The 71,127-nt window shown below is 41.9% G+C and overlaps 3 protein-coding genes and 1 long non-coding RNA gene across 4 annotated transcripts; all 4 read right to left on the bottom strand.

Moving 5' to 3' along the window:
- Positions 1-17,785: 17,785 nt before the first annotated feature.
- Positions 17,786-33,533, bottom strand: LOC146758253 (kinesin-like protein KIF20B). Its single transcript, XM_085517291.1, has 4 exons — positions 33,082-33,533; positions 32,563-32,643; positions 31,685-31,811; positions 17,786-17,868 (listed from the first exon to the last, which is right to left on the bottom strand). Exons 1-4 carry the CDS (start codon positions 33,325-33,327, stop codon positions 17,786-17,788), a joined length of 537 nt encoding a protein of 178 aa, XP_085373417.1. The 5' UTR covers positions 33,328-33,533.
- A 4,195-nt stretch (positions 33,534-37,728) lies between these two features.
- Positions 37,729-47,322, bottom strand: LOC146758252 (kinesin-like protein KIF20B). Its single transcript, XM_085517416.1, has 10 exons — positions 47,132-47,322; positions 43,491-44,694; positions 42,912-43,050; positions 42,027-42,182; positions 41,574-41,634; positions 41,211-41,336; positions 40,809-40,948; positions 39,457-39,612; positions 38,344-38,528; positions 37,729-37,903 (listed from the first exon to the last, which is right to left on the bottom strand). Exons 2-10 carry the CDS (start codon positions 44,636-44,638, stop codon positions 37,744-37,746), a joined length of 2,271 nt encoding a protein of 756 aa, XP_085373542.1. The 5' UTR covers positions 44,639-44,694; positions 47,132-47,322; the 3' UTR covers positions 37,729-37,743.
- Positions 47,323-50,604: 3,282 nt separating this feature from the next.
- On the bottom strand, positions 50,605-53,466 carry LOC146758251 (uncharacterized). The gene is made up of 3 exons (XR_014934950.1): positions 53,396-53,466; positions 52,787-52,933; positions 50,605-50,988 (listed from the first exon to the last, which is right to left on the bottom strand). It is a non-coding gene; the product is annotated as an uncharacterized LOC146758251 (long non-coding RNA).
- A 2,018-nt stretch (positions 53,467-55,484) lies between these two features.
- On the bottom strand, positions 55,485-60,791 carry LOC146758250 (kinesin-like protein KIF20B). Its single transcript, XM_085517290.1, has 6 exons — positions 60,669-60,791; positions 58,994-59,080; positions 58,755-58,871; positions 58,424-58,562; positions 56,938-57,119; positions 55,485-55,556 (listed from the first exon to the last, which is right to left on the bottom strand). Exons 2-6 carry the CDS (start codon positions 59,051-59,053, stop codon positions 55,485-55,487), a joined length of 570 nt encoding a protein of 189 aa, XP_085373416.1. The 5' UTR covers positions 59,054-59,080; positions 60,669-60,791.
- Positions 60,792-71,127: the final 10,336 nt, after the last annotated feature.

Genomic DNA, 71,127 nt, shown 5'->3' with positions numbered 1-71,127 from the left:
GGCACACTTATTTACTAAATACTATATGAAATACAGGATAACACAATATAAAATAATATAATTGAAATTAAGCTAACGAATCAAGCAAAATAGGAGAGAGAATGAGTCCCAAAACCAAGAGGCCAACTGTTAACTCTAGTCGAAACGGTGAAGGCTCCCACACACTTCTCTGAACGCCAGAACTTGAAAGACGTCAGTCCAGCCTGGGAGTGAGATAATATAGTGTCCAGGTCCCGTGACAAATCTCTGACCATGTTGTTCACTGGGAGATGCAGTCTTCTTCTGTAAGTTGAAGATTCAGTAAAATTATTCATGCTTTATATGATGTTATAATGTGGAATACTGATAGTAAAATTACAAAATTATTAAACCATGACAAGGGTCTTGAATATCTCCAAAGAAGGAGACAACACAACCCCCTTGGGCAGCCTGTTCCAGTGCTCCATCACCCACACCATAAAGAAGTTCTTGCACAAATTCTTGTGGAACTTCCTATGCTCCAGTTTCTGTTCATTTCCCCTACTCATGTTTCCACATTCTGACATCAGGACACCCAGGTCCCCCTCTGCAGAGCTCCTCTCCAGCAGCTCATTCCCCAAACTGTCCTGGTGTGTACAATCCTGGTGTGTGGTCTCGCTGAATGGCAGCACAGCCTTCAGGCGTGTCAGCCAATCCTACCAACTTTGTATAATCAGCAAACTTGCTGAGGGTGGCCACTATCCCCTTGTCAAGGTCACTGATGAAGAAGCTGAACAAGACCAGACTCAGCACCAACCCCTGGGGAACACAGCTACTTACAGGTCTCCAACTGGACTCTGCTTTGACATCGACAACCCTCTATGCTCTGTCAGTCAGACAGTCCTCAACCCACCTCACTGTTCACTCATCTTTCCCACATTTCCTTATCTTTGTTGTAAGGATACTGTGGGAGACAGTATCAAATGCCTTCCTGAAATCAAGGTAGACAAAATCTACCGCTCTCCCCCCATCCACCCAGCCAGCGACAGTGTTATAGAAGTGACCTCCACTTGGTAAACCCATGCTGACAACTCCTGATAACTTCCTTTTCTTCCAACTGTCTGAAGATAGCATTCAGCACAAGCTGTTCCATCTCCTTTCCAGGGACAAAGCTGAGGCTCCCTGGCCTGTAATTACCCAGATCTTCCTTCATGCACTTTTTTGAAGGCAGAATTGACACTGGCTATCCCCCAGTCTTCAGGCACCTCTCCCATTCTCCAAGACCTCTCAAAGATGATAGAGAGTGGTTCTGCAGTCAACTCTGACAGCTCCCTCAGCACGCATGGATGCACCCCATCAGGTCCCATGGATTTCTGAAAATTGTTGTGGCCTAGGCGCTCATGGACCAACTCTACCTTGACTAAAGGCAAGTCCTCCATTCCCCATACCCTCTCACTAAGCTCCAGGGTCTGGGATTCCTGAGGGAGAGCTTTTACACTGAAGACAGAAGCAAAGTAGGCCTTCAATATCTCCACCGTTTCAACATCCCCCATTACCAGAACACCCCCCTCACTTAGTAGGGACCCACAGTCTCACTAGTCTTCATTTTATTCTTAACATAATTTCAAAAGCCTTTTTTATTATCCTATTTAATGAGTGTCAACCTATTTATGTAATACTATGTTCTACCTGTGAGGAAGTGTGAGAGTGAGGGGGGGCAATCAGTGCTGGTTCTGTGGCAAGGTGTTTATCACTGAAGAATACAAACTGTTAATGGAAAGATATATGGTATTAAGGGTGTTTGTGGGAACTGAAGCACTGTATTGTTTGACAAACTGTTTTGATGGTATAAGAAAGTGTAACTGTTAATGGCATATGGAAGTGTAGTTGAGGGAACGTGGAAGTGTGTCTTTGAGTACAAATAGTGGAATCTTTTACAGAGGAAAAAGGATTAAAGAGAAAGTGAGTTTATCTGCACTGACATAAGAGCAACTCCCCACTCCAATCCCCTGCAAGCAGAGCAGAGCAGAGTAGAGCAGAGCAGAGCAGAGACACTGTCCCGATGTAGCATGTAGTGTTATTCTGCTTACAAAATGGATGAGATCACCACAGAAGAGGCAAATCTTCTGCTCTGCTCCATCTCTGGCATACTCTGGAGTTCAAGGCATTTCAAAGCTATGGCACACCTACGTTCTTTCAATGATGACATATTAGTATGCTCTTGGCTCTCATTTCAATTGCATCTAAGTAAGTTAAGGGTCATGACAGTTGACAGGAAGGCCGATGCTCCCCTGGAGTGCATCAAGAAAGTTATTGCCAGCTGGGTGAGGGAAAGGGTCGTCCCTGTCTGCTCTGAATTGCTATAGCCTCACCAGGAGCACTGGGTGCACTTCTGGGCAATGCAGAACATAACAGACATCAAATGATGGTAGAGTGTGCACAGGAGGACACTGGAACTCAGAGATCTGAAGTTCAGAGTTTCACTGTGATTGACTGCTTGTTCAGACTGGGCCCTTCTCACACCCCACATCCTGTGATGAGACACAGGGCACACATGGGACATGAACTTGACAGCATCCTTGCACCACATGCGGAGCCTGGGATCTTCTGTCCCCATGTCTTTCATTTAACATCATACAGACCTCAATGCTACTGCCCCAGGAAGAATCCTTAGTTAGCATGAGGGCCTCCCTGCCAAGGGTCTGGAGTTCAGGGCTTGGCCTTTCTGCTTCATAAGACAAAAGATAAGTTTTTCAGCATAAGAGACACCATGCCAGTGCCTTTCCCTGCCTGTAAACATGGCTTCCAATTATCTTCTCTAATAAGTCTCTTGGGAAGCTTGCTTGATAATGGACCTCAGTAGACCCATTAATACTCCAAGAAACTTCACTGTTACTTCTGACTTTGTCTTGTTGAGCACTTTGTGCAAACTTCTCTCTGCACTGGAGGTTGATGGACTCAGCATCAAATGCGCCCTGGAGCCCATTATAGCTTAAAGAGCCTCCTGTGCCTTGTGCCTTCCTGTCATCTTCTTCAGGTTTTCAGAACATGTTCAGGAAAATGATAAGACATCTGGAGAGTGCTCAAAGAGGAAGAATCCAAAATGCATTTATTGTCAATTTATTTATAGTTGGTTTTATAAAAGATGTTAAATAAGCACTTTGTCAATCCGGGATGTCCCCAATGAGTTATATGCTGTTTCTGTGTGGACAAAGTTCCTCCTCAACCTCCCCACCCCACATCTAGTCACATTGGCCTCATGGGACTTGCATCACTTTTCCTCACATCACTCTTCTCCTCTGCAGTCACTCGCTCAGTGTTAAACCTACTTTGTACCAACTCCCACTGGCTTTCCACAGAGAACCAGCTGCACGCAGAAAAAGAAAGAATTCTCTTTAGTTATGTCCAACAAACAGAAAGAAAGGTGATGCAATTGAATGAACAGTAAAACACAGTGATCAATTGCATGCCATGTGCAAGCTGCTTCTATTGAGTTTTGTCTTTCATAGGGAATATTTGCACAAGAAATGAGTTAGACACAGATAGGATGGAATAGACAGAATCACGGTGAAGGAGTTGACAACAGACTTTTGAGGAATGGAGCAAATTCCAGTAATCTGTCTGGGATAGATAAGCCAGGGAGTTGGGAGGTATCAACTTAAAACTGAACAGGACTTACGAGTATTACAAAAATTGAGATGGGTTAATACATTCTTCTTGATTTCTATCTTTGTCTTCAACTTTTTTGTTACTTTTACTGACATTAATGAACATCTTACAGAATTCATGCTTTTTTAAAAAGCATGAAAAATAAAAAAGAGAGAAAAAGAAAGAGAAAAAGGGAAAAAAAAGAAAGAGAAAAAGGAAAAAGAAAAGGAGAGGAAAAGAAAAGAAAAAGGAGAAGAAAACAACATAGAAAAAAAAAAGAAAGAGAAAAAGAAAATATAGGAAGGGCTAGATAGAATCACGGTAAAGGATTTGACTGCACAATCCATCAGTCTTTGGCAAGATAGAGCAAATTTGAGTCATCCCCCTAAAAGTCAGAAATCAGACAGATAATTGGGAGGTATCTGACTGAACAAAGAGCAAGGGATGGGGAAATCTGGCAGGCTGTGGCATGAGCGTGTGTCTAAATGGCCTGCTGAAAATATGCCCTTAACCAAGTCCGTTTATTAGGAGAGCTGGAGACACCTGGAGGTTGAGAGACATCAAATAGGCAGCAAGGAAGAGAAGCAGCGGGTGCTGGGATTTAGTCTCAGGGCATTGGCACTGGCACCGCTGTCTGTGTCCCTGAACCTGAAGGCATTTGTGTTCAGCAAACACAGTTCTGGAAAACATCATAGTTTCAGAAAAATAATTAAAAATAAATAAATGAATAAATAAATAACAGTCATAATATCACCGCAAACATTCATATTTACAACTTAAAATGGAACAAGACTCATGAGATTTTCTCATGTTGAGAAGGGTTAACACATTTTCATTGATTTTGATCTCTGTTTTATATTTTTTGTCTCAATTTGATTGACGTTAATGAGCATCTTTTAAGCTTACGGCCTCAAAATACATAAATACATAAATACATAAATAAATAAATACATAAATACATAAATACGTAAATACATAAATACATAAATACATTTAAAAAAAAAAGATCCATTTGCATCTTGCACTTGGCCTGATGCCCCTTTGACCTTCACAGTTCCTACCAGACCTTCATTGACAGAGAGTATGATGCCCAGCAGAGAACAGGGACTTCCCACACGGTTTACAAGCACTGGCACACATCAGGAGCAGCCCAGGCACTTGGGCATCACCCAGTGTCTGTGTGTGAGCAACTGCCTCCCTGCTGAAGAACCGAGGACTCAGAGCAGGAGCTCACATGCAGGCAACTCCTTGTGCTCTTCTGAACTGAACCAGAGGAATCCCAGCTCCTGTGGTTCTGTGGGGAGCTGAATCCCATTTCAGCTCCAGGATTTCTTTCAAGGGATGAGATTCCTGCACTGCCTCAGCTGGATCACTGTCCTGCACAGGGAAAGTTCAAACCTCCCCGTCCTTGTCTGGGTGCCCTTTTTGCTTCATCAAATGAACTCTGGTAGTACTTGCTATATGTTTCCAGTCACTCACTGACCACTGGACATGTGGTGGTTAATTGAGCGGATTTCAAAGCACAGTCATGATGCTGTTGTCTTTCAGGAGCTGTTGGCCATGAGGACCCAGGGACATGTCTGGTGAGATGAGTGGGAAGGATAAAAATGACATCATCTGCTGCTTGCTTGTCCAGGCTCCAAGGACACAGGGAGCTCATAAAATTGAGCCGAGCTGCAGAGAGACAGCTGTGCCCAGGAGCAGCTCTTGTGCACAGCACAGCCTGCAGGTGACAGAAGGAGAGGAGAGAAACTGGAGAGAGCTTACAGGATGTGTGTGGTGTGAGAGGGCTTCGGGCTCACTGCAGGAGGTTTGCTCACAGACCATGACAGGGTAAGTCTCACTACAGACCATGCAGATGCTTTTCATAGAGGGTTAACTTAATCTGTGACATCCCGTAGCAGATCTGGCTGCAGGCACTGCATATTCCTTTACTGTGTTAATAGCCTTCTGCTACAGCTGAGGGCTTCGGTGCTGCAGCACCAGAGCACAGCCCTGAGGGCTGCATGTCCCAGCACGGCTGCAGGCTGTGCAGCCGGGGCTGCAGTTGGGTAACCAGGGCTGTCCTGCAGAGCAGGGTCCCTGCTGTGCCCCAGGGGTTGTGTGCCGGGTATGGGACTCTGCCGCCTGCCAGGCTCAGCACTCAGCCTGCCCGGGGAGCTGCCCAGGGCGCTGCGGGGAGACGGGTGGGGGGAAGGAGCCCCCCGGCAGGGCTTGTGCTGCCACAGCTGCTGCCTGGGGCAGGGGGATCACAGCTCCACTGCACAATAGCATGTTTGTGAAGGCCCTTGGCAAGAGGAGAACAAAGGCAGGAGGTTTCCATTTCCTATTCTGGGGCAAAAAGGATTGGAGTCAGAAACCTAAAAGGGGCTGTCAGAGATCTGAGAATTTTTTTCAGTCATTTGCTTGTTTTGTGAACAGTCACACATGATGTGCTCTCAGTCTATGCCTTCTCTAAGAATGGAACCAATTGTAATTATCTTCAGTTTCTGCAGGCATGAATAATTTGCTTATCATAAAAACAGGCAGCATTATCTAACTGAAACTGTATGTCACTGAAGCTGGGGTAGGGGGCTCTAAGAGCACTTGGGGTAAAGATAAGACAAGAAACAGAAGGCAATATCCAGGGAGAAGGGATAAGAAAAGAAGAGGAAGGTCAGAGCTCCATATGCTGCTTCTGCTTTAGGAATGCTAAAATACATGAAATTAAATGCAAGTAATGGTGCTAAATGTACACTGTTGTAGGAGAATTAAAACATTTCATATTATAGCAGGAGGAGTGTCTCTGAGAATGGTCTGGACTTGTCATTACCTTCTGCACTCTGAACAGGACTCCAAGCACAACAACAGCAGATGCCCAACAGCAGCTCCATCAGCGAGTTCCTCCTGCTGCCGTTGGCAGACACGCGGCAGCTGCAGCTCCTGCACTTCTGGCTCTTCCTGGGCATCTACCTGGCTGCCCTCCTGGGCAACGGCCTCATCAGCACAGCCGTAGCCTGCGACCGCCGCCTGCACACCCCCATGTACTTCTTCCTCCTCAACCTGGCCCTACTCGACCTGGGCTGCATCTCCACCACTCTCCCCAAAGCCATGGCCAACACCCTCTGGGACACCAGGGCCATCTCCTACACAGGATGTGCTGCACAGCTCTTTTTCTTTACCTTCTTCATCTCAGCAGAGTTTTCCCTTCTCACCATCATGTGCTATGACCGCTACGTTGCCATCTGCAAGCCCCTGCACTACGGGACCTTGATGGACAGCAGAGCTTGTGCCACCATGGCAGCAGCTGCCTGGGGTGCTGGTGTTCTCTATTCCCTGCTGCACACTGCCAGTACGTTTTCACTGCCTCTCTGCCAAGGCAATGTTGTCAACCAGTTTTTCTGTGAAATCCCACAGATCCTCAAGCTCTCTTGCTCAGAATCAAATCTCAGGGAAATTGTGTTTATAATTTTTAGCGCAAGTTTATTCTTTGGATGCTTTGTTTTCATAGTGGTGTCTTATGTGCAGATCTTTGTGGCTGTGCTGAGGATGCCCTCTGAGCAGGGACGGCACAAAGCCTTCTCCACGTGCCTCCCTCACCTGGCCGTGGTCTCCCTGTTTCTCAGCACTGGCTTTTTTGCCTACCTGAAGCCCCGCTCCATTTCCTCCCCACTCCTGGATCTGACAGTGGCACTTGTGTACGCAGTGGTTCCTCCAACCCTGAACCCTGTTATCTACAGCATGAGGAACAGGGAGATCAAGCACGCTCTCAGGAAGGTGTTGCAATACACACTATTCCAGCTTCCATAAAATGCACAACTTCCTCATAGGATTCCCAGTGGTGGTTCTTCATGTTTTATGTATCTTTGGTTGTTTGATTATGTGAGATATAGGAATGTGCAAAAGAAAATAATGTTATTGAACTTATAAATAAAAATGAATTTAAATTCTTTCCTACCTAATTTCATTTTGTCACTTTAGGAGCTGGTGTAAACATGTAACCAGATTCCCTGAATACGTTATAAAATACCTAAAAAGGTTTCAAAAAAGATATTTGCTTAGCTTTTCTTTCTTCCTACTTTGTCTGGATTTGGGGAGGTGCAGCCACAGACAGCAGCTCAACGTACAGCATAGGAAGTTCCGCACGAATGTGCAGAAGAACTTCTTTACAGTGATGGTGACAGAGCACTGGAACAGGCTGCCCAGGGAGGTGGTGGAGTCTCCTTCTCTGGAGATATTCAAGACCCGCCTGGACGCCGAGCTGTGTGACATGGTGTAGGGAGCCTGCTTTGGCAGGGGGGTTGGACTCGATGATCTCTGGAGGTCCCTTCCAACCCCTACAATTCTGTGATTCTGTGATTCTGTGATTTTCATTTCTGATCTCTTTACACTGCCACAGTGCTCTCAAGTCCTCTCATTTGTGCAGGCTGAATGTCTTTTGTGTCTCGTGACAGTCCTGTTGTCTCTACAGCAGCACTCCGGGACAGCAGTCAGTAGCCAGCAATAAGAACGACTGCATCATTGCTGGTCTCCTTGCTGTCACTGCCATAACAAGAGGGCCCCTTCAGAGCAGGTCCAGAGAACTGGAGGCCTCTTCCAAATCTGGTTTAAGGAATGTACCTCAGGAGCTGCTCCCTGAGAAGACTTCAAGATATTCTGGTGCATTTCACTGACTGCCAGGGATAGTTTCAGAAGTCCCAAGGAGATCTGTAAGGGACTCAAGGCAGTGCTGAGGATTAGAATCTGTGGTTTAAGGTCAAGATAAAAAGAAAACGATTATAAATATGATAAATGCATATATACGTATCTTATATATATAGTATATTTTCACATATATACAATATAGGCAGTGGCTAACATATGTGCATGTACTAATACATATACATATCATACATAGATGATAGAAGTTTATATGCATATCTGTTTGCAAGTCTAGGACCTGTTGCAGGGGTTTTAACAGCCTCAAGGTTCACTGTAGGAACTGGAGAGGCTCTTTTCCTACTGCAGGAGTTGGAGCAACTGCAGAGCTCATTGCCAGAGCTGGAATCACCGTAGGACCTGTGACTGAAGTTGGAGCAGCCACGGTGCTCATTGGAGGGGTTAGAGGGTTACAGGACCGTACCTCCTGGCACAGTGCACCTCCCTTGGGAAGCATTTGTTTCATTTTCTTATGGCAATACTTGGAACAGCTACAGGACCTGTAGCAGGAGTGACTGCAGAGCTCATTATGAGGGGTGGAGTGGCAGAGGGATCTGTCAGCAGATCCAGCTCTCTTCCCATTGATGATGCTGAAGAATGTTAAACACAGCTCAGTAGGTGTGGGCCAGGCCCTGGCAAACTCCAGTTATTTGTGCCTGTTTGAGATCTCCAGGGTTTCATCAGACCTTCCCCCAATATTCTACCAGTTTCTCAGGATCCTGCAGTTGCCCAGAGATGAAGTTCCAAAGCCCTGGGGGTTCCCACCGCTCCAGGCAGCTGCCCAGACCATCCCACACCCCCTGCCATGCAGAGCCTTCTCACCTTGAAACAGATCTCTCACTGATATTCCTGAATAATGTTTAACCTCAGTCCTAGAATTCTAGAATCACAAAGGTTGGAAAAGGCCTAAAAGATCATCCAGTCCAACCGTTCACCTATTACCTATAGCTCCCACTAAACCATGTCCCTCAATACAATAACCAGTCACTCCTTGAATACACCTGGGCTCCCAGAGAAGACGGTGTAAAATTCCTAATCATACCAACAATATTACTTCCAAAACCCAAAGATGACCACAGAGATGAATGTGCACAAAACTTCACTTTGTCAGCTGCCAATTTTATCATCATACAAATCAAGGTCAAAGAGCATAGCAAAATAAATACCCTAATCCAGAATCCAGAGTTGACAAATAATGCAGCAGGGAAAACAAGCAGCAAGCAAGGAGCTGTGCAATGCAGCTTCATGAGAAGACTCAGCAAGCTCCACACATAGGGAAACTATCGGCATCATGGCCAGCAGTTCTCCAACTCCCACAAAGCCCTGTGTTAACTCGATCTGGACAAATGTGCTGTTATCTCAACCCTTGGAGCCTCACATCTGGCACCAAAATGACGGTGGTTGTTGAACCCAACATGTGGCTCAGCAGCACACAGTGCTTGGTGCACTGCCTCATTCCTAATGGGATGGGGAAGAGAACTGGGAAAAAAAGTAAAACCTGTGGGTTGTAACAAAGCAATTTACTAAGAGAGATAAAAGGAGAGGAGTAATAGTTATCACTATATATCCGTTGATATGGAATAGTATGTAACAGCGGATAAACAAGCACTTGCTCAGCACCACCAGACAGATGCCCAGTTGGGCCCTGGGAAGAGAAAAGACTGAGATGAACTCCACACAGAATTTCACAGAATTTCACAGAATTACCTGGGTTGGAAGGGACCTCAAGGATCATGTAGTTCCAACCCCCCTGCCTAGCAGGGCCACCAAACATACACATTTACTAGATCAGGTTGCCCAGGGCCCCGTCCAACCTGGTCTTGAACACCTCCAAGGACGGGGCATCCACAACTTCACTGGGCAGCCTGTTCCAGGACCTAACCACCCTTCTAGTAAAGAACTTTCCCCTAACATCCAACCTAAATCTTCCCTCCTTCAACTTAAAACCATTTCCCCTAGTCCTGCTATTATCAGCCCTTTCGAAGAGTTTACTCCCCTCCTGGGAGTAAGTTCCCTTCAGGTACTGAAAGGCTGCAATGAGGTCACCCCGCAACCTTCTCTTCTCCAGGCTGAACAAACCCAACTCCCTCAGCCTGTCCTCATAGGGGAGGTGCTCCAGCCCCCTGATCATCTTTGTGGCCCTCCTCTGGACCCTTTCCAAAATCTCCATATCTTTTTTGTACTGAGGGCTCCACACCTGGACACAGTACTCCAGATGGGGCCTCACAAGAGCAGAGTAGAGAGGGACGATCACCTCCCTATCCCTGCTGACCACCCCTCTCCTGATGGAGCCCAGGATCCCATTTGCTTTCCGGGCTGCCAGAGCGCACTGCTGGCTCATGTTAAGTTTCTCATCTATCAGGACCCCTAGGTCTTTTTCAGCTGAGCTGCTCTCAAGGACAACTCCTCCCAGCCTGTACAGGTGCCTGGGGTTCTTCCGGCCCAAGTGCAAAACCTTGCACTTTGCCGTGTTGAACCTCATTAGGTTCACCCGAGCCCAGCTTTCCAGCCTGTCAAGGTCCCTCTGAATGGCATCCGTTCCCTCCACCGTATCGACCGCACCACTCAGCTTGGTGTCATCAGCAAACTTGCTGAGGGTGCACTCCATTCCCTCTATGTCATTAATAAAGATGTTAAAGAGCACCGGTCCCAAGACAGACCCTTGAGGGACGCCGCTCGTTACCGGCCTCCACCTGGACATAGAGCCATTGACCACCACCCTTTGTCTGAGGCCTTTCAAGCAATTGCTTATCCATCTAGTTGTCCACCCATCAAATCCACTTCCCTCCAATTTGGAGATGAGGATGTGATGGGGGACCATGTCAAAGGCCTTGCTCAGGTCCAGGTAAATGACATCGGTTGCGTTCCCTTCATCCACCAACGCCGTCACTCCATCATAGAAGGCCACAAGATTAGTTAAGCATGACCTTCCCCTGGTGAAGCCATGCTGGCTGTCTAGGATCACATGCTCGTTCTTTATGTGATCAAGCATGTTGTCCAGGAGGATCTGCTCCATCATCTTCCCAGGCACGGAGGTGAGACTCACTGTCCTGTAGTTCCCCGGGTCCTCCCTGCTCCCCTTCTTGTAAATGGGAGTGACGTGGCCCTTCCTCCAATCATCCGGGACCTCACCTGACAGCCACAACTTCTCAAATATGATGGAGAGCGGCTCAGCAACCACCTCAGCCAGCTCCTTCAGGACCCTGGGATGCATGCCATCTGGCCCCATAGACTTATACTCATTCAGTCTAAGGAGGCACTCTCGGACTTGCTCTACCCTTACAGTGGGGAGGGATTTACCTCCTTGGTCCCCACATTGAGGTATGGGGGTGCAAGACTTAGGGACGTGAAAAAGACTAGAATCCTGGCCACCAGTGAACACTGAGGTGAAGAACTCATTCAGCACTTCAGCTTTCTCTTCATCTGTTGAAGCCATTTCTCCTTTTAAATTTACCAGAGTAGGTACGCCCATTTTGGCCTGTCTCTTCTGGCCAATGTACCTGTAGAAGGTTTTCTTATTGTTTTTCACGTCCCTCACCAAGTTCAGTTCTGCCTGCGCCTTGGCTTTCCTGATCCCACGTCTGCAAGTCCGGACGGCATCCCTGTATTCTTCCCAGGTGACACGGCCTTGTTTCCAGAGCTTGTACACCCCTTTCTTCACCCTCAGTTCTCTTAGCAGGTCCTTGCTGAGCCATGCCGGTTTTCTACCTCTCCTGCCCACTTTCTTAATCAGGGGAATGGAGACCTCTTGTGCTGCCAGGAGGGCATCCTTGAAGAGCAGCCAGCTCTCCTCAACGTCCTTGTCTTTGAGGGCAGCACGCCAGGGGATATTGGCCAGCAATCTATTGAGTAGCTTGAAGTCTGCTCTTCTAAAGTTCAGCGTCCCTGCTCTTTGCCAGGCCCACATGGCTTGAGATCACAAACTCAAACAGGGCATGATCGCTGGAGCTCAGGCAGCCTCCAACCTTGATGCCTTTGATGATCTCCTCAGCGTTGGTGAGCAGCAGGTCCAGCAACGCTTGTCCTCTGGTCGGTCTGTCCAATACCTGAACCAGGTATAGTATGTATTCAGTTATAGTATGTAAAGATTCACTCACCAAATCTCTTGGCTGCACTGTAACCCTTGTGGCATACACTGCACAGCTTCAGCTAATGGGCTGGCAGCAGGTTATGTGCTGCATAGCAGGGTGAGCAGTGTAAGGCAAAACCACATGGTTAGTAAAAGGTTTGTGCTGTGATAATCACAAGGTAGCAGCTGCCTTGCCCTCTCTTCATTTTCTTTTGACATCCACTCCACTTCTTTTATAATTACTTGGGCTCATCATGAGGGTAAAAATAGCTTCTCTATTGAAGGAGGATGGATGGTTTTTAATGGTTGTTTTTTTTTGTTTGTTTGTTTGTTTTTTGCTTTTTTTTTTTTTTTCTTCTTTAGCATTGAATGAATTGTGGTTGAGCTGGAAACTGACAGAACAGAAATGTATGTTTTCATTAGAGAAACGCTTGATTAGGTTAATTGAATGAGATTCAATGTGGTGTGTGTGTGGCCAACTTAAAAGCTTTCTAACTTTGTCTTGGGTGGAGGTAACTGTATGTCAGGAGTATGAAACACTGAGGGGGCTCTACTGAATTAGCAGGGGGAATCTAATTTCTTTCTGTAACAAAACTCCAACAGCACCAGGGTGCATGTGAAGACAGGTAAACCAGAAGAGCACGTCGCTTTCAGGAGGACTGGGAAGCATTGAAAGTACTGGGATGTCCACTCTCATCCATTCATCATCACTGAACAGTGAATTCTTTCCCGTTTCTGTCTGAGTTCATATCTAAATCCAGAGTGATAACAGCGGTCACAGGGACCCAGCTTGGAGGAGAGTTTGTGTTTGTGATATCCGTGATGGTGTACCTTGTAGCAGCCCAGTTACCTTTTCTATCATCTTTTATACCAAAGTCTGAGGATCCCCCAGGGAGTCCTAGTTGTCAAGCGAGGTGCTTTCATTAAGCCATGATGTGAGATTGATAAGCCATATTTTCCATGCAAATTAGTGCCTCATAGGATAGGATATAGCAGAGTCTGGTGTTTGGAAAGACATTGCAGGAAATAACCTTGAAATACCAAGTTCTTGCCTCTTTTATTATGTATGCTGGAGAGTAAGGGTTCATAATGTCTGCTGGGGAGCTCTGTCCTCCTCCTGATTTTGGTTTATGGTCATGCTCTGACGGTTGCCCTGTGCCCCTATCCGCTGTGTCTGGAAATAGAACACACAAAATGCAGCCCACTGTGCTCCCATTAATAGGAGCAGTATCCATCTCTCTGTAGCCCAGCACTGAGGTTAAATGCAGCAGATCTGAGTGCAGCAATTGCCTGTGTTAGAAGGGGCCAGTTAGATCCTCCATCCTGCGATACAGTTCACAGGACTAGTTGTGGCTTTTGGGAAGGGACTAAGGGATTAAAAAGAACAATATTTACTTTCATCTTTGTTAGCATCTTTATTTTTGCAGGACAGAAAGACAGTGATATTGAAAGTCCTTCTTTAAGTGCTAAGCCTTATCTTATAGATGCAGCTGTCTGCAGAGAGGCCAGGAAAGCACGTGTTGTCCAAGCACTGCAGAGAACCACTCAAAGGGTTGAACTCTCATTTTAATTACTAGCTCTGCTTTATATGATGTCTTTAGAGCTAACTTTATAAGAACCTCTGCATCTGGATTCTGGGATGATGAAGTGATGGAGACTCTAGAGGGCAGTGCAGTATCCTTGTAATATGAGGAGCTCTAGTATGTTTGTTTCTCTTCTTTAATACCAATCTTACTCATTATGATGATTGTTTAAAATATTTGGCAGTAGTTTAGGCTTTATTTTAGAGAAGGTTTTGGCTGCTGAATAGTTTTGTGCAAAGAAGACCTGCTCTATGTCAGAGAACTCCAGACGTTACACTGGCTGTGCTGATTTTTAAAAGCTTTTAATCACTTGTGGGATACTCATGCAGGATTTAAGCAAGCAACCAGCCTAACCTCAGCATTCCTGTGCATCCACATCTGAGTTAATTGTTCCCACACTGCTTTCCTCCACCTCCAGCAGCATATCTTTATGACTGGAGGTGCTATGTGCTTTCCTTGTGTAGAGAAAAATCAATAAATCATCATGTCAGCGAAACACAGCTTGAAAAGAAACTTCCCTGTTCTGGATGGTTTCGAATTAAATTTGGATTGGAATTCAAATGTGCCATCCACACGTCTGCAGATAACCTTATGAGGCTGCTTTCAAAATGATAAGGTGGTGATTCAGGTTGGCAAGCTGCTGCTCTTAAGGATATTGAGCTACAAGCTCAAGGCTGCTTTAGCTGTCAGAAGGGGTTGGTAGCTCCTTTCTGCTCAGTTCAGCTGGCTGAATTACCTAATGAGCATTTAACACGGGCTTTTGCTTTATGACTTTTTGTGTTTCTGCAGAGTGAACCAAAGCCCAGGTCTGGCAGTGCAGGAAGGCTGCGGAGCTGGTTGTCCTCTGGGCATTTGCTTGTTGTGAGCTAGTGCAGGAGCCATACTTGGGTGCCTGCAGTTCTTTTTGGAAGTGTGTGTGTGAGCGTGCAGATAATTATCTAGAAGGATGGAGGGCATGCTTGGCATACGTGACCCTCTTTCCCTGATAGCAGAGAAGAGGTGCACGCGGTACCACCTACTGTTGTACAGCATCAGCAAGGCTCGCTGCTGTGCTCGCATCCTCCCAGAGGTGCCATGGGGCTGCCCCTACCTTGGGCAGCACCTGCACACTGCTCACACAGGTGCACAGAAGAAGAGGATCATCCCAAACAGTTGCTCTGGGTGCATGCAAGAATCTCTGAGTGAACTCAGCATTACAGAACAGATGACTCTCCTTTGATGTGCATCATTTCTGTTTAGGGGCATTCCATTAATGACATTACCAACAGCTACTGCCTTGTGTGTTATGTCAATTACAAAATGAGCATCCCTGGGCAAAGTGTTTTCACTTCTCTTTGATACTTTTGAAATAATCTGTTTGTTTTCTAACTAGGATGCACCTTGTCAGGTTGAGCAAATTAGAATTGATAGGTAAGCATAAACAGGAGATAAGACACAGGGCTTTAAATTACAGAGCTGAAAAATAAGACAGAACATTCTCTGGTTTCAACCATCCCTGACTGTGCTCAGGGCTGTGTTGGATGGAGCTCTGGGCAGCCTGTTCTGGTGCAGGTTGTCCCTGCCCATGGCAGGTCTTGGAAATGAATGATATTTAAGGTCCCTTCCAACCTAGACTGTGCAGTGGTTCTGTGAGCTGTCACAGGTGTTACTTGGAGCAGCCCAGCTGCAGGATCATGGAGCTCTGTAGGGGCACAGCAGGTAAATCAGCCAGGTCCATTGCACCCTGGGATCTGTAGGGCATTTTTTCAGGGCTAGCAGTGGTGTTGGTGTGTTCAGCTGGCCAAGTGAATGGATACTGTCTGTTGGACAGCCCTGCTTTTCAAACACTTGTTCTTAAGTATGTTACTTATCAGTAAGTCTTTCTGAATCCTGTTGACTGCTGAGCGATGTGTTGCATAGGTGTTATGTAGAAATGACAATTTATGTTTGTGCCAATTAATTTCACTGTTTTCTAATTAGTTAAGGTGTGACTTTAAAGTGGATTAACAGAATGATGATAAAACTCCGTGTACGCACTTTCCTTGTGAATGGAGGTTGTTATTTCTCTGCCACTTAAAACTGATCTGCATGTGCTATCTTAATAGATTTAAATTAAAGAAACAATCAGCTTAATTGTGTACTGTTGTGATTCAGGGCTGCTTTGGCTTTTGAAGAGGAGATATTGCAGAAGGCCTTACTGCTGTTGAGCTGATACGCTGTGAGTTCTTGCCTTTAGCATTTCTTCTCTGTGCATCTCTGCCAGCCCTTGTAAAGTGAGAGGCCCCTTCCCTGCTCCCGCTGCTGCCCTCATTGTCTGCTTGGCATTCTCACTCTGTTCCTTGGACTGCTGGTGCTCCAGCTGTTCAGCAGCCGAGGTAGAACAGAAGAAAAAAATCAATATATTTTTTTTTCCTGCAATTTGAGAGTCCAAGCAAGGCTGTGAGGTTTTTAAGCTCTTTTCTTGCTGTTTTCCTCCAGATGATTTGGTCCTTCATTAATGGGGGCAGATCTGCCACTAGGCACTGAACTTGGCCTGTTTTGATAACAAAAGATTAAAAAAAGAAACCCCGACACACACAAAAAACCTCCCTGTGATAGTTCAAAAACAGCAGAGGATTCAGTATAAGCAGGCTGTGAATGTGTAGATTTCTTACGCTGTGCCTAGAACTTCCATTTACCAGCTATAGAGAGAAGTTAACTGTCCTCCTAATGACAGATACCTCTGTCAGTTGGGTCAGTAGGGAATTAAACAGGATGACTCTGGGCCCTAAAGCTTATATACTGGTATTACTGCATTCATAATTCTTGCTCTTGAATGATGACCATTGGGCTTTTAATTCTCCCTTTATAGGTGTGTTCCTGGCTTATTGAGGTAGAGCTGATGCAATCATCTCAGCTCCCCAGCTTTGCTGGAATTACTCTGCTACCCTGGAAGATCTGGCTGAGGTTTTAAAATGAAATGTGGTTGTGTTTAGCTGTTAGTGAAGGCTGTCCTCACTGCTGGGCTGCAGGTATGTGGTAACCTCACAGGAAATGTGGACCATCTCCTATGTGAAATGGCAAAGTGGGTGAGCAGTGCTGGAGAAGGTGCACCACTCTGCTGTGTGCTGCTGTTCACGTGCTTGTTCCTCTGGTGCTGCCACATGGTGTGGTGCTGAGTGAGTCCTTTATGGGGCTGGGGAGACCGCATCTCCCAGGGCCCTTTGGCAGTGGGTCCTTTCCAGGGAGCGCAGACGGTGAGTGCTTTGCTAGAAAGGTGTGAATTTCTGCTGCTGGAAGAGGAAAGTGCAAGACAGGGACTGGTGGGTGAGTCATGAACATAAGCTGCTCAGACTTGACAAGTCTGTTGCAGCTTTGCCAAGATACAAGGGCTGGTGTCTGCCACCTCTCGTGACCCTCTCAGCAGTGACATGAGATGTTGGAACCATTCAGGTGTGCTGTGCTTTTGTGCCCAGTGCCCTGCCTGCATCCGGGAAGGGTGCAGCGTTAATCAAGAGAGGGATGGCCAAGCCACATGGGATCCTGGTGTGCTCTATATTGTTAGTACAGCAGGAGCTTGCAGGTGCTTCAGCATCTTTGCCCTGTGGTTTAAATATAATCTTTGTGCACCTCCTGGGTAGGGGTGGTAAGAGGCAGAAAGGCCAAGCTGGCAAAGTCCTTGGAGTGCTGGCAGACAACGAGAGGAAATGAAGTTTTCTGGTCTGCCCCAGGGCTGTGAAGGGCAGCATAACTGTCGTGGTCGGAAGAAAGATGTGTCTAGCCAGCATCCTGTCTGTGACAGCAAGGAACGTCTGCGAGGAACACAGGAGCAAGGCAGACAAGAGCTGCTTCTGCTCGCATGGCTTCTCCCAGCTTCCATGATTTGCAGTCCTCAAGCAGAGATGGTTATCAACTGCTTTCCTTCCCCGAGCTGCACAGATGTGAACTGCAGGCTGGCAAGGTCACTCTGCTTTCCTGTAAATGGCAGGCATGTGCAAAGTGTAATGGATAATTCCATGATGTCAACGACCAAAAGCAAACGTCTTGCAGGGTATAATTGTTTTTTCTATAGTGTCAAGAGCTTTTATGTGTTCAGCATAAATATCTTCGTATTGATTGGGAGAAGGAGATAAAAATTGATGATTTACAATGCTGAAGTGCTTAGAACATGACATTAAAATGACTCTGGAAGACTTAGCTCATAGGAGACATAGTAAATACTCAGGAGGTACAGGAAATGAAGAGGCTTTTCCCAAGTCCTGAAATCAAGCAATAAATTTAATAGAGTCTGTCTTTTTCCACCTAATGGGTTTTAATACTGACTTTCCTTTAGCAGATTTACTCTCACTTTTGATGTTTGGCTGTGGTTGGTTTGCAACTGTTTTGTTGTTGTTGTAGTTCTTGTTATTTGGCTGTTTAGAACCTGAGGCTGATGGGAGGCTGTTTTATGAGGAAACTTTAGCTTGAATGAAATGGGCACCAAACCCTATTCTGACTGGCTTTGTGTACTGATCAGCAAGAGGGTGTCTTGAACAATGGCATCTTAGGAGCACAGATAATCGTAGAGAGTAATGGTGGAAGGACCACAGGTCCATTCCCTTGCTCTGTGTATAGATGAGCTTATCTAAATCACTCCTAACAGATCTTCCTGCTGCATCGTATCTAGTAAACTTTGAGATCATATCCTTCTGTTTCTATATGTAGTAATATTTGTACATTTCCCTCCCTTTTCAGCCTAAATTGATCCTTTCTTTGCCCTCTCCTTGTGCACTGAGATATTTCTTCACCTTTCGTTATATTATTCTTTCAGTGGGTGTTTACATTGCTCCTTTCTTTATCCCCATTGTGCTCCCATACACTAGGAGGGGTATGGAGAAGTCCTGAGAAGTACAAGAGGAGGGGTTGCTTCTCATGCTTCGTGCAAGGATGATCACAGCTCCATTCTACCAAACACAAACATCTCCTGTCACGTGGGATTTGCAGTGTAAAGGTAAGAGGAGGGTTGTGCAACTCAGCAGTGCCAGGTGCAGATGGAGCTGACATCTCTTGGCTGTAGGTGCTCTGTAGTTATAGAAGACTCTTCACAGGTGAGAGGGTTTCATTGCAGAGAAGCTTACAGGCTTTTCTGTGTCTATCCTGAAAATGATTTGTTGGCAAGATTAATTCATATGAGAATTTGATTCCTTCAGGGCTGCAGAATGAGAGGCTGGAGAATGGGAATGCAGTAGTGGCTTGTGCTGCAACTATTTGTATTTTGTTTTTGTGTCAAGCAGGAAAATGCTGCCTTTCCTTGCTAACAGCAGCTGCCATTAGTAGCTGTTCCTTGAAGAGGACAAAGGAGGAGCTCTGGGCTTATTGCAGCTTCTTCTCTGAGGATCTCAACTTGAGTTTAGGTTTTAAACCAGAAGGAGAATGTCACTGTAGGGATGAAGAATCCTAGATTGCATTGTTAGAGGAGCAAGAGTCCGTGTAGCAGCACCTGCCAGTGGATTGCTGGTCTGTTTTGCTGGAAGTCAGATGCTGCATTCTATGTGAGGGGCGTACAATGTGGGATGTTCCTAAAGCTCATCCACACGAGCAAATGGCCCAGAAGGCTTTACTCTGTTCATCAGACATCTGTAAGTAGCAAGGCCGGGCAATTACCTGAAGTAGTTTTTCCATGGTTCTGTCAAGAATTTGTGTGCTGCTGCCTGCAGATACAAGTAATACATATGGCAAAACGAAAAAGCACATGCATTCCTCAGATGACATGAGAACAGCTGGGGGTGTGATTTGCTGAGGTCTTTCCACCTTTCTTCCCCCAGAAGCTCAGGGGAAGCTCCGTCTGTCCCTTCCACTGCTTTAGCCCAGCTGTGCAGAGCTGTGTGTGCTGACTGTGCATTGCCCAGCACTACCAGGGAGCTCTGCTCAGGATGAGGCCGCAGGGACTCTTATTGTTGGGATTTTGCAAAACCAAAAGGCTACTGCTAAACAGAGGAGAGTGCTGTGAACTGAAATAATTAACAGTGCTTTCATTATTGAAACACGGATTGCTTTGTGTGTGCACTATGAGTACTACAGAGTTTAAAGGAAAGAGTGAAAGGTGTTAATGATACCTCCTCATTAACCTAATCCTTCAGATGGGTGTTTCGAGGATTAGGTCCTGTTTTCTCTCCTTGCCAGCAAAGTGATGCATGATCTGTATTCCACCCCTTCCCTGCTGTGCCTGCTCTTTCTTAGTGTGGCTGTGTAGCACCTCGCGCTGTGGTGTCCCAGTCATGGTTGACATCTGTGAAAGTGATAATGCAAAGCAAGTCTCAGTGTGCCAAAATGGGCTTTATTAATGCATACAGATGCGGTTGTTGCAGAGCTCCAGATGAATGAAGCAGGTCTGTCAGTGAGCAGGAAGGCTGCCTGCTCAGTGCTGCATGTTTCTCACCAAGGGCTGCGTGCACTGGATTCTTGATGGGAAACCAACCTGGTTTCTGGATGACTGGTTAGCTGTGCTGATTTGCTTATACCTGCAAAGCCATGAGGGATGCAAAACTGCCCTTTGTTAGGTTTTTAGGGGTAAAGATCTGAACGAAGAGTCAATCATGCTTTTTGTTATGTGATTAAATAGGTCTTTCTTCTTAGCACATCTCCTCTTCCTGTGCCTCTGCCATTGCTCCAGTTTGTGGTTTGTTGCGGGGAGATGCTGGGTAGAATGAATGTGTGGTGGTTTAAAGCAGTCTAGGTGGCCCAGCCATGTGGTTGCTGCTGGCTCACCCACCACAAGGTCAGCATTGCTGGTGTCACTTCACATGGATGAGTGGAGTTGTCCCAGCCTGCCCTCCAGGCAAGGTGCTCAGCAGGAGCACAGGCCTGACTGCAGAGCTGCAGCAAGATGCTCTGGGAAGAAGGCCATGCTTTTTTTTTTGCTGCCTGGTTATCACCACCTGCTGTTCTCTCCTTCTGCCACGCTAGGACAACCACAAACCCTGTGGTGCATCCCCTTCTCCCCCTCCTGCGTGCCCTTGTAAGAGCCTGAGAGAATGAGGATCGTAGTGTGAATGCACAGCAGTGATTGGGAACATCTGCTCAAACCAAAGAATAAGCAGAAACAGCAATTTTGCAAAGCTGCTGGGAGTTTGGGGAAGTGGAAGTGATGAGTAAGAACTTTGCTGTCCAGTCCCATCCACCAGCAATGAGGTGTGTGGGGTGTCCTGGTCCAGGCACAGTCTATGCAGGGCTGGCAGTATTCCCTATTGGGGCAGCTCTCCTTGCAGACCCTGCCTGCCTGGAATGCTTGGCTGGAAGAAAAAAGATTAGTAGAAGCAGAAATTCCTACAGCATGCCTACCTGCCAAGTGGTGGTTTCGGTTGGCCCATGATGCTGGAAAGCAGCTCTTAGCTTGGGCATGTGTCCATCTCCATCTGATCTGTGCAGCATCCAACCCCACAGAAGAGCAGTGAAGAGACTCCTAGGGCCTGTTGTGTAGAAGGTAAATCACCGTATGGGAGTTGATGGCACAGTGTGGCTGCGTGGGGCATCTGGGGGCGGGAGAGAGGAAACCCAGGGCCTGCACCTCTTAAAGTAAACTTTTGGAAAACACTTTTTCCCTCCCTAACAATCTTTCTATGATCTGTGAGGTTGAAATAATTCAGCCTTGGAAGATAGTAGTGAAGATGGAGAATTAATTTTCCTTCTCATCAGTGGTCACCTCCTGCACTGCAGCGATTCAGAATGACAGCCCACCTCATTAAAACTCAGCGCGTGTGTACTTGATATTAAACAAATCAGATAGCTCTGAGATTGCTTATTTATTCCAGAGAGATAAGGCTGAATTGAACCAAAGCAGCTTGCAGCCCGATGTGTTTCAGCTGAAGGCTGCTAATGATGCATCCTAGAAATACAGAGCATCAGCAAGTCCTTTGTACCTTGCTAATATTTCCCCTGCAGTAACATGAGTGCAATTATAGCTTGGAAGGATGGGAGCTGGAAGGCTGGAGGAGAAATCTGAAAAGAGGATTTCATGATGCGAAGTCAGGGGGTGTATGTGGGTGAGTGGGGAGCGGTACCTATAAATAGTTGGTGCTGAAAGCTGCTTTAGGATTGTATGGGAATTTGGAAAGATACAGGTGAAACACTTGTAAATGTGCTTGTTTTACAGAAAGAGGAGAGCAGTGTGCATGCAGGTTGAGGAAAGGAGCAGAGAAGCTGGACAGGAATCCGTGGGAGGGGTGAGAGAAAGCGGAGCCTTAATGGGGAGAAGCTGGGGAAGAAAGAGATGAGTGTGAAGCTGTTTGCGGGAAGGGATGTAAAACTACCATGTGGCTGATGGAAAATTTACTGTCTTGCTCGTGACCACCAGGGAGGAGAGATTGCTGCTGCCTGCCCTCCCTCCCCCCGGTTCATCTTTTGATTTATAGTAATAAGAAACTGTCCTTCCTAAGAGCAGATCATGGGGCTCAGCCGAGGGATTAGAGCCGCACCGCTGACCTCTGAGCTTGCTGTGATGCCGGTGAGTCACCGACTCATCCTCTGTATTGGCAGCCTGATGGATCCCCTGGCAGCTTGTTGGTGGCATCTCTGTGTTGCTGCCTGAGCTGTGCCTGTTGTGCTTAAACTCTGACCTGAGAAACAAGTTCATTCCCGGCTCTTTGTATTTTCTCAGCTTTTACTTCTTAAAATGTAGACTTCTTTTGACAGATCATCTCCATGGTAACTAACAGGACCGGGCTGCCTACAGAAATTGTAGTAATAAAGTGGTTGGTTTTTACACATGATGAAAAGATGATGAAGCACAATGATAGGTGATAAAGACACAGGTAATTGCTCTAGAATAATATTGCTGCCAAGAAGATGACTGAACTTCCCACACAGAAGATGAACAGATGGCGTATTTATTGAAATTCGTAGGCTGCGAGCAGGAAAAATGTAATTGATGGCTGTGTAGGTTTTGTTTCAGTTTACTATATGTTAAATGGAGCTGGGGAGCAGCATGCCAGCAGATGGAGCCCGTATGCAGAGCCACCACTCCTCTCTTGGGGAGCTTGTTTTTTGCCTTAGCTCAGAATTCCAATCAGAGCCATAAAAGCAGCAGAACTGCTAATTGCTCTGATGCATTTGCTGGTTTAGATCTGTCACGTAGCCCTGTTTTATTTTAGAAAGGGTGTAACGCTTTTGTAAGAACAGTTGTGGTAAATTATCTCAGCCTGCTGGGAGGGCTGGAGGAGAAAGCAGAGAAGTGAGTACTTGTGAAACTTGTGCTCAGTGCTGGCTCAGGTGCACGGTTGTGTTAGTAAACAGCAGCTGGAGCTTATTTGCTACCTCAGCTGCTGAAGACTCTCCTCTGGTAGGACGTTCTGTTTTGCAGAAGCCATGGGAAGACAAAGGCAGGATTTCTGCTCCAGTTGGAAAAGACCAGTGAGATCATCTGTCTAACCCAACCAAAGATCACCTAGTCCAGCTTGGTCTCAATGGCTCCCTCGCCTCTTTGTGGTGCTGTGCGAGGGCTCTGAGCGTGCAGGGCTGTGGCACCCCTAACTAAGGGCTAGGAGCCCTTAGTTCGCAAAAGATTACAGCAGCTCGAGCTGAAGTGCCACTGCTTCCTCAGCTGCTCCAGCACCTTGGTGTGCCCTGCTGGCTCCCCATGTGCATCAGTAAGAATGTTGTGTGCTGCTTAGTGCATCGTAGGGCTCTCTCCCTCTATGGTGTGGTGCTACTTTATTGATTGGGTAACTCATTTTCTCATCAGGTTTGCTAAGGAAGCCACTTCCCACCTGGGTTTACATCCTACTGCTCCTGCTCATATCGACTACATTTGTAGGACTTGCATGCAAGGGGTTTGGAGGGGGAGTGTAAATAAAAGAAAAAAACAGGGTCTTTGTCTTACAGTGTCAATGAGACTGAAAATAAATGCAGTGTAGAACAGACTCTCTCCAAGACGCTCTGCCCCAGGGAAGAGCTGTAAATTGCAAGTTCATCACTTGGCAGTGTTTGTGTCAAACTCACCCTGCCTTCCTCCAGGTTGTCAGAGCACCCACATCTTCCGTGGCACCTGAAAAATCTGATTTGTATGCAAATTGCTCCTGTTTAGGTTAAAAAAACCAGCTCGCTGTCATTCCTTTTTTCAAACTTCTTTCCTTTTCTTACAGAAAAGGAGGGGGAGAAGGAGTATGGAGAAGGTGTATCACTTAAGTAACAAGATGAAACAAAATTGCGCTGGCAGGAGAAAGACGTGCTTTTTTGAGACCTGTCAGCCAGCCAACAAATGGAGCATTAAGTTAAAGAGATGCCAGAGATGTGCTATGTTAATAAAAGAGAGGATAGGAAAGGAAAAGGAAAAGGAAAAGGAAAAGGAAAAGGAAAAGGAAAGGAAGAACATGAATCTAAGCCCTGAAAGGAGACTGGCTTACCAGCCATATTTGAGCAGTTACTCGAGTGCGTGGAGTATGACTGGAGTTCGTTCTGGGCTGTTTTCTGCCTCAGATGTACTGAGGTTTCTCTCATTTCCATCCTTGTCAGGGCAAAAAGAGCCTGTGGGGCAGAGTGGGGCTGTGGTTCCCAGAGCCCTTAGTGAAGCTGCAGAGCCCCCCGAGAAGCTCTCAGCCTCCGTGGTGATGTGCACAGTCATTGATGACGTGTGCAACCGAAACTGGAATAGGATGCTGTTGGATCACTGCTGGAATAACGTGACCCAACCAAGCAAACTGCAGATCACTGTGCTTTGTGCTGGGGCTGGAGGAGACTGCAGCCTGGTAGAGGGCTCATTAGAGAGCAGCAACCTTTCCCTGCACTGCTTGGCATGAATTAAAAGCCCCTTAGTAAAATGAGCGTGAATAAAGATAAGGCTCCAGTGAATGCCTTACCTTAGTCTAGGTGAGTGTTTGGGTTATGCAGTGTTCCCAATGCTTCTGTGCAGTTGAGCTGCAGGACCCAGCAACTCGTAGTTACAGGTGTGTACACAGCATGGGGCCGACATGCTGTGCTGTTAGTTGCCAGGTGATCAGCAGCACGAACCAGCTTTCAGGTTCCAGTTCTGCAGGGTCTACTGCCCGCCAGCTTAAAGCAAGTGATCAGGAAGGTGCATTTGACAGGTGAAGCTACTGGAGCAGTTTGTTTGTTCAATTGAGTGAAAGCTGCAAACCAAGTGTTTATTTCCCAACTTCAGCTGTAGCTGCCAATCGCGTGTGCTCAGATTAACTTCAAAATTAAAAGTGTTTTTGAAAGTTAAACCAGTTAAGGCAGTACCAGAAGCTTGGCTGTGAGGTTTTTTTTATTACCCTGATTCCACTGGCACCTCTTTCTCCATCTGACAAAGTCTTGAGCAGAAGCTATTGCATACCTCTGCTTCTCACTGCTTTAGCATAGCTGGGTTAAAACCTTTTTGGATTTTGTACTTTGCATTGACAAGCAAGACGTGCAGCATGGGTTTGTAGCAGCAGCACTGCTTTTGTACACTCACTCACTGCTTTTCACATTGCTTTATTTGCCTTGTTACTGAGGCACCGATCTATTTTCAAAGAATTATTCGGAGAGTCGTTGAGATCCCTTTTCTGAGTGAAAATAGCTGAATTGGGTCCTTCAGGTTCTCTGCAGGTAACACTGATGCAACATTCAGCTTCCTTGCTCTAGGCCTGTCATCATGAGTGTTCCTGGTGCACCTTCATCATCTTTGACCCCAGCAGCTCTCTGGAAGGCGTCCTATTTCTGCAGCACTTGAAAAGGAATTGTAATTAAATTTTTATGCCGTCAGGAAGTTGCTTACCACAGTTGTTTCTTGCTCTGCCCTCTTATGATTCTACATTTAACTTGCTACAAGTTCCTGGTCTTTTATTTTTACTTTCCTCCTTTGAACGTGATATTCAAGTTCTGAAGGACAGTTTTTTTCCTTTATTCTTTGCTGTCCTCAGTCATCTTAATCCGCCGTGTAACCCCATCAACAAAGTGAAATTCAGCTTTTGTTGTTGCTGTTCATTTGGAGTGTTTTCACTTGGTGATACAGGTGGCCTGCTGCTTTCCTGTAATACCTGTACGTGCTTTCTTGGAAGTGCTTCCAGCTTTTCAGCTATTTCCTTTTACTGCTACACTGTTTTTTATGCAGTTCTTTTTCAAAGATTATGGCTTTCATTTCTGTGGGCTTTTTCTCTTCTGCAGGGCTGCTGAAGAATTGCCTTCCTTTGTGCATCTGAAGACTGGCTGCTTCTCTGACACAAGTTTTTAACTCATTATTTCCAATATCTAAATGGTGTTTACATCACCCTGTCATGATATTTTCCCCATCTGCCTGTTTTAATTGTGGTTTCAGATTGCTGTTGCTTGCTGTTTGCATACCTGTCTCCCTTAGCCCTGCAGCCAGTATCCCAAACTGGTTGCTTTTGCTTATCTGTTCCTTTTTTATCCCATCACACTGCTTCCCTACTGGCCTTGCTTGCTGTGCTGCCCCTCTGCTCTCCATGTTTGGGGATTTTCAGTGTCCTCTGGGTTTTTTCTGCCTCTGAACCTTCCCTGCTGCCTCTGTGGTTCACAGATCAGGAGCAATTCTTAATGAAAAGCTGGGGACTGACAGTGGAAGCTGCCCATTCTTTCCAAGCATCTTATTTACAAAGTACTTATATTTACGTGTTGTTTTCAGATAAATGCTTTTCCAAGTGATAGGAATTGGAATATTGCAGCTGAAATCCACTTATAAACAAACCTGTGTTGCTACACTGTTGTATAAGCCCAGAGTTTAGCTTAAGTACTGCACATGCTTTTATCCCCTCCCCTCCAGCAGAACTGGAAGGGTTCCTGGCACAGGGCTGGACTGATTTGCAAAGGCTCATAAATGGTTTAGGTTGGAAGAGACCTTAAAGATCATCTACTTCCAACCCCCTTCCTTAGGCTGGCTGCTCCCCACCAGCTCAGGCTGCCCAGGGCCCCATCCGTGGCCTTGGGCACCTGCAGGGATGGAGCACCCACAGCTCAGGGCAGCAGTGCCAGCACATCACCACCCTCTGAAATAAAGGAAAGGCAGTTTGCTCTTTGGGGTCTGACAGAAATCTGCAGGGTAGCAGCAGAGGGATTTTAGGGAGTCCCCTTCATGGCCTCGTGAGGTCTGGGAGTGTCACAAGAAAGCAAGCTCAGAAGGAGCAGAAAGAGGGGGACATTCATGCATAAGGTGGTCAGCCTGGAGGGGTCCTGGTGAGGAGGGACTGTGTCCTCATCTTGTGCTGAAGCTCTTGGAGTAGGTTTTGATTTACATCTCTGATCTCCACCAGACCTTCACCTAATTGAGTAGATTGACCCTGGCTCATACACAGCAGGCAATTAATCATAGACTGACTAATCAGCTTTCTCAATGGCTGGCACCTTGCAGAAAGGCTGAGAATCGCACACTACCTTCACTCACCAGTTTCAAGATTTGTAGCCAGCTAATACTATTGAATTCTGTGGATTTACTGTAAACTTTAATTATTATAAGCTCTGAAACGCAATGAAAGTTACTTTGCTTAGCTAACCAAAGTGGTTATTTAAATACTAAGTTCTGTAGATGCTTTAAGTAATTGCACTCAATAGTTTTCCACGCTGTTAACATTTAGCTCAAACCTGTCATATCTATCTAAATGTAAATCCCTTGAAAACCGAGTACCAGAGTGTAGAAGTGTTATAGAAGTGTTATTTAAGGTTTAAAGGTAGTTTTATTCAGACGTCTTCATTTTTCTCTTTCCTCTGGTTCACCTTCTCACTGCCCTGAACTGTGGAGGACCTTCATGAGCTTATTCATTGCTTCCAATGACTGCTGGACAAGTGGAGCCCGGTCACGTTCTCCTCTGCTGTGTGCTTTATAGTCCTTGGTGCCTGTGTTGTAGAAGCTTCTATACTACAGCCATTGCTCATTCTCCCACTGGACAAGCTATCACTGAGCACATTTATCAAACATTGAAATCCATTCTTATTATTAAACAAAAAAGGGGGAATATGGGAGACACACTACAAGAAGTATTGTGCAAGGTTTTGCTTGTTTTGCTTGTGCTGAATTTTTTGAATCGTGTTCATAGAGATACAGCTTATGTGGATCGTCATTTTGAGGCTTCCCCAGTGCTAAAGGAACAGCCTATGGTTAATGTTTGGAATATGGCCACAGGACTTTGGAACTGTCCCCTACCACTGACAACTTGGGGTCGTGAATATGCTCGTATTTCCACAGGGACTGGCCCTATGTGGGTTCCAGCATGATATCTTCGGTCTCATCTGAAGGCAGAAAATAGCATCCAGCCTTTATAGTAATTGTAATTGTGTGTTTCTTACTTAGTGGTATTGCTTTGTAACTTGCTGTGTTATAGATAATATTAGTAATAGTTTGACATAGTGTGTGATTTTCTGTTTTACCAATGCAGTCTCAAGATTTAGAATTTAAGGCATTAGCTAGGATGTTGTGTGCTTCTTCTATTTTAGTAATAGATCAGATGTGTATTAAACAGGATTTGATGTAATCAATGCTAGAATCTACAGGAATAGCTCTTTTAATGTTTTAGTACTGTTTGGTTACGATATTATTAGCCTATTAATTAGCTTTTCTTAATTTGCAAAGACAAAACCTGGAAAGGAATTCTAGTCAAAGAGATGACCCTGTATCATAGAATAGATACCTCTCTTACATCCAACTAATTGGGATCTGAAAACATAACCATGCATCATTTTAGAGGAAAGTGCACGCTAATAGAACTAAATTTGATAGTTTATTCTGTTTTCCAAGCAGGTGTTCCACTTGGGCTCTATATCACGCACTGGCCATGCGGATGTGGTGTACAACTGGAAGAAATCCTTCAGACCCTGAATGCAGGAGAGAATCTGTGATGGGTGAGAGAGGAAATGTGCACCTTGAAGCAGGGGACGCGCTGCTGGCACTACCTGTCACATCCACCACCAACATGGCTTGCTGTTTCTCAAGGGTCAATAAGTAATAATTCCCCTAGTGATACTCTAGTACGTTTGTCCTCTAAAATTGGTTCTATTTGACATGCTACTTCATAAAATTGCACGATCATTAATCAATTATTAGCCCGGATAACTCAGTCGGTAGAGCATGGTTATGAGCATCTTAAAAGCATTTATTGTACAAATTTTAGTGGTCATTAAAATCAATATATCAGAGTATATGAAAATTGAAGACTTTTCCTGATCAGTTACAGATTAACACAATGGGACCCTCATGGATTTATTTTCAGGTTACAGAAACTTAGGTTGCAGTACAAACATGTTTGTTCTTTTTAGTGGGTTTAACAGTAATGTTGTTATGTTGTATTTGACTTGTCTCTTTTTTCACTTTTAGAGTATTGTCAATCGAGGCCTTGATTGAGTTATAATAGTTATGTTATTAATTTAAGTAGTGTTGCTATTCTATTGGCAGTATTGTAAGAAGAATTCTACGGAGCGTCCGTCATGGATCCAGATGAGAAGTTCACAGAACAGCAGCTACGAAGCAGGATAAAACTACATGAGAACTGATTGAACAAATGAACTGAACTGCTTGTTAAATATGATTGATCGTTAAATCAAACCCTTTTTCAGACTAAAAGAAAACGGGGGAAATGTAGAGAGTGTTTTTTACAGCTAGTTAGCTGAGAAGGGTCGTAAACACGGTGCAGCTAAGCAAGCAGCCATAACACCTACAAGGACAGCAAGAACAACAGGATGCCCTGGGATGGTGAGAAACTAGCCATGGTTCTGGGAACTCAGCAAGGGAGTAGCTTTCAGTTGATAACAACAAGCTGTTAAGATACTCGGGGATAGTATGTAATTGGGAACCAATGATGAGCTCCACTTTTGCAATATGTATGAGCTAATTATCCGTATTATAAATGTACACGCAGCCAAGGAATAAATGAGATTCGCTGATCATATGTCAATGACAGGTGTGGTCGTCTGCTTTTCTCCCGCCGTTCTGCAACAAACATCTATATACAAATTTAAGAACACAACGCAGTAACTGTTACTGTTTATTAACAACCAGTTTTAATAATACGATAAAAGTATGTCCTGAGAAAGGGGAACAAACATGCTTCTTCAAGGTTTTTTAGCTGTTCTGGATCTCAGCCGTCGCTTGATGATCAGATGATCACTTTCCTTCTTTTGTTCCTCAGATTCCTGAAGAAAACATTTCAAAAGTTACTCATCTTTTCACACAAGACTGACAAGCTCTTCTTGACCCACGCAATCATATTTCTTCCCCTAAATGGATTTCAGAATGGAATTTGCTTATTATATTTTATTCAGAAAACTATGGGATACCGAGATCATTTTAATGCAGCTTAATCACAAGGAACAAATATGGAGAATGTACAAAATCCTGTTTATCTTAAAAAAGCACACACATCTGAGGAAAGCCTGAAGGCAGCTTTCATTTTGAAATACTTGTTTTCAAAAGAGTATTATAATACTTGTTTTGTGAAACATGAAGCGTTCAGAAAACATTTTTAGCCTCAATCCCTGTAGGTATGACTTGCCCAGAATTTCAGTTCTCGGTTCAGTTCCATGTTCTCAGAACTACAGTGAGAAAAGAAATTCTCATCTTCTTCATCCTCTAACAAAAAAAAAATAACATTTTGGTTTCTGCCCCTATCATTCGTCAAATCATCAAAAAATTCAGAGGGATATTACAGTATGGGCAAATGATCACTATGCTGAACAGAAAAAGGACTCTAATATAATTAAAAGATGCAGTTCCAACAGAGCAAGAATGTTCTTAGCACAATAGCTGCCGACAGAGTCATGAAACTGGCACATCAGATCCTTTGCAAGTTGGCTTAGACAGGAGATCATAGTTTAAGCATACCTAAAAAGCTGTCTAAGTTGTGCTCTAGAAAAGCGTGTAGTAGAATAATCCCACTCCGACACACTGAAATTATCTATGATTCCAAATTAGAAGACATCTCCGTGATTGCTACATCACCTACTTAGTAAACTGTAAGTCAGCCAAACACAGAGATTTTTGAGGACAAACTAAAACAGAACAGCAGGAAGACCAACAAGAATGACTTGCTAGAATAAAGAAATACCTCAGTACTTTCAACCTCCCCCTGCAAATAGATGAAACCTCCAGTCTGTTTGGACTCCTTAGTAGTTTATTTTAAGCCAAGACTACAGTATAATCGCTTACCGAAGAAGCAGGTATATCTAGAGGGCCAGAAACGACAGTGGAATACAGCTTCCTTTTGCATCGTTTTGGCTTGGTCTCTCCTTCTTCAAGACTTTCAGGTTCGTTTGATTTAGGAGAACTTACTGCTGACATCAGCTCTTGGCTAGAAGAAATTTGTTTTGATACATAAACCAATCAACTTACTGGATTTGTGAGTCTTTAAATCACTGAATGCAAAAAAAGCTTCGTAACAAACTTGGTTAATAAACGACACATAAAATTTAAGTGAAAATACTCAGAAATTGTATTTGTTCATCGAGGCTCTTTATTGCTTCTATAGCTGAAACAGTTTATAGGTTCAGGTACGGCAGATTAAAGCATGCATTAAAATGGAGTATGAAAGACAATCATGGCTCAGAAGTCACTGGAAGTCAGAAACTTCAGCAGGAGTTAAACAACAGGCCTAACTTTCGTGCTGACAGAAGCACAAGACAGAACCAACTTTCTCTGTATACTTGTAGGTTTTCACAAATGTAATAATGAATCTCTGAAGAGACGAATAAATGCATTTACTTCATAAATCAAAGGACAAGACAACTTAACATGGCAGACAAGTTCTCTAAGAACACATACATTAATAGCCTACAGCAGAAACAAGCCATTCTACAATGTCTAGAAAACATGGAATAAAACTTATTCTACACCAACCTTTAGAGTGTATAATAGAAGGAGAGCTTTGAATAAAATCTCCAACTTTTTGCAGTGTTTCATCCTTCTTTGTAGTCAGTCTTGAAGCATGTACTCGCTTTCTCAGGAAGTAGTCTTTTCCGGATTTCTGTTCAACAGAGATGTGAACATGTGAAACAAGAGCATTGTTTAAACTTCATTTTAGTTCAACGTTATTTTAAGTTGACATTTTGAGCTTTACTACTGACACCTCTGTTCATTATGCTGATGATACCACAACGGCAAGTAATGTAGACAATTTTATACCCTTTAGGGAGTTGTCAAAATCTCAGCTATTTCAAGGCATACGTTTCTTAAAGTTTCTTAATAAGGCAGTAGTTTCTTTAAAAGTAGCTCCCAAGCTGTGGAGTTGTTTCTTACATAAGCTGTTCTAATTACATAAAATAAACAAACATACAAAACAGAAGACAACAGATGGGAAAAATCTACTACTCATACTCTGACCATGCCAAGGATACTGCTATCACATGTGAACATCTGTTTTTAATAACTGCCATGCATATTAATGATATGAACCTTAGTTTAATACAAGGGCTTCACTTACAAAAGCACACGATAATACACTAAAGCTTCTCTTCCCAACTATTCAGTGTGCAATATCCTTCCCTCCAAATCATTACACAGTACAGCCATTACACGCTCTGGGGACAGACTGACTTGCCCTTTGGTTAGCTTATGGAATTTAATAGGAAGAGCTCATAAGCATGTAAGATTCCCATTCAGGTATACACATAAGGATAAGACACTGCTTCTTTCGTGTTACAGGATCAATTAATTAATAATTAATTAACAATTACAAGAAGTCCCAAGCTAGCTTCAAAACTAGAACAAAAACCAACCATTTTCTCGTCACTTGCAGAGGGTGAATTAAAAGCCATGACAGATTTTGTATTTTTCGTGTTCTCACTTTTCACCAAATCCTGGGAAAATAAGACAAGTTTCAGCCATGATTCTTTTGGAAAGAACAATTGATGTCACAAAAGTGAACACTTTAAACACTTTTGCTAATAGTAGGGAAGTATTTGCTAGTGGTAACTATTCCACTGTAAATCAAATAATACATAAGCATTCAATTATAAAAACAGGACATTAAGATATCAGTATTAGACATCTCATGATGTCTAAAAAGCTGATTTATGTCTACAGGTTTCAAAGAAAATACACAATGGAGTTAAGAGAATTTCCCTTCTCTTAAACCATTATCACTGAGCTTGGCTATTAGTTTTGTTCATTAAAGCAGTTCATTGATTAAATTCTTCAACTACTTTACTGAGGTAGAAATAGCATTTTTTTAATGCTTGAATGAGAATGGTAAAAAGGCACCAGATATTTTGTTTTCTGTTGGGTCTAGGTCATACCTCATCCATGTCATCACTTCTTTTCTTTTTTGCCTTAGGCATTTTCACTCCTAAAGGTATCATGCTGCCGTGCTGCTTTATCTCCATCTTATCAGGTTGCAGAGGTGTCAGTGGGATTTCCAGCTCCGGTTTTGGGAACCGACTAGTTTTGCCATTTTCTGTGGACACTCCAGAAGAGTCGAGGACAGTTCCCAAATGCTCCTGATAGCACAGAAGAATTTTAAGTGCAAGTGTTAAGGTAGCCATGAGATTAAAAAGCTATAAAGCATCTGGAAAAGGATATGTAAGCATTCAATTTTCCTGCTGTAAGAACACTTGTAACAGAAGGAGTCTATTTCAGTTACAGCAGAGTTTTACCCCTCTTTCCTAGAACTTGTTACATTTAAAATTATTTCCAATCTATGATCACAAAAAAAGTTCTCCATGTTAAACTGAGCCTGATACTTTACAAGTCATTTTTTCTCAAGGGCACAGACAACTACACTTTTTTTTAATAGAGAATGGTGGTAGAACTGACACGAGTTTCTTCATCTCAACTCTGCTGTGTCAGAACTGGGCAGGAACAGGAGCATTTGATTCAAGTGTTCGATTAACTTCCAGCTTAATCTTAGGGAATTTGCCCTTCCTCTTCTACACTAGAGATGTTATTTACATAAGTAAGGTCCAGCTGGCAAGGTGCAAGCCCAGTACAAGTCATTAAAGAACTCCATTGCTATCTTTTCCCTGGAGAGAATTCAGACATTCAAGCAATGACACCGTACTTAAGCTGAAGGCTATCATGTACCTGCTCATGGTCAAATGGCAGCAAATGCACAGCTAAGTGACAGGGAAATGTCAGTATGCATTTCCCCAGCAGCACTTACTGTCCACAATCCACCCAATCCTGTTTTTCTCAACAGGAACAACAAAGTCAGAACTGAGATCACCTGGACTCCTCCTTCTCTATGGCAGGAATTCAGCTAGCATATCAAAAATGAGTTCAGATGCTGGTTGAACACATGGAAGACAGGCTGCTGGGGACATCAGAAAATGGTAGATGGCTGCTTCTACTGCTGCTAGTAACTAGCAAACTCCAGTGTCCCAAACACAGACTAGCAGCTTTTACTACTTACACTGTTCCGACCCTCTGAGGGGAGTCTTCTTCCTCTCAAAAAGTTACCAAAGATTGTAGAAAGACAAAAAGTAGTCAGAGCCACTTTATCAGGCTCTGCTAAGAATCTGAATGGAGTATCACCACCCACTGTATTTCCAAGAATTAAGTTGGTTAATAAATACTTTGTTTTTAAAATATATGTAACTGCTATTTTATGAAAGTTAGCAATTAAAAACTTATATAGGAATGATTAACATCATCTGCTAACAAAACAATATCCAGAAATCCTGCAGAGGAAGAAAATAAGTTCAATTTGCTGTGCCCGTTTCAGTGGCTCCATGAATTTTTTCCAAGTAACTTATCTAATCATGAGCCACTTCATAAGCATTAACATGAGGAGAGTTTTCAACAGCACCTGACAAAAATTCATCACACAATTGTTTCAACAGCTTTTATTCCTATCAAAGGCTATAAAAACAAGTGATCTGATCACCTTGAAAGGGATAAATAAATTAAAACTTGGGAATTGTTTAGAGAACATGAGATCTTTTCCTACTCATTCCTTATCAAAAGCAATACAATCACAACATTTTCAGATCTGAAGTTTCATACTAACCTCAGATTCATTTAATGAAGTGAGGCTCCTAGTACATCAATGTGACAAATAATTGTCTTCAGCTTTGCATCTTAATGGAATACTTTCTCCAGTTTTAGTTTTGCTTTGTTGTTTCCTAGGCTGTAAATATTTAAAAGGAGTAAAGATTAGGCTATGCATTAGACCTCCAAAATATCTCGAGTTTTCTAAAGTTACAGTGTAAAACCTCAAGCTCAGACGCCACATGAACACGTAAGCTGATACACAGCACAAGTGTGGGAAGGTAGTAACATCTATTCATTGTGTGATCTTCAGATACACCCTACTGGGTCTCACTAACAGTCTCAGGCAGTATTCTGCCTCCAAAAGAGAGAAAGCGAGACATTATTCAGGGACAAAATCTGTAACGCTGGTCGTTTTGTTATCCATTCCCCCCATATTCTGCACGCTCACAGCTGCTATGTTAGAACACCAAAGGCTAAACCTCTGCCTAATCTTCACCATCCACATACGAATACATGGAAAACTGCATGGAAAAGTTCCATAATGTACACAGAGAGATGGTGTCCTAGTAAATAAAATAGTTTTGAGAAGATGAGAGCTCATGTTTGAGTGGAAGACAAAAAGAACCAACAAGTACTCATCACTGAATATGTAGTTAAAGGACTATATGCTAAGAAAAATGATTCTAGCTCCAGTATCTCCTAGGAAAACAGAAGAACAAAAAGGGGTTAACAAGATGTTAAGTACTTACTTTCTATAAATATAATCGTACCTTTTCATTTACAGAGTCATTCCTTCTACTTTGTCTTTCTTCAAGTAAAGGTATTTCTGGCAAACACTGAGGGCTACTGTGGTTAATGCGTTGTTTTAATTCCTTTATAAAGTCATCTTTGTCAGCCAGTTCTTTTCTTAACTCTTCTATCACAGTTGCATTATCCTAATAAACAGTAAAAACTGCTGAGTTGTGGGATTGGCAAAAGGAATTAACACACACAAGCAGTATTGCAATTACTTAGTAGCATCAGTTTTAGAATTGCAGGCTAGAACACTTAACTATTCAAGAACAGTAACATTTCACGGATTTGTACGGTCACTGTTACAAGTGCAGTAGTCACAGAATTGCCTGGGAAGTTGTAATACAATATATTTTGATTCTTCTATTTTACTTATGTGCTTCAGCCTTCATCTCTCTTAAGATATAATAACCTGAGCTTTTATTTGTTCCCAAATCCTCGGTACTGTGAGAAAGTCGGCAGTTGTAGGGGAAGTTTTGCTATGAGAACATCTTTCTTCTCAGAGAAAGTGAATCCAAACATTCTCAAAAGAGCACAACTCATTTAGTCTTCTGTTTAGCTTCTGAAATTCTATGCTACGGCTTAGATTGGCTATCCTGATTAAAAGCTGGATGTTGAAATAAGAAATGCAACTTCCAGAGATCATCCCCCCTCTGCTTTTTGATGCTTCCCTTAATCTCTCTCCACGTCCCCTTCTGTCTTTTCATGCCATTGTAGATACTACCTCAGAGAAAGCAAAGAAAGTAAGAAACCTGAGACAGAACTACCATCCTAGTATTGAGCCTAGCTTGGGATCCGGAAATGCTGTGAATTATCAGAAAAAGCTACAGATGTCCAGTCTGATTGTAGGATCATAAGCATCAAACTGACATCTGTTTATCTGAACTACTGAAAAAATTGAAATTTTAGTAATTAACAGAAATTCTGTTTCTGAAGAACAAAAATAAAATCTGGTGCTTTTTTTTGGTTAGTTGCACATGATGTCAATACGACAGTGTTCAAGAACAGAACCACACCCAGAATACAAAGAGCAGGTACAGGAGTCTTACAGAATTTATGGGTAGCTAATCAGGTAGGAGGAAAGGAGAGCTGACCTTGCTTGAATCCTTTAAGGCAGATTGTCTCAGTTCTGCTATTTCTGTCTCTTTTTGTATGGCATTAGAAGCCAAAGTTTTGAGCTGTTTTTCCAAAGCTTCTACTAACTGATCTCTCTCCTCACGCCACTTTTGAAGATTATGGTCCTTTTCCTCCAGCTCCTATATTTCATGTTGAAAGAAAAGCATACACAGTAGAAACAAGCAGAATCTTTAAGACAGCCTAGAATTAATAAGTTTTTCATATAGCATAAATAAGTACTCAAGCTGATAAAAAGAATTTATGGTAAGACATTTCAATTAACATATCGTGATGTCACTCAACAAGATCAGGTTATATGCATGTATTATATATGTATTTACTATGCAGATTATTGTATTTAAAGCAATCTGCCAGTGCTCTGTAGTGACTAATTATTTGAATACCTTTTATGGTCTACCACTAATTTCAGTTGGCCACTTTCATTTTGCTCCAATTTTTTTTTTTTTTTTGACCTTTTTCCTGTTGCTTGGAAAACCTGCATCATTCATTTAATAAAAATTAAGAGCAAGAAAAATACCTGTTTAAGTTGTTGGATATAGAAGTCTTTATAATCCAGCTCATCCTTAAACTGGTTATTAATCCTTTCAAGTTCTTCCATCTTGTTCCTGAGGGATTACTCCACAGAACGCATCGTGGACACCTGTAATGTAAGCACAGCTCACGGTTCATTAAAAGACTTCTGTAATCCAACCTGGCCAAATACTTCTTTGTTAAATAAAGAGGAATTCACAAACAAGTGCTGAGTAGGAAAACGACAGCAAGTGCAAGGTTACCAAGGAAGACATGAATTCATTTTTAAGCTTCAATTTTCCACCCCAAGCACACCCAATAAACTTTCAGACTAAGTACCTGCAAAATGGGTTTTAAGATATCTTCTTGTTTAATAATTAAATTTTAACTATTAACATCACTGAAGCTGAAATTGAAGAAAAAAAATATACATGCTTATATTAAAGAGCCTCTGGAAATTAGTCTATTTCTCTTCAAGTAAATAGCATTCTTCTTCCCAGTTATCAGCGTTTTTTCACAAGACTTAGGTTTTAGGCTTTGGAGTTACAAACCTCGCTTTGTACTTGCTGAATTTGTTTCTCGGCATCAGAATGTTTGTCTTTTAGATCTGCATACTCTTCTTCTTTCCTCTGCAAATCTTTTTTCAAATTCAGTACAAGGGCAGAACTCTCAGAAAGAATATTTTCTAGCCTTATGTTAAAAATAAAGACACAAAGAACATTACTGTTACACATCTCATGGAAACAGCAATTACAGCTTAATCCATGCCCTGCCTGTTGGTTTCTATTTGTAAATAGACTCTTAAATCTATCTAGACCAGTGACAAGATTTAAACAATTACTTTTGAATTTCAGCTTGCTTCTCATAATCAGATGCTGAAGCAATAAATTAATCAGATGCTATTCTGAGGGATGTACAACAAAACCACCAGAAATCCCCATATTATTCTTTATTTCCTTGCACACTCGTGTTTTCCCTTGGAACTCAAGTAGCATACCAAAGCATCCTAAAGTAGTAGTTTGGCCATTGATAAGCATGCAGATGCATTAAGTCGAAGGGATGTTCCCATTAACTATTTTTAACTCTAGTTCATTCTCAAAGGGCTCTAAGTTAACTCAGTGGTTACTTACGATTCTATACGTTGCACTTTCTCCATTTCACTCTTTTCCCGAAGAGAATGTTTCATCTGCTCCAAGCTTTCAGTTAAAGCCAAACTTTTGAGCTGTTCTTCCAAAGCTTCTACTAACTGATCTCTCTCCTCACACCACTTTTGAAGATTACGGTCCTTTTCCTCCAGCTGGGCAACAAGTCTTTCCTAAATGAAGAACAGATGAACAGTGAACATCACCTACTACACACTGAACTGTTCTAACACTTCGGTAGTTAGCACCGTTTTACAGTCTTAGTAAATGTATGATCTCTTCAAGATCCACAGGAGCTCTAGAACTAGTTGCACTACAAACCTACAGAAGCAAAACCATGCTTCTATTAGACAACCTACATTACTCTCCTTGTGAAAAAATATTAGTATTATTTAAGAACTTCAATTTGCTCATTTAATGATTACCAATGAGCTTTAGGAAAATAAAGTCACAAAGTGATAATAATACTAAGCTCCTCATGTCCTTCTATGCTGCTTGCAGGTCCAGAAAGTCGGGACTAACTACTTCCAGATGTAAAAAAAGCTTTGCAGAATGTACAGATTCACATGTTTAAGAAGTTACATGACAAGAGCCCAGCAAACAGCTCAAGTAACTCAAGTGACTTTGTTATCAGTCACTATTTGGAAAGTGATAAAGGAGCAAAACTGTGGCCGTTTGACCAAGTATTTTTATTCAGTATCTGGAGAGAAGTTTGTGGGGTTTCTTTAGAAACTCATTTGCCTTTTCTTCTTTATAAAGGCTTAAAGGGCTTCTGCTTTGCAGAAAAGAGAACAAACAAAAGCTATTGTACAAAATACTTTCTTAGCCTCATTAAATAGTGATCTATTTTTCAACTGTAATTTTCTTATTGCTGTCCCACATACGTGACATTTCATTATGCACTTATGAAAGATCTTTCTTTTTGTGGCCCCCCCATTCCTTCCTTTTCCAAATCAAGCAGTTCTCATATGGGCTTTGCTGCATAAGAAAGCAAGGGGACTTGGACAAGCTGCTCTTATGCACCCTTACTGTTAATACTTGGTATGTAGTTGTCTCCAAACTACAGGCACCAGACAACTCTGCCAGGACCTCATCACTTACAGTTTCTGCTTGTTGCTTTCCATAATGTTGTCGGTCCTCAGCAAATTGTTTCATTTCTTTGTTGCCAAGATTCTCTGCTTCTTTTATCTGATTTAGGAGCTCTTCTTTCTCCTCCAGCCACTTTTTTCTATCAGTTTGATACTTAGTCTCACTTTCCTATTTCAAAGAAACCAAAAATGAAATAGTGAGTCATTAAGGAATAAAAGTCTTAAAAGCCAGGTCATCATTAAATAGACTTGTTTCTGCAAGATAACAGAAACATTAGCAATTTTTACTACAGAATATTCCCAAAGGCAGGTATTGGATAATCATTAGTTCTTTTCCATTAAAAAATAATCATTTCCAGTATTTCTTATTCAGACTGGAGAGCCTCCATAAAACATCTCTTTTTCTTTATAAATGTTCACACAAGCTTTACAGAACTTACACCAAAAGTCAGTATAAGAAAAACTCTTTTAACTTAAAAACTTCTAACACTTTACGCTGCCTTGCAGCAGTTGTAGAAAAACTTGCAGCTCCTTTAGGGTTGAAAGACAAAGAAAAGCAACACAGTTTACACTGTAGGAGTAGTCTCCTTTCCTATCAAACCTACTGGCAGACATTCTCATATATAGGACAGAGCACCTGAGAAACTGCTTGGAAAAAATAAAAGTCTTTTAACCAAGGAAAAGTAGTAGACCCGCAGCCCAACAAAAAAGGCTTCCTGGTGATAAAGTTAGATGATGATTTCGATAGCTTATATTAGTTGCCCAAGCAACTAACAGAAAACAGTTTTGACAAATACACCGTAAGTTACAATTTGCTTTGAGTTAGTATTCCTTTCTTGCAAACAACAATTGTATAAGTATACTCTGCTTATAGCACATTGACGTGGTATAGAATGAAGCAATGAATGTTCAACTTTCCCCTCTTCTTGAACAAGTGAATTGGCTCTGCGCATTAAAAAAAATATCATGAATAAGCTTACTCAAGGTGAAGGAGGAAAGAAGTTCAGAACCATTCCACTAACAGAGTGGATGTAACCTATTGTATACTCACTTAGAAAACTCCCACTGCCAGCCCATTACTTTTATTTAAAAAAACAAACAAACAACAACAACAAAAAATAACATCAGATGGGATAAGACAACTAACTGTTCAGAGGCCAGCAAAAGAAGCGCTGCTCATGGCAGCATAATGTAGGGAAGGCTACACTTCCTATACTATGGGGGCATCAGTGATGCCATTCTTAACGTACCACAAAAAAGCTGCACCTGGTCCCTATTGCATGTTGCACTGCAGCTTTTACAGGAAGTTTCTGTAATCAATATAACAGTTTACTTTATCAAGTTACAACTTTGAAGTTAAGTTACCTCCAGCTCTTTTTGCAGCTTTATTAATTCTGTACTGTTTTCATTCAAATTTGCCTCATCACTTTCGTTGTTCTTTTGCTGCCAGTCACTATTGCTCTGGTATTCCAGTTCACTGTATTTCTGTTTCCATGCAATCAGTTCTACTCAATACACAAAATGAGGTTAGATAGCATATCATTTCAAATATATATTTGAAATACCACACCAATGACTTTTTACTAAAGCCGCTTCGGTTTTATCTGCTATAGACATAAAGAAATAACAGAAGCCTTTAACTACAAGAGATTTGTTGTTTACTATGGAACGTTAATGCCTAAGTAACAGTCACATGAAAATGGAAGTGGCTATCACAGTACGTCTAAACCCCTTTGCATCCCTGCTTCCTTTCCCTGGAAAGATTACCTGAAGCTAATTTTTCGTTCTCTTCTAACAGACCTTCAAGCATTTCATCTTGTTCAAGATGCATTTCCTCATCTTCCTCTAATGTCATCCGCATAACTTCAATTGTTCTATCCCTTGCACACAGATCTGAAGGTTTGAAAATTTACAGATGAACTCCCTACTAGCTCCCATTATTCTCAAATCAAGATTCTCCCATGACCAAAACCACTTTTAAAAGAAATAGAGCATCTCCATTGAAATATTTACATACAAATACATGCAGATATGTTTTAAAATCGAAACACAGAAGACTCAAAGTCATTAGCAATGTGACAACAATTACACGGATATTCCACACACACACACACACAAATAATGGCTGACCGTCACATAGTTGGTCATAGTCTTTGGAGATATCTTCCATCCTCTCAGTTTCCACCAGCTCCTATATTTCATGTTGAAAGAAAAGCATACACAGTAGAAACAAGCAGAATCTTTAAGACAGCCTAGAATTAATAAGTTTTTCATATAGCATAAATAAGGACTCAAGCTGATAAAAAGAGTTTATGGTAAGAAAATTCAATTAACATATCGTGATGTCACTCAACAAGATCAGGTTATATGCATGTATTACATATGTATTTACTATGCAGATTATTGTATTTAAAGCAATCTGCCAGTGCTCTGTAGTGACTAATTATTTGAATATCTTTCATGGTCTACCGCTAATTTCAGTTGGCCACTTTTATTTTGCTCCAATTTTTTTTTTCACCTTTTCCCTGTTGCTTGGAAAACCTCCATCACTCATTTAATAAAAATTAAGAGCAAGTAAAATACCTGTTTAAGTTGTTGGATATAGAAGTCTTTATAATCCAGCTCATCCTTAAAATGGTTAACAAGACTTTCAAGTTCATCCTTAAACTGGTTATCAATCCTTTCAATTTCATCCATCTTATTCCTGAGGTATTCCTCCACAGAACGCATCGTGGACACCTGTAATGTAAGCACAGCTCACGGTTCATTAAAAGACTTCTGTAATCCAACCTGGCCAAATACTTCTTTGCTAAATAAAGAGGAATTCACAAACAAGTGCTGAGTAGGAAAACGACAGCAAGTGCAAGGTTACCAAGGAAGACATGAATTCATTTTTAAGCTTCAATTTTCCACCCCAAGCACACCCAATAAACTTTCAGACTAAGATCCTGCAAAATGGGTTTTAAGATATCTTCTTGTTTAATAATTAAATTTTAACTATTAGCATCACTGAAGCTGAAATTGAAGAAAAAAAATATACATGCTTATATTAAAGAGCCTCTGGAAATTAGTCTATTTCTCTTCAAGTAAATAGCATTCTTCTTCCCAGTTATCAGCGCTTTTTCACAAGACTTAGGTTTTAGGCTTTGGAGTTACCACGGATACCAATGGCAAGTCACCAGTAACGTAGAGATAATAACAAGTCCCCTCCAGAGGAAGATTAGCTATTCTCTTCACAAACCTTATTCCAGACTACCAACCAACTTTACTTTCCTCTGTTCATTATCTACATGAAACCATGTTTTAACTTCTGGTCCCCTCTAGAGCTTCAATGGCAACTTTACCTAAGATTTGCTGCTAGCCACACTAGTGTGAAATTTCCAGCTTCATAGTTAAAGTTTGAGAAGTTATAACAGCAGAAAGCCAAGCATAATCTTACAGAAAAAAATATCTCAGTTGACTACAAACCTCGCTTTGTACTTGCTGAATTTGTTTCTCGGCATCAGAATGTTTGTCTTTTAGATCTGCATACTCTTCTTCTTTCCTCTGCAAATCTTTTTTCAAATTCAGTACAAGGGCAGAACTCTCAGAAAGAATATTTTCTAGCCTTATGTTAAAAATAAAGACACAAAGAACATTACTGTTACACATCTCATGGAAACAGCAATTACAGCTTAATCCATGCCCTGCCTGTTGGTTTCTATTTGTAAATAGACTCTTAAATCTATCTAGACCAGTGACAAGATTTAAACAATTACTTTTGAATTTCAGCTTGCTTCTCATAATCAGATGCTGAAGCAATAAATTATTCAGATGCTATTCTGAGGGATATACAACAAAACCACCAGAAATCCCCATATTATTCTTTATTTCCTTGCACACTCGTGTTTTCCCTTGGAACTCAAGTAGCATACCAAAGCATCCTAAAGTAGTAGTTTGGCCATTGATAAGCATGCAAATGCATTAAGTCGAAGGGATGTTCCCATTAACTATTTTTAACTCTAGTTCATTCTCAAAGGGCTCTAAGTTAACTCAGTGGTTACTTACGATTCTATACGTTGCACTTTCTCCATTTCACTCTTTTCCTTTTCCCGAAGAGAGTGTTTCATCTGCTCCAAGCTGTTTTTCAGCTGCAGAACTTCTTGAATCAGATTTGCTTCATTGCTACTTAACTCTTCAACCTTTTTGTCTGCATTTGCAGACTTCTCCTGCAGAGTTGCTGTAACTGTCTCTAGATTAACAATAATAGATTCTTTTTCTTTAAGTAATTCATTGAGTTTTGACACATTGTCTTCCATTGTCTTGGAAGCCTCCAGGCGATATTCAAGCTCTCTTATTTTTACCTCACAGTTGGCAACTTCCTCCTGAAATTGTGCAATCACTCTCTGATCTTCTGCAGTCTTTTCTTCAAAGTCCCGAGTTTTCTTTTCTATTTGCTCATGTAACTGATTCACAAGATCATCTTCCTGACTAGTGTGAGTTGTAATCTCACATAGCTTCATTACAAGTTGACGATTATGATTTTCAGCATTATTCAGTCCCGCCTTTAGTTTTTCATTGTCTTGAAGCAGTGCTTTGATGTGCTGACTTTTTTGTGAGGAAACATCAACAATACTTCTGCATACTTCCCAAATCCTTTCAAGACTATAGTTAAAGGAGAGGTCCTGCACAAGATCTGAGATGGAAGAAGTCTGTGACTGAATGCATGCAGAACTAATTTGAGATGTCCCTGGCTCATCTTTTTCACAGTCTGAGGAATCCTTTACACTGACAAAGTCAGTACCGATGGCGTGAAACTCTAAGTGACATTTGTACAATTCATCTAATTTGGTCCGCATTTCTTTTACTTGTGACACTTTATCAATTATATATTCTTTGGCAACTTCTATGTTGTTAGTTAGTTTGGCATTTTTGTTTTCTAGTGTCATATTTATAGATTTCTGTTCATCCAGTTCAGAAGCAATTTCCCGATAGTCAGCTTGACCCTGCAGAATTTGTTCACGGAGGGCATCAGCTGTTTCTTCAGAAAAAGAAAGCTCAATACGCAGGCTTGTTACCTGCTTACTGAAATCTTCTTTTTTATTTTTTTCTCTTCTGCATTGTTCTTCAAGCACAGTTAAATGATGTTCCAAGATTTCAGTTCTTTCCCTCAGTGCTAGTACTTCCTTTCGGTACGTGGAGCACTTTTGTTTCATGTGTTCAATTGTCCTTTGCTCTACAGTGTTCTTTTTCTTTCTCTCATTTACAACTACTGTAAAACAAACAAACAAACAAACAAACAAAAAAGGGAAAAGGAATGTAGCTCAGATTGATTAAAATAATTATTACATAGCAGTTCACAAGACCAAGAAGCAACTTCTATGTGAAACACTGTCGTAATATGCAAGCCATGCCCTCACATCACATAGTATTTGATACTAGTGAAGGAATTAAAGTCCTCTGAACACGTAATCAGGTGCCTCAGATTTCTATACAGAATTAACAGCAAAAGGTTTTCAGTCTGGAAGAACACTTTTACCATGGCACTACTCAAACCTTCCACTCCACACCAGTAGAAAATCTAATTAGATTTAAGAAACATGGGAACGAGATAGATAATTCACAGCTATATTCTTTCTATCTTCCGTGCTTCAGCAATCCCTATAAGGCAGCCAGGAATCACTCCATCTACATCTAAATGGTAGATAAACAGTTCTCTAAGAAATTTCATTCCAACTCACAGTCCTCTTACTTTCAAAAGAAAGATAAAACCCTGGACAAGTTGATCACTTAAGTGTTGATATCTGTCTCTCTTATTCAGTTGATCTCTAAACAAAATATGAGGATTCCTACTTCTGTCCACACTTACTCTTTTGCATATAAAGTTCACTCATAAAGTTGTACAAATTTGCAGATTCAAGTTTCCATAAATATTCCATTAGCTTGGGGCTGTTTTTTTCTTTAACTGGTGAGCAATTAGCTAAAATCACATGCATTTTCTTTCTATCAAAAGCGACTTCTGCTGTATTTCATCATTGCTTTAGAATCCAGTTATGTCCATTCCATAATATGCATACTTTAAGTATTAAAAAAAATAAATATAAGTCAAGACTTACTAGGGATTGGGTCACCACAACAATATATTCCATGGTGATTCTTGTACAGTCCTTTTATTACTACAATGCAGAATTTTATAGTGCCCACGTGCAGCCTGCATTACATACAGATTCACATGTACTGCATGGAAACAGCCTCTTAACTCATCTAAGGAGTTTTATATACAGCCCTCAACTGATTTAAAAGTCATACTGAAGAAACAGCAGTGGCATATTCCACCCCAAACCAGGTTTTGGGTTTTGACTGCTCGCCCAGCAACACTAGTGAGGGGAATATGATTTATAAGTAATCTAAACACTTTATGCTGAAAACAACAAGCAAGTACTAAAGCAAGATAAATAAGACTAGGGAGAAGATGTGTAATGTTCAGTCTAGAAGCTCCTTACACAGGAAGTAGGGAAAAAGCATTATTACAGAGCATAGGAAACAAGACCTAAAAGCTCAGAGAATGGTGTAAATACCCTGAACTTGAAGCTGAGATAACCTAGCATCTCCTAAAACACTTTTGCTCGTGCTACTTATATAACTAATTCTACAAAAGAACCAGCACAACATACCTGTGCTCATTGTTCTACTGTGTATATTTAACACAGCTAAAGAATATATATTAAGAGTTTTTTGAAATTGGACGCTGTTAATACTCACAAATAGAAGAAAATTTTAACATGATTGAATACTCAGTACTTCTTAACCGAAAACTTCATGCTGACATTGTGACTATCAGCTACCCATTTTAATTCCTATGTGGAGCATTGCTGTCATTAATTTTTAAATGAGAGCTTTGGTCATATGATTAGAACAAACCCACTACTATTTGGAGTATGGAGGAGTCCACATCCCTCCCTCAGTCTCTGGTAAGATGCTTATATGTGATGCCATTCAGTGGTCACATTAGGATTCAATATTTATGCCAAATAAAGGCAGCAGGGACAAATCATCCAAGAACAGCATCTCATCCAAAGAAGGCCTTGACTTTCTCCCTTGCACATATTTTGCAAGAGGAATACAAGAAAGGAAGGGAATACAGCTAAGTTTTACATTTTCCCTTCTACATTGTATATGCCTTCCGTAATTCTAGGAACACTGATGCTCAGCTGTGCCCAGAAGTGAAGTTAAATGCATCAGAGCTTATCCAAACCATTTTGCTCAAATATTGCCCATGAGCGAGCAATTAGCAGGTCGTCAACAATTTTGATAGTTGCTTCAGGAAAAACAAAACAAACAAACAAAAAAAAGCACTTGAGCAGCTGATGCTACTCAGAAGATCAGCAACAGCAGTTGAAACAATCCTAAAGAAACTGCTTTAAAACTATTACCAAATCTGCAAGTGCATCAACAGATGAGGAAAAAGCAGCAAAAAGGAAAAAAATAGTGCAAAAAACTTTTAATCCTAAGCATTCAAAAATGAACAGCATAGGACCTTCTGAAAAAGGGATATTTACATAACAGTTACTTCTATTTACAGATTAACACAGTGGCTTTTCTCCTTATACCATAAGGTACGCGCTTCACAGCCTTTTGCTTCCTATCCGGAATAGGAAGCAATTTATTGTTTTGGAAGACACCCTGTTCAACGATGGAAGAAACTGTACCTTTCTTTGGAGGTGGCTCTTCCACAGTAGGCTTATCTTCATCACTACTGCGCTTTCTTCCCACTTCCAACTCAGTTTTCTCTTGTTTCAGTGCTTTAACTGAAAGCACTGAAAATTGGCTGCTTTCAGTTCCTTTATTAGTGTTCTCTTCTGCCGGTTCTGCTTTAATGGTAGTTAAATGGTAGGTAGTCTTTTCCTGTATTGATATAAGATCAGTTACATTGAAGCTTAACAAAAGGAGCACTTAAGTCTCAGTAATCTTCTGTAGGCAAATATTTACACAAAACCATACAGCTAAAATATTTACCCAGTGACTCTATAGACATCAGTTACAAATCTCAATAGCAGACAGAACAAGTACACCTTCAGAGAATGACAAGTGCAATACTCGATAGAGTATACAAGGGAAAGCAAGAGCCTAGCAGGTTACAAAGTAAAAGACTTGCACACAATCAAGAGTTTACCAGTTTATCAAAGAATTTCCTGTTTCCAAGAAGTCAACAAAATTACAAACATGGTCAAAAAGCAAATGGTCAGCTCTCATACAAGTTCATCACATCACACTTCTGCTAAGCTGCTAAAATCACTTTCATCGTGACAGATATAATCTAACCTTAAAGCTTAGTCAGCTCTGTCACGCATATTTTAGATTGTGTCCTTGACCACAAGTGAAGCTTCCTTACTTACAAGATGACGATTGTTAAGCCATGCTGGCACTGCCAAGGACTGATTATTCATCTTTAGTAGCTTATGAAAAGAAAAGCCTCAGAAGTGTTCAGGCCACACAATCTCACAGATAGAGTTGGAGCCTTGTTCTTGGAAGAAGTAATAGGTGAGGACATGACTACTCATCACAGTCAGCTTTAATACCATGGAAATACTAAGTTGCAGTGATGCAGACAGTCAAAGACTAAGAAGGGTCAAGTTGCTAAGCTTACAAGGTTAGAGATCTGAGTGACAGAATTAACTATAAATGTTTTCAGAGCTACTTCAGGCTACCAAACATCAAAAAATGAACAAAAACCACCAGAAGTGGTATGCACACATACTTAATCAAGCTAGTCTTCACATATTCAGTAGCTCGCAGTACATTAGTCAGGATAAAGTTTTATGGACTGCATAGAACGTGGAGATATCCTGACCATTCATACTCGTACTTCCAACTCTACTCAACATACTTTTACTGTTGCTCTTCCTCTGATGTAGGAGTGTGAGGCAGGAGTTAGTGGAACACGCTGATATTTTTGTTGTTTGTGTTAACAACAACTACCTTCAGATAAATTTGAATTGTTTACAATTTCAAGCGAGTACCAGCTACATACAGAAAATCAGTTTTCCAAAAATGTGTTGATTACAAGCATAGAATTAGTGTTTTCCTTTTTTTGTATAAGGATACGGAGATGTGTAAAACTCACATAATCTTTTACTTTTTCTTCTAAATGAGATTTTAAGTCTTGTAGCTCTGTAATAATGTCATCTTTCTGCACCTTGATTGAGATTGGAAATAAAAAATAAAAAAAATTCAGTCATCAGTTTCTAATGTAGTGTTAAGTAGCTGAATTACACAATGCATTAAAGGCAAATTCAGTTAAGCTAAGCTCGGTAAGAAATCTATTAATTGAGCCTACTGGAATAGCATTTTAAGCTACCACAAGTTGGTATTAATTAATTAATTAATTAAAACAATTTTACACAACATCTTGATAAAGTTACCTCAGTTGCTTCTTTAAGTTGCTCATCAGACTCATCCAATTTAATCATCTGCATTTCAAAGTCTGTAACACACAGAAAAGGTTGTATTACATAAGTAGCCAATAGATAGTTTATTAAGTAATCAATTTTTCCAGATATTCTAATGTTTAGGTAGCTTTTGAACAGATTAATTAATTTGCATGTGGTCTTCACTTATTGGGAGTGATTCAAAAGTTTTCTATATTTCTTGGAATGAAAACATTGCATCAACAAGACATAAAGAAGAGTAGAGATTACAATATAAAAGTAAAAATCAAGATATAGACTTTTAACCCCATACTTACGAAAGCGTAAAGCTGCTAGTTGCAGTTTAAAGGAGAGGGGGAAAAAAAAAAAAGAAATAACCAAAAACCGTGGAATTGCTGAACCTGAATATACACAAGGAACAAACTATCATTTATCTACAGGCTATGGTTCCAAAGGTAGAACATCTCCTCTAATTCCTACTCAAACTGGTTATTTCTCTTTTAGATTAATGAACTATTTCTGTCTTCTACCTTTCACATCGCATAACTCACCTTTGTTCTTCTGCATCAGCTCTTCTTCAGTTTTAAGTAGTTTGGTGTTTTTCTCTGTTAGCTCTTCTTTGGTCTCCATCAGTTCAAAGTTAGTTTTCTCCAGCTGCTTTTCAAACCAGCCAATATCTTCCTTCGGGTCCCCCAGGGATAAAATGGAACTATGTGCTGCCTCAGCTTGCTCTTTAATATCCATGACATCATAATGCACAGAATCAAGAATGCCCTCAGGATCAACACAGGTGTCAGGCACTATGCTATGTTCTCCACCCTGAAACGTAATTTATAATCAGTTAAAACTGGTGAATAGCTGACTACATAATAGCTGTTATTTCTACACATAGTCTGGATAGCCACTATGAACACAGCCATACAAGAAGTTTTTAATTTCAGCTTCAAAACCCACCTCACAAATTCACATACAACATGACAGTGATTCATATGGGGGGAAGATAAGTGGCATTCTAGTAACAGCTAATATATTTTATAGTATTTGATGTTTGGTCACTACTTAAACCAGTTTTCAAGAAATTACAAAAGAGTTATTGCAGACTCCAATCCTGCTTTTAACCTCAAGAGTTTCACTAGGCAAACAATGTACAAGAACTGCCACTTCATGCAGCCATAGATTTCTGCTTTTTTTATGTTTTGAGTTTCCAGTTGCATTCAATGCAACTGATCATCATCTTTTCAGTTCTTTGTCTTGCAGCGCCACATCACCCTCATAGGCTGCTCCCTCTACTTTCACACTTAACCTCTTTCAGATAAGGCCACAATCCAAGGGCACACATCCATCAATTGTGCTTCAAACACAAACTCTCAGCACTTCAAAGTTTTCCATCAAGACTGTAGCACTGATCTGACAGCTTAACTTCTTCAGTGTTATATCATAGCACTCACTCCTACCCATTCCGCTTAACCCCCACTTTCCCACTGAAGCATCTGATGGCCATAACACAGCTTTTCAAACTCTTTACTGCTCCACTTCTTTTGTCAACACTTGAACTGGACAATATTCAAAATTACAACAGCAGCAACATATGGGGTAGCTGGATTTGCTTTCCTACATGGGATCATATTTTGAGAAGAGAGAAAAATTAAGTAAATAGCATAAAATCTCCTCCAGATGTAACAAGTGGCTTCTTGTTAGGTTGAATACTTTTTAGGAATGAGATTCTCAGAAGATGCTTCTGCCCTCACACCCCAAAGAAACACAAAGACCCCAGTAGAGATTTTTAGAAAACTCTGTAGGAAAATTAAGCTCAACTAAAACACTAAATTAAAAATCCTGACTGCTGTATGGAGACAAACACCCAGATTCACTACAGATACTACACAAATAGATTCATATTCTTAGAAGAACAGAATTTTTTCTTTAAATGCAAATCATAAGTACTGATCAACAAAATAGACTACAACATACTCACTTTTTGTGCAATAGCTGAGAATCTTAGCACATTGAGTGTTTCTTCATAGGTTGAAGCACACTGGCTGATGTTTGCTAACATGTGTATCTTCCCTTTTCCACTGAAGAATCCCTGAAGAAAGTGTGTTAACTTACTTTCACGAAACGGTATGTGCTGCTGCACCCTTTGAAGACAAAAACCACAACAAATCCCATTAGCAGAAGTTAACAGCTTCATTTCAATGTGAGAGCTATCCAAGTGGAAGACAACACATTAATAACTGCACAAGTCTTTAAATCATTTTGAGTTGTGGGTTGTTTTGAATTTAATCTTTTTGCTAGTTTGCAGACAGGTTGTATGATTGTTCCAGCTACTATGCAGCCATTATCTTCTTAGACAACCCACGAGAACATTTAAAACAAAAAGTACATTCAACATCCAGCCTAAGATAGGTCATACAGCCTCACGTTAGCTTAAATTCTCTCTCACCTTTCTCTTTCCCTTACCACATCTGGCAAACTGACCTATCTACTTCTAAGAAAACAGTACCCAACAAAATCAGAGATAACCACTCTCTCAGTATATTGTCTCTAGGAAAGGACAATAGTAAATACTTTGGAAATAAAGAAGCATATACTTATCACAACATCTCTGGTGTTTCCTAAACCAAGGTTAAGTCACTGAATCAAACAGCTGGTGATGTACAGAAAATTAGGAGAGAACTCCTAAAGCGTGACTAAACACACTGTTCTCTAGTGAGGTTACCTGCTGGACTCTTTACAGCTACTGAATTCTGCCAACAGAGCTAAAAGCTTCACATAGCTACGCTCCTGTCACAACACACGTGACCCATAAGTAGCTTTAGTGCAGGAGTGGTAAATGAGTTCTTATTTTAAAGAAAATTACTATCAAAGTCATCACTACATTTCCCCCATATTGTTAAAATTTCAAGTGATCAGGACCAACAAATAAAACAGTTCTGAATAAATCAAAGCACTTTAAGCAGCAGCTAATTTTAAGGAATCCTTCTTCCCTAGAAAGGACAGACAGATAAGAGACTAATCCAGTAGCAAGGCCTATTTTCATCTACTTTTAAGCATAACAGAATTTGAATAGGCTACCAGGCACAGTGTGGCATTTCATGAACACAGAGCTCACCTAATCTTTGGGACAGAAAGACACCTTCAAATGAGAATCAGCAGAGAATTCTGCAATTATATCCAGCTGTGACTGTAAATAAATACTACATTGTTTAAAATACAGAAAGCTCTGTCTGCACTCATTTAGAGCACAACCTCAGACAGAAGTAGCAAGCAGGCTTTCTTCTCTCTGAATTTGGTTAGCTAGATCAGAAAGAATGATGAAGTTGCATCAAGGTTTGGAAAAAAAAATATATATATATGTAATTATATATATCTATATGTATATATGTAATTATATATATCTAGATATAATTTTTCTTTTCCAAATTATATATATATAATATATATATTCTGACCATGTCTCTTGGCTAGGACAAAGCACAGCAATATCCCTGAGGAAAACTGTTACAGCAGAACTAAATGATAAATGCAACTAACTAACAAAGGAGGAAAAGGTCTAACATTTCACACATTTAAAGTGAAAATAGTGAAAACAAATTTTATAATCTGCCCCAGGACTTGTTTGAGAAGGCAAGGCCAGAAAAAAAAAAACAAAAAAACCACAACGCTAATTTGCTTAAGTCTATGATAACACATTCAGAAATTTAGAACTGGAATGGTTTTATTTGAAAAAACAAACAAACAAACAAAAAACAACAACAAAAAGAAGGCAAGTTTATAGATCACTTTCTTAGATCATTAAGTCTTCACACATCTGCAGAAGCCTACAGATAGTTTTCACTCATAACAGTTTCGTACTCTGCATTTTAAACAATAGTTTAAACATTGTACATGATATCTGAAATCTACAACTAGTTTACAGTTTGTACAAGGACTTACTTTGACTGCTGACTGATCTTGAGTGCACTAATACACTTGCTTAGAGTTAGGAGAGATGCATTGATATTTCCACTCTCTTTCAGTCTGTCACCTTCATTGCACGTCTTGGTATTCCTTTCTGAACCAGCAAGATCACACAGTGATAATCTGAAGGCAGATAAGGAAAATTAAGTTTTCTTGCCTTTGAATGTACATTGATTATTTATCATTTCCAACACAACCACTCCTCCTAGAGGAACAATTTCTTGAACCCTTTCATGCTTTTTAATGTTGCTTTCCTAGTGAAGTTGCACACTACTTCCTGCCAAACTCTTTTCCAACACAGCTTCCATTTTTCTGCCATATTCTTCCTTCTGAGGATTTACATTAGTTCAGAAGTTGAGTGAGAAGGATAAAGGAACACTGTGTGGAACAGTGGGCACAAGATATAGAACAGCATTACAACTTGATGGTTTAGTACTGCATAATGACAGGAAATGGGGAACCACCACTCATACAGGAGGCTGTATCAGGGAACCTAGTGTCCGTAGCCCAATATCAATACATCAATACTGAATGTAACTGACAATTTCATCCTAAAAGAAGAAGGGAACTCAGCTCTGAACTTACTCATTGACTCGTGTCACTCGTGGCATTTCAAGGTCTTCAATTCTTAGTACCTTAATTGAAAATATACTGTGGCTAAAAGGAGAAATGAAGCAAGGTCAATAGCCAGAAATACACACATTTTCTAAAATCTGTAACATCTGTTCAAAACACTGCTGGATTTATTCCAGATTCAATTAACAATAATTCTACTAGATGCATTAAACCTTTTAAAGAGACATTCCGTCTTGGTTTATTTTGCTTTTCTTCCCCCTCATGAACCACCATTACTTACATGGAAGAAGGCTTAGTTATTTTGTTGAGAGTTTTTGATAAAACACTTAGCTTTTGTATGCACTTATCTGCTTGAAGGACTAATCCTAGTTCAAAGCACTAGAATCACAAACTGTCACAAAATATCACATGGAACACTAGATATCAAGCCTTTTTAAAGCCTCTTCCCCGAAAAAAAGCCATAAACAATATTTTCATTCATCCCTCTTCCCCACACTATGTTACACCCAATGTCAGTGAAAGTTTCCCACCTTCAGCTGGAGCAAGTATTTAGCTTTGTGCTTGCAAAACTCCGGTGTTTCTGTCCCAGTTTAAAAAGTCTGAAAGCTTCTTTAGAATCAGAAATCTGAACCCACTGCAAACCTTTCAAAAGAAGGAAAAGTGATTTTTGCAAGCTTCGCTAGCAAAAGAGAAAGTGAACAAGAAATAAGGTATACAAACTAAGAACATTTAGTTAAGACAATAAAATACTTCATTAACTCTGCCTCAAACATACGACAAGCTGATGGCAGATAAGACTAAGATTCTTCCTCCCACAGAAAAGGGCAAGGTATAGTATAGCACAACAGTTTATCCTACCAGTATACTAAAGTATGCTCCATCCAAATTAAGCAAGCAGCCTTAGTACTGAAAGTACAAAAGCTAAGTTCTTAAACTACAGAAGCCGAAAGTTTGTATTCATTGGTGCAGAAGTCAATCTGAGAAGTTTTTTGTTTTAGCTTGTAGTTTTTATTGGGGATGGGTTATCTGGATTTTGTCTGCATTATAATGACTGTATGGCTCTCATTTTCAAGGATGATGAAGGCAGTGGAGTTCACACAGGCTTTATGGGCAAAGTACAGGAATAAGGAGAATACTGTTGAAGATGCAGATACGTACATGTAGCTTGTTGCCTTCACATTCAAGCAGACACTTCTAGAGCTACACTGAACACATTTAAGAGTTTTCTATCTCAGAAGAAACATGTTACACTATTCCATGACAAGCTTGGCAGTTTGCAAAGTATTCTAGTTACCTTTTACGTAAGAATATCCCTTGATGTCTTGAGCAAGGCAAAGTGTCCTTTTTTTTCTGTCATTTGATAAAGGAGCCAGTAAATCATAAAAACATTCATTGTAAATCTCAAAAAATGAAACCCAGAGAACTTCACAAAATCATCTATAGATAATCTGCTAAGTTGGTCTGATCCTTCTGAGAGATTTTCTGTACCTGCAAAGTAGAAAATATTACAAGTCAATGTAGAGACAGTAAAACTAGCTGCATTTAAAAATAAGTAATAGTTAAGCTTACAGCTTAAAACTTTTCCCAGAACATAAACACAGAGAATCCCCACCTCTCATACAAACACCGAGTATCTGGAAGTCAAGACGCTTGCCCTACACATTTGCAAAGACACGCCTGCTATAAAGCTTGCTTTTTCACTTCCAAAACCCAATCTAACATCTATAGTTGGGTTAGAAATATTCAGAACTCTTCAGTCTTTACAATATAGAGAACTGAACTAGTAAGGACACTTCGTTCTGACTTTTTAGGGAAAAAAAAGTATTTAGTGAGTTCTTAAGTGCCCTAAAGGCCTGTCGGAAAACCACTAGGGATCTTATCAGAAATCATACTCTTTTTCTTTGTTTTACTTTCACCTCATAAAACCAGGTTATGATAGATGTCCCAGTAGTCTCCTAGCCATTTTATTCCTTCTGTTTTCCGCCCAGATGTCCTGCCCATTATTCCGTTCTGTTACAAATAAAAGCTAAATAATCCTTTTATTATCAGCATTAGCCAAAAAAGCCAGTCGTTGACCTTACAGAAGCTTTTCTAATTGCTACTGTTTAATATAAAACATACCCTTAGAATCAGCTGGGGATTTGTCATTAGTGCTGTTGTGATGGTCTACCTACGAAAGAAAACAGAGACTTTAGGATTTATTATTGATGTACAGCACCAATACACCACTGGTCGCTTTTATTTATTTATTTATTTATTTATTTAAAGCAGCTGTATTGCTCTACCAGAAAACAATACAGTATAGTTCCAAGGTGCCAACACAAAAATCCTGGCTACACGTTTTGACTGGTTTCACCTTACTACTCATTTCTGACAATTCCTTTACTATAAGATCTGATGCATTTCAGCTTCCTGATTCAGAAAGAAAAAGAACAAATAGGGAGAGAATCCCCAACAGGAAAAGGAGTTATTTAATAAGATGATTTTCAATAGCCCATTTATAATCTGCATTTTACCCTTCATGAATCTTGGACTCCTGAAATATTTTTCTTATTGGGATTTTCTTAATTCAGGACTTCCATATCCTATGGCTTATTAGGTCAACTCTCAGAAAAGGAAGTTAAGGTAGAATACTTGATCACTTAATGTAGATAAGCAGCTTATTATTTCTTAACTCAGGCTATCAAAGTGTTACACAAATGAAGTTATGACTGAATTTTGTAAATATAATATTTTTAATTAGTTTGGTCATAGAAAATACAGAATAGCTCCCAACATGTAGATCTCATGATGTTCATAGATGTATACTCAGTTCCCAGGCTTCAGGTTGTGTTGCTTTTTTATAGAGCACAAAAGTAGAAAGAAATTCTCATCTACTGAAGAGGAGGAATCTCACCTACCAGATACAGTATGCTTAGAAGTAAAACTTTTAACATAGAAGTTTTCATCTACATGACACTCACCCAGATCTGGCTTTGTATAGTCAGCAAAGCTTGTACCTACTTAGCTTATAAGGTCAAGTATTTTACCTAGGAACACGGGTCTTGAAACTAGAGGAGGCACCTATATCGCACGATCACATCTTAACTCTCTAATGGAGTAGGATGAGATCAGCATATAGCTGTTCACTGCATTTTCTTTCCACATACTCACTAAACCTAGAACAGTTTTACACATCTTTGGTTCATGTAGAAGACAGGTGTTGTTTTTCCCCGAAATACTTAAATATCATTGGAGCCAGACTTCATACTCAGCTGTGCTCTTGAAATAATTCAGAAGGAATTTTACTGCCACCTGCCTTTCACACTGTGAAGTCCACACTTAACCACCTCATCAGTAAGATCAAGTTAACATACTCCACAACTAAAATACCCCAGTGTGGTGTAGCACACCACTAATAAGATGCTTCATTCTTTTTCAGCAGGAACAGAAAGACAAATAGAAAATTGTGTGTAAATACAGAACCCTCTTTCATTACAGAATGGAAAGGATAACACTGAACTATCACAAGATGCATGTACTCATCATTTCTTTATAAAGTAGTTTCCTACCTCAGAAAGACGAAGCAACGAATTTTTAAGAGCAATTTCTTCTCTCACTTTGTCATTAGTCAGTTTTACGTAATCTCTCCACCGAATAGGTTTCAGATCCATTTTTGTGTATAGCCTTCCTCCAACAGTTTTAAACAACATATCCATCGTCCTTGGCAAAATACCAACATCATCTTCTGTCCCTGTAAGCAATACACAAAAGAAGGGCCAGGTTACTATTGTAAGCAACATATAAACATAAATGAAGACAAAGATAACTGATTCTAATCTCAAAGTATACACAAAGAATTTAGAGGCCAGTTACAGTCTGAAGCAATGTTTGCAGTGTTACTAGACTGTTCCCTGAAAAATACTGGCTTTAAGCAACAGCTCACATCCCATTCCTTAGACATTACAGGGCATCACTTTAAAACAGCCAGAATATTCTGCATAAGCTTAGCCTTAAGAAGAAAAAATAACCCACAGCAAACTCCCACATTTAACAGACGTGCAGATTTTCAACTGTTTACCAGGCTCCCTTCCCGCTCTGAAACAACCCTGAAATAACAACCAGAGTGATGTCTCTGCTACAACATTCCCTTCGTCCCACAAACCCTATTTAGAAATATCTACAAGTCTCATAAAAACTGTTAGAGTAACTCAGCTCCTTTCCCATTGCCTTTTCTTGGAGCACACAACTACCTCCACATCTTGCCTACTTCGCGCCTTAGTTTTTCCACTGTCACTAAATACCAAGCAAGCTTCAGTGTTTTAAAGTCAGTCATGAACACAAGAGAGGACAATACGCAGAAGAATTTCTATAGTGCTGTATGGAAGGTGCATAGAAAGATAATTTTTGAACATACTACCCTGTTGATTCTTAATATTTAAGTCCTAAAAAGGTATTACTGTGGGAAAGTCTTCAGCTCCACGCATATAAAACTATTGGAAATACATAGTAACAGAACACTAAATAACAGAAATAAGGGGAATTTGTTTCCTGTGAACCCAATCGTTTCATTTGTTATGACAATATTAAACATAAAAAACAACTGCTCCCAGCCAGAAAGGACATTGATGTATTATTTCTGTACTACTAAAGCTCAGGGAACACAATCTTCTATGCTGCTGTTATTACTAAAATCAGAAATTTGAAAAAAGATTGAAATACCTTGATCAAATGTTTCAGAATGTTTAATTTCTGCCTACAATAAATCAAACAAACTCAGACATACTTTGCCTTCAAATAAAGAACAGCATTTAAGATGCACGCATTTATAGTAGGAACAAAAACCAAAGTTATTGTAGTGTATGCTGTCTTACACACTTGTAAATTTAGTAATATTTGTTATGGAAGAAGACGACTTTTCAAGGCTACTAGTATTCAAAAGAAGGCAACGTACAAGGCCTGTTGAGTAACTAGGTAAGAAGTCATAACATCTCTCTCTTCTAGAAGTAGTTCTCACTTTAAGAAATTAATTCAAGGAAAAAGCATTTCTGCTCATACCTTGGAATGTGTAAGTTTTCCCAGCATTTGTAACGCCATACGTAAAAACAAGGCAATTACATCCTTCTAAGAACTCTTTCACTGGTTGCTTCACAGTACCTTCAAAGAATTCTTCTTGAGTTGCTTCAGGTCCAAACACCTGAATGTTACCAAGAAGCTGGTTAATCTCTTTATTTTGTTTAAGCAATATTTAGGTACTTGTAAGGAGTCAGATACACGTTGATAATTCTAAAGACAGTTAAGAAAAACTTGTTTGCTTTATATGAAGTAACAGAAGACAAGCAACTTTTTCCATAAATAACTTAAAATCATTTAAAGACAATTAATTTACCCGTGAAAAGGTGAACTTCTGTGTTGCCTGTCCTAAAGTTTTATCGCTCATTCTTCCCAATGAGCTCTTAGGGGACTTCAGTATAATGCTTGTTGAGTCCTCAAGTGAAACACATCCCTATTACAAGGAAGCACAAGTAATGCAGGCATGAAAAAAGTTTTAAAAGGTCATCTTACAGGAAAGAAAACATATATACTTTAAGGGTTGTTTTTTTGTTTATGATTAAATAAATGCCTTACCTGTGACCCATTTGCTCTCTCCCGTGCCGTAAAGGGTTTAATACGCAGGCAAACTTGCATGTGTCCCCTAGGCTCCAAACTAGACCTCTAAAATTAAAGAGCTGGAAGTTAGAAATCTGACTAGATCCTCTGTTTGATGATTAGCACATTAAAGCAGCATTATTTTCATCATCCTATTGTAACAGACTCATTTGTTAACACAGGAAGTAATAATATTTTACTGTTTTCGCAAGTGCTTTGGACCCTGCTAAACTTCTTAGTCAGAGCCTAGAATTTCAGAACAAGTACTACTGCAACACACTCCTGTACTGCATTCAGGCCAACTATAAACAAAAGTACTCCATTATTGTGCTTCTGAGACAATGTTAGCTTCATCCACTGATACCGGTGCTCCTCATAAGGTATCAAAGCAACACCACACATCTTGGTCTAGTCTATGCGCAGTCTAAAAGCATAGTGAAGATGATTTTCATCTTCTCTGTAAGATTCTAATGCTTCTTATAAAGAAAAGAATTAAGTTTATTTTTTTTTGGAGAAACAAGCTGCCTTTGTGGTCCTGAGGGCCCCTTTTTGTCACCTGTTGGGCACAGCAAGAGAGCTTTTCTTGTACAAATCTATGCCCTGTGTACCTTTCTCGATCCCAAAACCTAGAGTTGTGGTGCAGACACTGGATGCTGACCAGAGCAGTAAAAGAACAGAAGAGGGGAAAAGCAGATACAGGTAAGACACCTAAAAGAAAGAAAAAGAGCAGAAGAGAAGGAAGGATACGGTTAAGAACAAAGGACAGAAGATGGAAAGTGCTATAGAGGATCGGACTGGACATGAGCAGATCAGAGCTACACCAAGGTGTGGCTTCTCCCTGTGTCCCTATCCACCACTGGCAACATCCCCCAATGACAGGGATGCTGCTGCCCCAGCAGCTGATGGGGTTGTGATCTGGGGTTATGTTCTATGCAGAGCCTCCACAACCTGCTACAGACCCCCAGTTCCCTGACATTTCTTTTTTTTCCAGGTGCCTGCACACAAGGAACAGGTGTTCCCCATGCCCTGCATGCTGGTAATTAGTGTGGGCAATTACTGTGTGGGAATTGGGGGAGGGAAATTCAGGGGTGGGATAGTGAGGATGAATTGGAGGGGGCTGGGAAATTGTTTGGGTGGGATTGTAGAGATCAGATATGACTGCTAGGATGGGGGATATTTGGTTGGAAATACTGTCATTTCTATTACTCATCGCTTTGTATGATAAGTTATTAAATGCTTTATGTTCCCTCTGCTACATCTTGCTTGCAGTCATTTGTGCAGTGACAAAGGTCCTCAGCTCTACATGCCCCTCCAGGGCAGGATGGAGCACCACAGATGGCAGTGTTCCACAGCTGCCACCAGCAGCCCCAGCTCGTCCCTCCACACCTGAGGTGTGAGTGGCTGTGAGAGGAATGAATGTCTCTGTGGAAGTGCAGCTCATTCCTCCCCTCTGATGGGGGCAGAAGGCATCTGCATTTCCCTCATGGCTTTTATTTCCTGTGTTACTGTGGGAAATGAGCTGAGCCACTGTGGCTCTCTACTATGGCAAGCTCTGCAGCTCTGCCACTGTCTTTATACTCAGCTGTTCCTGTGTGTAATGCTCCACACTTGGACCCTGCAGAGCCCAAAGGCCTCCTTGGCTGCTGTTACTCACCTGGACATTGAGGGTGCTGTGTCTCCAGTCTGTACCTGCTTCCAGGTGTCACTTGCAAGACACTGCGAGTCCACCTGGTTGGAACTGCAGTCAACAAACACAAATGTGAAAGAAATAAGAAAGGATTCTTTCATTTCACAGGCTTTCATCTCCATTGAAAGATGTTCTGCTGTGCAGCACAGCTGGGAGCATTTCATATGTGCAAAAAAGGGGGATAGGCCCTGGCTGTGCCGGGCCCCAAAGCAGCCCCGACTGTGCTGGGTTCCCCTCTCACCTGGGCCCTGCAGTGGCCTCAGCTGTGCCTGGTCCCCCTCTGCTCTGGGCCCTGAGCTGGCCCCAGCTGTGCCTGGTCCTCCTCCATCCTGGGCCCCAAGGCCCTGCCTCTGCCTGCTCCCCCTCTGCTCTGGGCCCTGAGCTGGCCCTAACTGTGCCAGGCCCCCCTCTGGCACAGGCCCTGCCTCAAGCCCCGCCCCCTGTGGGCAGCAGTGCTAGTGCCTGTTGGTTTTGCTCTCTTCCCTCTTCTTTCCCTGTTCTCTTCACAAATGCTTTCAGATCCCCCAGGATGACGTGCACTGACACTGCTGCCTTCTTCCTGCACAAACTTTCTGGGCAGCTCAGCTTTTTCTACAGAGCAGCGTGCCTTTGGAAGTGCTTGGAGGATGTAAACTAACAGCAAGAGAACACTGAGCTCTTCTGGGTCTTTCTAGGCATGGCAAAGAGACAGGAGAGTGTGCTCAGCCTCGAGTGGTTGCTTGTATGCAGAAATCACAGTTGTCAACATCTGTGCTGTTTTGCTGTAGGCAGTAGTGTGTGACAAGAAGCCTACAATTATCAATTTAGTGAACGTAATTAATTGTAACAGTTCCCCTTTCTTCTTCCCATGACACTTGGGTTATGGAGTTCTCCTATGCTATGTGCCGGTGTAATACCTCTGAGCCACAGCACTGTTGCGTTTAGCAAAGCTCATGGCAACAGGCTTTGGCCAACCTCAGAGCTACGTAGATGATGATAAGATATCCGATGATAGGAGGGAAAATGAACAAGCTCCAAGGTAAGTGTTGTTTTTTCCTTCTAGTCAGCACGCCATCGCTAAATCTTCCATGCTGACTTTTATCTTGATAGTGATGATCCCTTAACCTCACACCTTTAGCACAGCACTTTCTGTGGAGATTCCCACCAGTGACAAAGTATTAGTGCCGCTTTTCTGCCTGTTTCTTTTTTGTCTGTATTTTCCAGAATGTGGGTATTTCTAAATAGGGCTGCATGAAGGGGTGCGTGTGTGATGGAAGAGTGAAGGAAGTCCACTGCAGATCTGTGCTTACTGCAGAAATGGCACCATGCTGTAGCAGCAAAAAGGCAAGTGGTAGGAACTACACTTGAAGAGTGGAAGTTGGTGGTTGGCTGCGCTCAAATCTTCCTCCCAGGAGATGCTCTTCAAGTATTTCTTGTTCCTTTCTGCCAGAAGCTGACACAAGTGGTCTTCCAGCCAAGAGCAGCCTTGCAGAAAGTCTGGGGAGGACTGCAGCCTGTGACGTGGCACCCAGGAGAGGTACAGATGCACAACAGGCATCAGGGTTTAATTCAATGTCTTTCTAGTTAGGCTTTCTGTCCATTCTTTCTTCATACTCCTTTTGCTGCGTGTTGCTTGAGGTCTTCATCCCTGGGATTTACAATTACCTTCCCTGTCCAGATTTGAAATGCAAACCCACCCTTCAGCTAAGATCCTAAGACCCGCTACTGTGAACACGCAAGATGAGATTTCCTAGTATTGTGGCCCATTTTGCTACAGAAATTAGCCTTGGTCACTCTTTAAATCTTACTGCTTCTCCTTTCTTGATTATAACAGATGTATGCCTGGAGCCAAATGGAAACATCTATGCGAAAGTGGTGCAGGAAGTGCTTTCAGAGAAAGCTCATCTTCAGGCTGGAGGGCTTCCTGTAACAGCAGGTCCCAGCTCTGTCTCCAAGACCCTGGCTGGGTGTAAACGCAAGGGTTTGGACAAAGAGAAACAGACTGCAGCGCAGTTGCCTGCTACCAAAAGAGCCAGATGCCAGAACAGAGACAGTGTGCCGGCCCCAGCAGCACACCCTGGGCCTGCCCCAGCACTGAGCTCCAAGCAAAGAGGTAAGAAGGTGCTGCGGTACCGTCCTGGTGAAGTGCAACACATTGAGTTTGCTTAGGGCTTGCTTTTTCCTGCTCTGTAGAGGGGATAAGAGTTGAAGGCTACAAAGTCCAAAGGCAGTGAGGTGCCAGAATACCTAAATGCATCTCTTTCTGTTAATTTCACAGTGGTCTTCTGTATGTCCCCCTGGAAATGTCTGAGAGGCTTCCTAGTCCCATTTGCTTTGTCATTGGACTGCCATTTGTTTTCACAGCACCCATGTTTCTGCAGTTTTGCTGTTAACAAAATGAATTCATTGGTATTCTTGCTTTATAGAAAGAAGACAACGACAAAAAGAAAGGAGAAGGGAATTGAAAAAGGCTTCTCAGAGAGCTGCACATATAGAGGTGAGTCCTTGGTGAACACAGACACACATTCTCTTGTTGGTCTCAGTGCCTCCATCTGTCAGATATGAAAGAGATGGTAAAATCCTGAGGGAAGCAATGGAATAGAAAAGCAGACAGCTGTGTGTTTGAGGAAATGACACTGTCAGTGAGAGCTGCCATGGGGAGCTTGGACGCCTTCCTCTGGCTTGAGAAGGATGTGGTTGGTAACAGCCAGAAGGTTTTGCTGTGATAAAGAAGCTTGCCATGTCGGGCACTGCAACCTTTGAAACAGCCTTTCCACGACAGAGCATAGGCAGTGTGTCCTGGGAAGTAGTGTCAGTGACCTGAATGAAAGGAACATGCTGTTCCACACGGGGCCATTCTGGATGTTTACTGGTCAGAGTTTCTTCATGAGATCTCCCTAGATTGTTTCTGTCCTACTTCTACGCTTGCTTTGTTTCTTTCCAGTTCTCTGCAGCGATGAACAGCCTTGCAGAGATGATGAAGAAGCTGCAGCTGAAAGACTGAGAGGAGAAACATCACAAGGCAGCGGCTGCAGTGCGCGGTGTTTCAGTTGCTGCCCAACTCAGTACTTGTAGTTTGATTGCAGTCAATCAATAAACCATCACAATTAGAGATTCACAAAGAGCGCACAGCCTGATTTGTCCAGTGACACTCCATGAGCTGCTGCATGACTTTTGGTCCAGAGTTGCATCTACCATCTTCGGTCCACTATGCATCTTCGGCCCACCACAGCCCATCCCAGCACTGTTCTTCCTTTGCACACCCATGTGCCCACACAACATTGCATGCCCTTGTACTGATAATTGCTGCTATTCCTTCCCAGATTCAAGACTCTGCACTTGCTTTTGTTAAACCACTTCTTGTTTATTAGTGCCCAGCTCTCCAGTCTGTCCAGGTCTTGCTGAATGGCAGCACAGACTTCAGGTGTGTCAGCCATTCCTCCCAGCTTTGTATCATAGGTGTACTTACTGAGCGTGGACACTATCCCCTCATCAAGGTCATCAGTGAAGATACTGAACAAGACCAGACACATCAACAAACCCCGGGGAACACACGTCTATAACTGGACGCTGTGCTGGTGATCAAAATCCTCTGAGCTTGGCCAGTCAGACAGTTCTCAGCCCAGCTTACCATCCACTCATCTATCCCACACTTTCTCAGCTTTGTTACCAGGATGTCATGTGAGACAGTATCAAAAGCCTTGCTGAAGTCAAGGTAGATGACATCCACTGCTCTCCCCACATCTACCCAGCTGGTGATGCCATCACAGAAGGCTGCAGGGTTGGCTGAGCATGACATTTCCCCGGTGAATCCAAGCTGTCTACTGCTGGTAAACTTCTTCCCTTCCAGTTGCCTGGAGATGGCATCCAGACCAAGCTGTTCCACCACCTTTCCAGCGAGAGGTGAGACTGACTGCCCTGCAGTTTACCGGATCCTCCTCCTTGCCCTTTCTGAAGACTGCAGTGTCACAGGCTCTCCTCCAGCTTTCAGGCACTTCTCCAAGACCTGTCAAAGATGATAAAGAGTTTGACAGTCACCTCTGCCAGCTCCCTCCACACATGTGGATGCATCCCATCAGAGTCTATGGATTGTGCACGCTGATCCCAACCAGATGCTCTCAGATCACCCCCTCCTCACCCAGAGGGAAGCTCTCCATTTCTCAAGCTCTCTCTCTTCCCTCCAGGGCCCAGGAGTCCCAAGGGGCAGTCACTGAAGTGAAAAACAAAGTAAAGAAGGTGTTCAACATCTTCACCATCTCAGCATCACCCATTTCCAGGACACCCCCCTTCCCTATTTCCTTCTCTTAGGGATGCACCAATCCTGAGCTCCAAAGAAGCGCTATTTAAATGCTGCCCAGCTCTCATGGCCCCCTTACCTTTGAGCACTCTAGCCTGTGAGATTCCTCCAAGTAGGCAACAGCAAAAAATCAAAGTAGGCTCTCTGGAAGTCCAGGGCCAAATTAGTTCTAGGCACATTGTTACCTCCACAGGTTAGCTGGGTGCCTGGCACTGACCCCTTCCAATCCAGTACTTTCGACCCCAAGTTGCTGGCTCCAGGGGGTGTCTCTACTGCAGTTCTGGCTGAGGACTTTGCCCGAGGAGACAAATCACGCTGCTTTTGAAACTCCCAAGTTTCAGGATTTCCTGCTTGTTTCAACACGCCAGGGAAACACGTGGGTGGCATGAGTTGGGCAGCAGGGTGCTGGCTGCAAGCACACAGTGACAGCAACTGCAGCCATCAGCATAGTCTGAGCCTGCCTGCAAGACCTTGCACACAGACCTCAGTGCCACGACTCCCCTAACCGAACACAGCAACCTGGAAACCCAACCCAAATGGAAATGTCCTTAGAGTGCCATCACCCTGCACTCCACGCACTTCATCGTGCCCCAGAAACCAGAATCAAACCACACAGACCCTGACAATCACAGCTATGTCTGTTCTTCCCTAAAGAATTAAAGCTGCAGCAGGCCAGAAGTTTCAAGGAAGAAGAAGCGGCTCTTTTAACCATTTCCTGAGCAGTTTCTGAGGCTGTACGTGCAGTTTGATCACAGCCTGGCTGAGTCCTGGTCACACCCCGCTCCCTCTGACAACTAAGGGAATCAGCACAACGAATCTGAAGACAGAAGTGATAATGCAAACAAGACGAGAAGATATTTGCTGAGTCTGGATCCTCAAACGCATTTCAGCTGGGAAAAAGGACAGAGATGCCCACCTTGTAAATTTGGGTCACCTCCTCCCAGACGCACCAACACATCACCATTGTGAGAAACTCAAGTTTGGAGTTGTGCCAGATGTTCTCAGGTAAGTTTTGGACTGTTTTGTGTTTGCTTGAGACAGCTGCGTTCCCAACCAATTCTGGAGAGTCCCTGCACAAGTCCATCCCTTGAACACATGGCAGGTGCTCAAAAACCAGCTCTGAAAGAAAGCAAAGTTGGTGTGTAATTTGTGGTGGAGCTTGCAGATCTTAACAGCCAAATTAGAGTGACAGCAAAGTTGGAGGACAACTGGCAGAGCAATTGCTTTACCAGCTTTTCTGAAGTGTATTTTGACCTTAACAAAGTGTATAGGAAACTACTGATCACAGCCTGAACTTCTGATTGACCACCTGAGGCAAGCAGTGAGTCAGCTGCAGGAGCACAGGTGAAGGTAATTCAGCTGTGCTACTGGAAGGGGTGGAGCTTGGCTCCAACTCTCCCAGATCTCATGTAAGGGCTGACCAGCACTAAGGCAGGATTTCTTCCTCTGGTGATTTTTTTTTTTTTTTTTTTTTTGACTTTACTGTGGACCTTCAATGTTGGTGAGCATTTTCCCTTTATCCTTCTATCATATTAATCATTTCTATGAAGCATCTGTATACCTTGTGTTTACATTTACATTACATTACCTATTGGCTGTCTAAGTGTTCAGTTGTATAACTATACAAACAGGGTCAAAACTAAAACAACACGTGTTTTATGTCTGCTCTTAGCAGCTTGGAAGGAACCAGGCTAGACCTTGTGGTAGGGCATTCTGTGCTGGGAAGTCAGCAGCACTGTGCGCATACAGCTGTTTATGCCAGGTGAGGCTGTGTGCACACGGTGTGTGGGGGCAAACGCTGCATTGGGAACATATTAGCATGAAGCACAGAAATACATGCTCAGAGGTACTATGGGGCATGCTGGGTTTGATTGTTTCAAGACGTGAAATTAAAAGGCTGAACAGACATCATGTGCTTCTGGTTTGGAGAGGGGATTTTAATAAATGTATTTGAAGTTCTACAGAAACTTGGTTTTACAGCAGGCAGTGTCACATTAGTCCAGTCTTTTTCCTATCATCCTGAGGATAATATCACCAGATTAAATTGCTGGTACACCTCGATCCTCTGAGTTTTAAGAGCTTATGCTGTAGTTAAAAGTTGCTTTCAGACTTCCAAAGTGGGTCACCAGCACACGTACTGGCACTGTGAAAGCACACAAGACACAGCTGTTTGCTCTAAAACATTTATGATTACACAAGAAAGATAAAGCAATTGTAACTACTCACTGCCAAGGTAGGAATGAAGTGATGAAGCAAGCTTCCCAAATATGTGGGCACTGCAAGCTGGAATAATCCACTAATGGATTATTCCATTAGACCACTAATGGTCTTCTAATGCAATTCCTTCTAGATTTGGTTTTCCAAGTCCTGGGTGAAGGCAATAAACAATTAACAGTAACTGCTGGCAAATTCTTGTTTGAAGACTGCATTAGAAGAGTCTGCCTTATAAATACCAGACTGCTGCACACTGGTTCCTGCTGCATGAACAGGCAGGAATGGGAATCAGCAGAGCACACAGTCCGGCACATGGGGAAAAACCAGTAAGAACCAAACAAGGTAACACTTGATTTGGATTTGTTGAGATAGCTTCTATTTCTTTTCTTCAACAGGGTGCTAGTCTGAATTGTTCTGTGACCAGAAGGAATACATTGGGCAAAGAAACTTCTGATTAGCTTGGAAACCATCAGGGAGAACAAAAATGTTCCTGAACTGACTGATCCTCTCTACAAGCATTTCCATCATGTGGACATTCAGGTGCAGATGGATTGATCTAAGAGTAGAGTAGAGGGTGTTATATGACAATATACAAGCTTTTGGCTGTGGTTAGACCCAGAAGATGGCTAAGCACCATGCCATTCTGTACAGAACACCCCTTTGGCCAGCGTAAACCAGCTGTCCTAATTCTGTTCTTTCCCAGCTCCTTGGATCCTTTCCTGAGAACAGCTTTGTCTGTGCACAACATGCTTAGCAGGAGCTATAAACATTGGTGTGTTATCAGCATTGCTTTTATCCTAGAACCAACACATTGCATCATACCTGACAAGCTGAAGAAAGCAGGTCTGTCCCAGCTGGAAATGAGCCACATTTACATTGCTTGGGCTTTTTGTTGTGTTTGTTTATTTATTTTGTAGTTGTTGTTGTTGGGTTTCTTTTGGGTTGTGCTAACGATGAGATTTGGTAGTATCAGAATGTATCTGGTGAAGGGGGAAACAGTATTTGTTGAGAACTTCTCTTAGTTGTAGAACTGTATCTGCTTGGATGACACTGACCTCCCTGAGCACCGACTTTCTTCCAGAAGTATTTTCTTGTCTTAGAGGAAAATGAGCGATGTTGTTAACTTTCTCCTACCCGATTCCTTCCTGGCTGTTGGCATGCACCAGCTGTTCCAAGTATCAGTGTGTACGTTAGGTATAACTTGTTTTTCACTTTGCTTGTAGGTCTTTCAGGTTGCAGCCTATGAAGAAGAGGCACGTATAGCACTTGCAGTGCTGGATGCAGTTGAAGGCAAAACTGATGATGCTTTCCTAGCATTTGAAGCTATGAAGAATGTGGTTCACACTGGAATCTTGCCGAGGTTGGTTCCTAGCTTGCATTACCCCAAATGCTTTTTGTTACTTGCATTCCAGCTGATTCTCATTAATCTAAATACTGTTGCTTAGCTTTGGCAAAGAAAGGCAGATGAGTTTATGAATGATGGTGTGTTGGCAGAAGCACAAGAAGTGCACAAACCCTGTCTTCAAAGAAAGCACTGCCTAATGAAGATCATTGATGAATGCTCCTCAGATCTGTCAGTAGCTGACAAAGTCATTCTTGCTCTACAGCTTGTTTGGAGAGATGCCGTGGTGTTGCTTACAGCTACACTGTGGCACTGTTTCATGCCAAAGCCCAAATCCAGCTATGTGGGAAACACAGTAATGGCCCTCTCTTACTGAATGTGCTGCAAGTTTCAAAGCCAGCCGTAATACTGCACAAGAGAAATGTGGATCTGTCTTTGCTAAAAAGGCAGGAAGGTCAATGGGACTGTATAATCTGTTTGGTGAGAAACAATCATGCTGCCTCCTAATGCACTGCCTGCCGGAATCCAAGCAAAACTAATACCAGAGCTTCTCTTCAGCGATTCTCCTTTAAACTTGAGCAAGTAGATGCTCCAAAGACCACTCAGAATTACTCGAAAATGTCTTTTTCTTTAGCTGTTCTGTATGCCTAGTCCAAAATGAAGCAAGTGATGAAAACTGTTGATCCTGTCAGAATCCTAACTCACAATGTCAACCTAGTGTGCTAGTATCTGTTGTTCAGGTGTGTAATTACATGCGTTTCAAATATCTAATACCTATAATATTTGTTATGCACCTGTCTGTTACATTTCAGAGACTGAGAGCAGTGTTCTGGTTGTCTCAGGAGCATGCAACTAAAGGATGACTTCTTGAACAGTAAAAGTTTCAGTAACAGCTACCATGGTAATAGACTGAGGTTAGTTGGTAAGAAGCACAGACTTCCCCCAAATAATTTGAAACCAGTCCTCTTCAGTTGCTGGTTAATGTTTTCTGGGATGTCAAACCCTCACAGTTACTCAGTGATTCAGTAGTACACATTGCTGCAGACAGCTCAGCTCAGAAATAAGGGCACTGTGGGGTTAGTGTTGCTGTTCTGAAGTAATTCAGTCTTCACGTTTGGCTCAATTTCTGTCCAAAGCTGAGATGACGACTGTGCCATCAGACAATCCTCCATCTGATGGTGCTATAATTGCTGATGAACCAGCACCTATCCCAGAGCAGAGAGCTCGTGCTGGCTTTCTCAATGCGCCTTCGATGTTCTTCTGTTATAAGAATAAGCCTGGATACGTACCTGAAGAGGGTGATGGTAAGGAGAGACCAAGTTGATTTTTGTGTTGCCTTTTCTGTGGGGAAAGGACATTTGGAACCAACAGATGCTGATACCGTTTGGACTGATGGGCAGCAATACTGCTGCCTCCTTCCTTTTGGGCGAGGATCGTGCGTCTCCCTTCCCAAATCTGTCTCGTGGCTCTCTTAATAAAATTACCAACACGCTATTTTCTCTGGAAACACAAAACGTACGCCAGACCTCTAGGCTGAAAAGCTGTCAGTAGTGTAATGAGGCACCTGTACACAAATAGGAATGGGAAGCTTGCTTGCTGACGCATAAAGCTCTTAACACTTATGCAGAAGTTTTTTATATGCTTGCTGGGCTTGTAAGTCTGAAGGGCGTAACAGACTTAGACTTCTCTGTGTTTGGAACATCACTGAGTAAAAAAGAACCCTTTACAAAAGCTTTGGTCACAAAATTCATAGGATTATTCTCACACCTCTGAGACGTGACTATTTTCACTCTGTGAGGAATAAAACGCAGCAGAAGAAACACTCTCTGGCTCCTCTCACTGCACCTCAGGTCTTTTCAAACACTGGAAGGGAGACACAGATCTTACATTTCTCAGGGAGAGAAAGGAGTCACAGCTGTTTCCAAACCTGGATCCAGCTTCAGCTACTAAAACTCCAACCGTGTTTGAATTAACTGATTTCAGAGAGAGATTTCAGAGGAAAACAGTACATCATTTTATGGAGTGATACTACTTCAAAGGTATAGCAGTCAACAACCTTTTTTTTTTTTTTTTTTTTATAGTGCCAAATTGGCATTAAGTGAAAATTGAACAGGTTTTGGAGCTATTTCAACATTTTCCCCTTGATTTTTGCAGCTCCATGGAAAAGAAGAAGCTCTGATGGAGCAAGAAGCCTCTCTGGATAATCTGAAAGAGGTGCAGTAATGTAAGGACGCTTATTGCAACTTGGCTTGTAATCGTTTCTAAAATGATCTGGTTCATCCTGTTTGGAATGTGATATTTCTACAGCAGAAGGATGCAGAAGTGAAAAGGATTGAAATGCTGCTGAAGGAAATTGCCGAATGTCAGGACGACCTTGAGGAAGCAAATGAATCCATATGAAATCCATCGAGAGGAATTATTTCCTATGATCAGTAACTCTCCAAGTCTGAGTTAACACTGCTGGTTGTCTGAACGGGATGTCTGCAAAGCTGATGACTTGGTTTTTCTGTGACAGGAAGGGTGTGAATGCAGTCAATTACTTTCCCCCTCTGTGTTTCTGAGTTCTTGAGGCATTTTTGCAGCGTGGTCTCTAC

This window comes from Coturnix japonica, chromosome 16, assembly GCF_054131305.1.
Source record: "Coturnix japonica strain WE chromosome 16, WE-NBRP24, whole genome shotgun sequence".
In the NCBI taxonomy this organism is placed as follows: Eukaryota; Metazoa; Chordata; class Aves; order Galliformes; family Phasianidae; genus Coturnix; species Coturnix japonica.
The sequence above is the reverse complement of the archived record's forward strand: the minus strand, read 5'-3'. Positions and strand labels throughout refer to the sequence as shown.

Excerpts from the sequence above, each read along its gene's own strand:
- LOC146758250 (XM_085517290.1), bottom strand. The coding sequence starts at position 59,053 with ATGCAAGTTTGCCTGCGTATTAAACCCTTTACGGCACGGGAGAGAGCA. Across the intron at positions 58,872-58,993 it reads AGAGAGCAAATGGGTCACAG|GGATGTGTTTCACTTGAGGA; the intron begins GTAAGGCATTTA and ends TCCTTGTAATAG. Across the intron at positions 57,120-58,423 it reads GAAAACTTACACATTCCAAG|GGACAGAAGATGATGTTGGT; the intron begins GTATGAGCAGAA and ends TATTGCTTACAG.
- LOC146758252 (XM_085517416.1), bottom strand. The coding sequence starts at position 44,638 with ATGAAACAAAAGTGCTCCACGTACCGAAAGGAAGTACTAGCACTGAGG. Across the intron at positions 40,949-41,210 it reads GAACGAAAAATTAGCTTCAG|AACTGATTGCATGGAAACAG; the intron begins GTAATCTTTCCA and ends TGTATTGAGTAG. Across the intron at positions 38,529-39,456 it reads GAAAGCAACAAGCAGAAACT|GAAAGACTTGTTGCCCAGCT; the intron begins GTAAGTGATGAG and ends TTCTTCATTTAG.
- LOC146758253 (XM_085517291.1), bottom strand. The coding sequence starts at position 33,327 with ATGGCTACCTTAACACTTGCACTTAAAATTCTTCTGTGCTATCAGGAG. Across the intron at positions 32,644-33,081 it reads GAAGTGATGACATGGATGAG|GATTTGGTGAAAAGTGAGAA; the intron begins GTATGACCTAGA and ends TTATTTTCCCAG. Across the intron at positions 31,812-32,562 it reads CTGCAAGTGACGAGAAAATG|AAATCCGGAAAAGACTACTT; the intron begins GTTGGTTTTTGT and ends TCTGTTGAACAG.